This window comes from Chiloscyllium punctatum, chromosome 45, assembly GCF_047496795.1.
Source record: "Chiloscyllium punctatum isolate Juve2018m chromosome 45, sChiPun1.3, whole genome shotgun sequence".
Taxonomy (NCBI): domain Eukaryota; kingdom Metazoa; phylum Chordata; class Chondrichthyes; order Orectolobiformes; family Hemiscylliidae; genus Chiloscyllium; species Chiloscyllium punctatum.
Window position 1 is genome coordinate 29221039 of NC_092783.1, and position 72089 is coordinate 29293127.

Consider the following 72089-nt stretch of genomic DNA (forward strand, 5'->3'; position numbering starts at 1 on the left):
GTCAGAAATGAAGAATAATGAACTTTGGATCCTGGAATAAAAAAATCCTGATAGACCCAGCTAACAGTGACCAACCTGACAGAAGGACTGCGATTGTAGCCAGAGAACTGTAGAGATGGCAGATTGACCTTTCCTAAACCCACTTTTCAGAACGAGGTGAAAGGTGGTTACACCTTCTTATGAAAGGGAAGGCTGCTGATGACCTCAAAATTCACAGTGTTGGATTCACAATTAAGACCCAGCTCAATTTGCCTCTTTGAACTTCCTGTGTGAATCAACAACCAACTCATGACCATCTGCCTGATGCTCACCAACAACTAGATGGCTACAGTTGTGAGCACTTATGCTCCAACCCTTGACTCAAAGGAGGAAGTAAAGGAAATTTTCGATGCCAACTTTGAACTCTGTTGTCAAATGTCCCCAGGGAGGAAAAGATAATTCTTCTTGGAGACTTCAATGTCAGGGTTTGTGGAGACCATAACCTTTGGAATGGTACAATAGGAAGGGAAGGTATATGTCCTGTCCCATCGACAGGGCAGACCCAGCAGAGGTGGAGGCACAGTGGTACACAGTCGGGAGGGAACTGCTGTGACAACATTGATTCCGGACCCCATGATGTCTTCAGGCTTCAAGTTAAATGTGGATGAGGATCATTCCTGCTGATTGCCATGACTGTCCTTGGCTGGTGAATTGGCACATCTTCATGTTGATAGAAAGTGCACAAAATGTACTTCGGATGGAAGATTTTAATATCTACCATCAAGTCTGCCTTTGCAGCAGCACTACTGATCAGGTCAGTTGGATCCTAAAGGTCATAGCTGTTAGACTAGATTTGTGGTGGGTGGTGAAGGAACCAACAAGAGGGAATAACATACTTGACCTCATCCTTATCAACCTGCCAGCTGCAGATGCATCTGTCCATGACACTATCAGTAAGAGTGACCACTGCACAGTCCTTGTAGAGACAAAGTCCCATCTTCACATTGAGTATACCCTCAAACATGGTGTGTGGCACTATCACCGTGCCAAATGATACAGACTTTGAACGGATCTAGCAACTCAACACCGGGTATCCATGAGACTCTGTGGGCCATTATCAACAGCAGAATTATACTCCAGCACAGTCTGCAATCTCATGACCTTGCCTATCCCCCCACTCACAATAACCATCAATCCAGGGGAACCATTTATACTTCAATGGAGAGTCCATCAGGGCATGCCAGGAGCAGCACCTGGCATACCTGAAAATGAGTTGCCAACCTGGTGAAGTCACCAAACAGGACTACCTGAATGCCAACCAACATAAGCAACAAGAGATAGAGTTAAATGGTCCTATGACCAATGGACCAGAACTAAGTTCTGCAGTCCTGCTACATTTGATAGACACTTAAACAACTCACTGGGGGAGAAGGCAATAAGTAGCCCCATCCTCAATGATGGAAGACCCCAGAACATCAGTATGAAAGGTAAGGCTGAGCATTTGCAACAATCTTCAGCCAGATGTGCCAAGTGGATGATTCACCTTGGCTTCCTTCAGTAGTTCCCAGCATTACAGATGTCAGTTCTCCGCCAATTCAATTCAATCCCTGTGATATTAAGAAATGGTTGGAGGCACTGGATACTGCAAAGGCTATGTACCCTGATGACATTCTGGCAATAGTACTGAAGACTTGCGCTTCAGAATGTCCTTTTCCTAGCCAAACAGTTATAACATTGGCATCCACCTGACAATGTGGAAAGTTGCCCAGGTATGTCCTGGACATAAAAAGTAGGACAGATCCAGCCCAGCCAATTATCACCTCACCAGTCTACTCTTGAGCATCAGGAAAATGATAGACGGCGTCATCAACATTGCTATTAAGCAGCATCTGCTCAGCAACAACCTGCTCAGTGACGCCCAGTTTGGGCTCTGCCAGGGCCACTCAGCTCCTGACCTCATTAAGCCTTGGTTCAAACATGGACAAAAGAGTTGAATTCCAGAGATGAAGTGAGAGTGTCTCAAGGTTGCATTTAACCGAGTATAAGAATCAATGGGTATGAGGGGCAAACTCTCTGCTTGTCAGAGTCATACTTGTCACAGATGAAGATGGTTGTGGGTTGTGGTTGGTCAGTCACCTCAGCTCCAAGATCACTCTGCAGGAATTTCCTTGGCCCAAACATCTTCAGCTGCTTCATCAATGACTTTCCCTCCATCATAAGCTCAGAAGTGGGGATGTTTGCCAATGATTGCACAGTGTTCAGCATCATTTGTGACTACTCAGGTACTGAAGCAGTCTACGTTCAAATGCAACAAGATCTGGATAATATCCAGGTTTGGGCTGACAAGTGGCAAAGACCCAGACTATGACCATCACCAATAAGAGACAATAAGAGATATTCTAACCGTCATCTCTTGACATTCAATGGTGTTACTATCATTGAACTCACCACTGTCAACATCCTGGACATTACTATTCATCAGAAACTCGACTGGACTCACTACATGAACACAATAGCTACAAGAGCCAATCAGAGGCTTGGAATACTGTGGCGAGTAACATACCACCTGACTCCCAAAGTCTGTCCCCCATCTACAATACACAAGTCAGCAGTGTGATGGAATACCCCCCACTTGCCTGGATGTGTGAATCTCCAACTACACTCAAGAAGATTGACAACCATCCAGGACAAAGCAGCCTATTTGATTGGCATGACATTCAAAAGCATCCACTGCCCCCACCACTGAAATTCAGTCACAGCAATGTGCACTATCTACAAGATGTACTGCAGAAATTCACCAAAGATCCTGAGACAGCATCTTCCAAACCCACAACCACTTCTGTCAAGAAGGACAAGGTCTGCAGATACATGGGAACACCATCATCTTCAAATTCTCGGACAAGCCACTCACCATCCTGATTTGGAGATGTAGCATTGTCACTTGATCAAAGTCCTGGAATTCCCTCCCTAATGGCATTGTGGGTCAACCCACAGCAGGTGGACTGCAGTGGTTGCAGAAGGCATCTCACCACCACCTTCTCAAGGGCAACTAGGGATGGGCAATAATGCTGGCCAGCCAGCGATGCCCACATCCCACAAATTATGAAACAAATAAGTCTTACATCAGTGATAGGGAAATATTTGGAGAAGATTCTTAGGGATAGGATTTGCCTGAATTTGGAAATGATTGGACTTATTTGGGACAGTCAGCATGACTTTATGCAGGGGAGGTCTTGTCTCCCAAACTTAATTGAATTTTTTTGAGAAAATGATGGAGATGATTGAAGAAGGCAGAGCAGTGAATGTTGTCTCCATCGACTTTACTACAGCATCTGACAAGGTCCCTCATAGTAGGCTGGTGCAGAAGAGTATGTTGGATAGGATTCAAGATAATTAGGCAAAATGGATACAAAATTGTATTGGTTGTAGAAGAGAGAGGGTAGTTGTGGAGATTACTCTGATTGGAGATCTGTGACCAATAGTGTTCTGCAATGAGCAGTGTGGGATTTTTCTTTTTTTAATATATACAAATGACTGAGATGAAAATGTCAGTGGTCTGATTATTAAGTTTTCAGACTACACGAAAATCAATGGGGACGTGGATGGTGAGGAAGGTTATAAAAGAATACAGCAGTATGAAGATCAGCTGGAATATTGGGCAACAAAATGGCAGATGGAGTTTAATCTGGGCAAGTATGAGGTGGTGCATTTTGGGAGGTCAAATGCAGGATGAAAGTCCACAGTAAATGGCAGGGCCAATAGGAAAATTGATATACGGAGGGATCTTGGGGTTCAGGTCCATATCTCCCTGAAAGTAAATAAAGTGGTAAAGAAGGTTTATGGCACATTTGTCATCACCCATCAGGGTATTGAGATTAGAAGTTGACAAGTCATGTTGCAGCCATCGAAGACTTTAGCTTGCCAAATGTGGTGCATGTTGTGCAGTTATGGTCACTATACTATATAAGGATGTGGAAACTTTGGAGAGGGTTTAAAAGAGGATGAGCAGGGTGGCATGGTGGCTCAGTGATTAGCACTGCTGCCTCACAGTACCAGGAACCTAGGGTTTGATTCCACCCAATGGCAGCTGCCTATGTGGAGTTTGCACATTCTCTCCATGTCTGCGTGGGTTTCCTCCAGCTGGTCTGGTTTCCTCCCACAGTCCAAAGAGATGCACATTAGGTGAATTGTCCATGGAAAACTGCAGGGTTGGGTGTTGGGTCTAAGTTGGCTGCTCTGCAGAAAGTCAGTATGGATTTGATGGGCTGAACAGCCTGCTTGCATGCTGTAGGAGTTCTATATTGTTTGGATTGGAGTGTATTAGCTATAAGGAGAGGTTGGACAAACGTGGATTGTTTTAATCAGTGGCTGAAGGACAACTTGTTGGATGTATATTAAGTTATGAAATGCCTGGATAGGGTGGATAGTTGGACATCTGACCCCATTTGTTCAGCCTGTTCAGCCATGGAAGAAGTTCATAAATCTGAATTAGCATCATCCTTGTAATGCTCTATGCTCTATCTATGTTCTAAGAGACAGTCAATGATGAACCAGAAGTGTTTTTAGGGCAATCTGGTAGTTTTATGTTCACCAGTGTGTAAAGTGGATTTTAATTACAGATTTAATTTCCTGCATTTAAATTTCTCAGATTCCACATTGGGATTTGAAATCTCAATTTCACGTCGATGGTTTATTGGTCTAGAACATCAATCACTGTGCTACTGCACCATTACATTTTTTCATATCTTCTCTATCTCTCTCCATGCCTTTCTCTATATCTCTGGGTGAATTCTGTCTCAGTTTCTCTCACTCTTATCCCACACAGATGTGACTTTTCTTACTGTGACAATCAGACTGGGTTCAAGCTTTGGGAATATTAAATGGTTGTTGTGACAACAAGAAACTGTTTGAAAGCCTTGAAGCAGCAGTTTTTGAGCAAGTTGTTGATCTTGAGTTTTAGGTTGTAAACACGCCTGTGAGCATTGCAGCCAATGGCTTCCATTTCATCATGAAAGAGTTGATGAAATGTAACCTTTCTGGAGTTGTACATGTGGCCAGCTCTCAGCCACTCCCACTGAATATGTTGGGTGTGATGTCTGGGATTTGAAGGATGTATTTAAACAAGCAAGAGGGAGGCCATTGAGGTTCAGGTCACAGATGACAGAATGTTTAAAAAAAATCTATTTTCTCTGTTACAGTATCTTGCTTCTGAATATATTTAATCAATGCCTTGAGATATCTTTGAGTTCTCTTCTGATTTATCTCAAAGCATCCACACTTCCTTCAACTACAGCTTAGTCTCTTGTGGTGCAGTGGTAATGTCCCTGTCAGCCAGGAGGCCTGGGCTTAGACTCCACCTGCTCCACAGGTGAGTCATAACATCCCTGAGCAGGTCATCTGGTAAAAAAAAACACCCATTGACTTCAATCAATGAGTCGAGATGTGATCGTAGCATCTCAACCCTCAGCAGCCTTCAATGTTGTTCAATGTGGATGTTAAATAAAGTGTTTTACCACCAAAATGATATGCAATCTCTTTAATGAGCACAAATAAATTTAATTGTCAACAAGTTTCATAACAATCTTGTGAGTGACTACTGCTTGCATCTTCTGCTTCAACTCCATACATATTAACATATTAAATTAGGAACTGAACTTCACGTTCCTGACCACCCTAATAACTTTCAAGGAGGAGAAAGTGAGGACTGCAGATGCTGGAGACCAGAGTTGAAAAGTGTGGTGCTGGAAAGACACAGTAGGCCAGGCAGCATCCGAGGAGCAGGAGAATCAACATTTCGGGCATAAGCCCTTCTTCAGGAAGGAAGGCTTATGCCCAAAACGTCGATTCTCCTGCTCCATGGATGCTGCCTGGCCTACTGTGTTTTTCCAGCACCACACTTTTCAACTCTAATAACTTTCAACCCCTTTGTCAGTCAAGAATTGATCTGTATTAAAGGCAAAATACTGTAGGTGGTGGAAATCTGAAATAAACACAGAGAGTGCTGGAGACACTCAGCAAGGTCTGGCAGTATCTGTGGAGAGAGAAACAGAAACAGGTATTTTGAATCCAGTTTGATTCTTCTTCAGAAGAATCTATCTACCTCCGCCTTCAAAATACTTAATGATCCCACCTCCAATACTCTCTGGGGAAGAGAGTTCCAAAAACTCATTCTCCCCAAAGATCTCTTATTACTAAACAATGACCCCTAGTTTGAATCTGTCCCAATCTCTCAGTATTGACTCTGTATGTCTCCTCAGGATTGTATCTGTTTCAGTAAGATCAAACCTCATTCCTCTAAACTCCTATGGATAGAAGCCTTACATGTCCAAATTGAAATCCTCCTTATGGGATAACCCTCTTAACACAGGTTTGAATGGCTCCAATAATTTATATCCTTTCTTCTAACTGTACACAATGCTCCTCATTTGGTCTCACCAGTTGTAGCAAAGCATCCCCACCATTTCATTCCTCTTGCAGTATGCAACCATTTGCATTCTAATAACTTGCTGGACTTACTAACATTCATGTACCTGGATATCCATGTCCCTGTATACCTCAGAATTCTATTTAAATGGTGCACTGCTTTTCAATTCTTCCTGTCAAAGTGGACAAACTTCACATTTTTCCACATTATAATCCATCTGCTAATTGTTTGCCAACTGACGAACATGTCTAAATCCCTTTTCAGATTCTTTTGCCCTCTTCACATTTTACTTTTTTACTTACCTTTGTATCATCAGCAAAGTTTGCTGCATCTTTGTCATTAATGTGCATTCTAATTAGCAATGATCTCTCTGGCACTTCAGTTTTCACATTTTGCCAACACCCATTTACGCCCGGTGTTTTTTATTAGCTAACCAACTATCCATAAATCTGTTATGTTATCCCAAGATCATCAACTCTTACTTTTCTTGGTAATCTTTAATATGGCACCTCATCATTCTGGAATTCTAAGTACACTTGGAGGGACCTTGGGGTACATGTCGATCAGTTCCTCAAGGCAGCAGAACAAGTAGATAAAATGGTTAAGAAGACAGGTGGGGCATTTGCCTTTATTAGCCAAAGCATCGTGTTGAAGAGCACAGAGGTTATGTTGGAACTGTATAAAATTTGGTAAGGCCAGAACTAGAGTATAATGTGTACTTTTGGAATCCGTATTACAGGAGGGATGTGAAAATGCTGGAGATAGTGCAGAGGAGATTTAGCAGGATGTTCCCAAGGCTGGACACTTTTAATTATGAGGAGACTGGGATTATGAAAAAAACAGAAATTACTGGAAAAACTCAGCATCGAAGGAGAGAAAGCAGAGCCAAGTGACCCTTCATCAGAACCTGCACTGGGGTGAAGGAGATTGAGAGGGGATGTGATGGCGATGTATAAAATTATGGTGGATGTAAACAGGAGAACGTTTTCCCCTTGGTGGTATAGATTTATGGTAAGGGGCAGAAAGTTTAGTGAAGATGTCAGGAAAAGTTTTTTCGCTCAGAAGGTGGTGGGAATTCAGAACTTCCTGCCTGTCAGGGTAGTAGTGGCAGAAACCCTCATAACATTTAAGAAGTATTTAGATGTGCACTTGTGATGCCAAGGTTTACAGGGTTATGGGACAAGTGCTGGAAAATGGAATGAGAATAGTTATTTTTGATTGGCGCAGACTCTAGGGGCCAGACAACATGTTTCTATGCTGTAAGTATCTATGACTCTGGAACTTAAAAAGAACTTTGCTTTTATTTGCTTGCTACATCTTCAAAGAAGTCTAAAAAATTTGTTAAACCTTTAGCAAACCATAGATCTTGGACTGTTGTTTCCTGCTTTCTGTAACTCACTTGCCCTGAATGAAGTGTCACATTTACTATTTTGCAATTTGATGGAACCTTTACAGAATTTTGGAAAATTAAACTGCTCCTACTACCTCAGCAGCCACCCTTCTGTTAGGATGTAGTTCAATAGAAACCTGAGGACTTGTCAGCGTTTAATTGTAATAATTGTCTCAGTACCCTTTCCCTAGTTGTTGTTTTAAGTTTCTCCCTCTCTTCACCTCTTGCTATACAATTATTTCTTGGAATATTATTCATCCTCTACAGTGAAGACAGCTGCAAAATATCTACTGCCACATTGCCACTGATCTGTCCTGTAGCCTAAAGTCCCATATTGCCGTTACTTAAGTAAAGATTTATTAAGTTTAAAACACTAGTTTGAGATTCAATCTTCACTCCATCAAGATGAATGTGATATTCAATCATAATAATCACTGCTACATATGAATACCTTCACTATGGATTCATTAACTAATCCTGTCTCATTGCAAATTACCAAATCTCATATAACCTGCTGTTTGGTTGGTTTGAGAACTTACTGCTCTAAGAAATTTCCCTAAAGAGTTCTACAAATTCATTAACTAGCTTTGCCAATCCGATTTATTCAAACTATATGTAAATTAAAATCACTCATTATTATTGCTTTAACTTTTCCACAAGCCCTCATTATTTCAACCTATATACCACATCCTACAGTATGATTTCTGCATGGGAGGTTATATACCATTCCCATAGGCAACTTCTTACTGTTGCTGTTTCTCATTTCTCTCCAAACTGGTTCAACATCCTCAGAATGGAGATCATCTTTCTCTATTGCACCAATGTCATCCTTAATTGACAGAGGAATCCTTTCACCTTTTCCTAGCATTCTGACCTTCTGTCATGTACCTTTCAATATTCAAGTCCTCATCTTTGTCATCTTGCAGTCATATCTCTGTAAGGACTATCAGATCATACATCTTTATTTCTATTTGTGCTGTGTTCCAGTTTGTTATAAGTGCTGCATACATTCTGATACACAGCCTTTTTAGTTCTGTAGTTTACCTCTAGCCTTATCTGGTGGTGCACTCTTAGATTTGAAATCCCAACTGCGTTTGAATCAAATATTTAATCCTCTCATCTAATTTACCCAATGCCAATTTGTTGGTGGCTCAGGTAACAATGCAGAAATTATAACGTTTGAAGTTTTGTATATTAAATTTGACCATTGTAACTTATACTTCCTCAAGAGAAGTTTCTTTTCCAGTTCTATGTACGTCTTTCATACCTACATGAACCAGGACCATTGGGTTCTTACCCTCTCACTGCAACGCCCTTCTCTTGTCCTGAGCAGATGTCCTGAACCCTGGTACAGGGCAAGCATCACCAGCACTGCTACTTGGACTCTCTCTGCAGTGAACTGTGTAGGTATCCCAGCTATGATGTCTCCTATTACTGCAATCTTATTATCTCGCCCCACTTCAATGACTTCCTGTGCCATGGCAACATGGTCAGTTTGCATCCTGCAACGATTGCTTTCACCGGGATAGACAGTTTTACTAAGATGGCAACTTATCAGGATGGTATAAGCGCAGATCACAGCTTGCTCAACTTGATGTTTCTTCAGTTGCTAGCTCCTCTGCTAAAATTGTTCCCGATTCCTAATCCCAAAAAGCTGTCCATTTTCCAACTGGGGCCCCAAAATGTGAAATCGAAATGATATTGCCTTGTCCCGACACTTTATTTTCCACATCCACTAACTCCTTGATGACTCAGAAAGGGAATGTGTTAATGTGGCTCTGAATGACATTAATGAAAAATGGACCTCCCCCAACCCAGTGTGATCTTTGCAGATAATGCTGCAAACAGTAACCGTGGCAGTAGCTAGTGAGCTGGGAGAGTAGATAATGGGATGGAGAAAGCGTTGAGGCTTAATAATTATACTGATCTGTACAGCTGCAATTGGATGAGGAGTCAAGATTTTTTGAACATAAAGAGGAAGACAATGGAATGCTGGAGCAAGGAAATAAGTGATTGGGCCAACAACAGTCATGAGTAATTCTTATATAATTTTAGTAATAGAGGATAATAAATGCAGGCAGAGGGATCCACAATCGATGGTATTAGTTAAATAAGCTTAACTGGATTACACTTGTGAGGAATTCCATGGCTTCTATCTAACACCTGCTACACATGTGGTTGTCAGATGCAGGAACAGGACTCTCCTGTTTCATTTGGTTTACTCTAAAGTTGGCAGCACCTTATGTGAGTGATTAAACGCAGCACTGAGGTGTGATTGGAATGTATCGGGATGGTTCAATAGGACACAGTTACTGTGTGAATATTTTACGCTCTGATATAGAACACTAAAAGCTACAGAGACATCAAGCAGACAAGAGAGCAGTGAGATCTGTGTCCTTAGTGTGGAACCAGGAGAGACTCACACATCACTCCGCAATTTGGTGATGTTCACGTAGTTGGGGTTTGGTAAAGTACAATTGTCAGTGTGAAGGTTATGTTCCGGGGGCTCCCGAACACCACCCACACCCTCCTGTGTCTCTGTGTACTCTGACTTGCAGATACTGGAAGTGCTGTTACTCTTCTTCAGATCAGCCGTGGATGGGATGTTTGGGCAGCTCTTCACATGTAGGTATTGGGCCTGTTCCTCATTCTCTGTTTCTCGGTGATAGAAGTAGTTAAAGTTGGAGACAATGACGGGCACAGGGAGGGCAATGGTCAACACTCCAGCAATGGCACACAGGGAGCCAACCATCTTGCCCCCTATGGTAATGGGGTACATGTCTCCATACCCCACTGTTGTCATGGACACCACTGCCCACCAGAAGGCATCGGGGATGCTATCAAAGTAGGAAGCTGTTTCATCTGCCTCAGCAAAGTAGACAGCGCTGGAGAAGAGGATGACTCCAATGAAGAGGAAGAAGATGAGGAGACCCAGCTCCCTCATACTAGCTTTCAGGGTCTGCCCAAGGATCTGTAGCCCTTTGGAGTGTCTGGACAGCTTGAAGATCCGAAAGACCCTGACCAAGCGGATGACCCTCAGGATGGCCAGAGACATGGCCTGCTGCCCTTGCTGCTGTCCATTGCCTGCCTGTTGCTGCTGCTCTGCCAGCTCAGTACCCAGGGTGATGAAGTATGGGGTGATGGCCACGATATCGATAATGTTCATGATGTTTCGAAAGAAGCTGGGTTTGCTGGGGGAAGCAAACAACCTGACTAGAAATTCGAAGGAAAACCAGATGATGCAGAGAGTCTCAACGATGAAGAAGGGCTCAGCAAATGTTGGAGTGTGAAAGGGGGTTGTGTCATTGTTATATGTTGGCCTCCCTCCAATTGCTTTCTCTTTGTCGTCTCGAAAGGCAGGCAGAGTTTCGAGACAGAAGCTGACGATTGAGATGAGAATGACCATGACAGACACGATGGCGATAACGCGTGCTGGACCTGAACTCTCAGGGTACTCAAATAACAGCCAGATCTGGCGCTGGAACTCATTCGTGGGTAAAGGCCGCTCCTCCTCCTTAATAAAACCCTCATCCTCTCTGAACATCTCCATCGCCTCCTCCCCCAGCTCATAAAAGCGTATCTCCTCAGAGAAGATATCCAGGGGCACATTGACAGGTCGACGCAGCCTTCCCCCAGACTGGTAGTAATACAGGATAGCATCAAAACTCGGACGGTTCCTATCGAAGAAATATTCATTCCTCAGAGGGTCGAAGTAACCCATCCTCTTCTTAGGATCTCCGAGCAGGGTATCAGGGAACTGAGCCAAGGTCCTGAGCTGAGTTTCAAAGCGAAGACCTGAGATGTTGATCACCACCCTCTCACAACACTCATGGTCCTGCTCTGGCTCATACAGATCCTGAGGCGGAACAGGGAGTGCAGCCAATTCATCCACATTGTCTCCATGGGCCACTGTCATCTTGCTGGAGGCACCAAAACCTTTCTCAATTGCAAGCTGCGAACAAAGTACCAACTGGAGCTAGGAGCTTGTGGTCCCTAGATACGAGGTGCCCTGATGCTGAAGGACAAGAGGACTGAAACACAAGATTCTGGAATTCTACAACTACTTGTGACAGGAGATATCACAGGATTATGGAGCTGGTAGATCCTTAGGTTTATAAATCCTGGAGGAATCAGATTCAGGATATTGGAGAATGCACTGTTGTATCAGTACTGCTGTTACACAGATAGGAATAACGTGATTTGGCTTAATTTCCAAATTTGAGCTTTTCTGTGGCAATTTCAAAGACCATTCTCTGAAAAGATCGCTCCACGAGATTTTGAGAGCTGACGAAATTGCCTCCAACCGTATGATATTCTGATAAAATGTGTATTCACACTCAGCTGACTCAGTATTCAAATCCACAAAGGTTCCAGATCATAGCAAAACAGCAGGATTCCTTGTGTCCTGTGACATAACCTGGAACAACATAGAAAGACAAAAGAATTAATCAGATTCACCCAAACAGGCAAACCAGGCAGTGAGCATAGAAAGCAAGCAAGAGAGGGATGGAGCTAGAGGAGAGTAAGGGAGACAGAAGGATGGAGCTCAAGAAGAAGGAGAGAGAGAGAGAGAGAGAGAGGGACAGAGCATGAAGAGGGTGAGGGAGAGTGAGAGATGATGTTCAAAGAGAGCGAGAGAGAGGGACAGAGCTTGGAAGGGGTGAGGAAGAGAGAGGGAGTGACAGAGAGGGAGGGAGGTCAAGAAGGGTGAAAGAGAGACCATAAGAAATAGGAGAAGAATTAGGCCATTCAGTCCATCGAGTCTGCTCCGCCATTCGATCATGACTGATATATTGCTCTACCCCATTCACCTGCCTTCCCACCCCCCACAACCCTTGACCCCCCTACTAATCAAATACTTATCTATCTCTGTCTTAAATACACTCAAATACTTGTCCTCCAAAACCTTCTGCCGCAATAAGTTCCCCTCTAGCTGAAAGGTTGCTGGACTTCAAGAAACATTAACCACTCAATAGTCAGCCTGATAGGACACCAGTCCAGATTTCCTATGTTTCTATTTTGCATTGGGCTGACTCCCTTAACCAAGAACACTTGATGTTGTGAAAGTTAATGCATTACAGTGAAAGGTACTTGAATATACAATAAATAAATCTCTTTCTGAACAAACTGGACCAGTATATGTAGGAATCAAGAGATACAATGATGAGGTGGGGAATGGAATCATGGTGTAAGATCAGCTGAAGTGGCCACATAACCTCTTCCTGCTCCTATGTTAAATGCATCCTCCCTTGTTGTTTTATTTTACTTTTCCCTCTGTTCATTCCTCTGCTTTCCAGAAGGAAGTTCAGTGGCTTCTTGTTTAATTTGGCAGCATTCATTCACCTCTGTCCAATAGTCATGTCTGAGGCTCATTGTTGGAAATGCTATTCTTTGAGTGCACCATGGCCCAAGGTTAATTTGATCAGGTGAGCTTTAAATATCCCAACAGCCAACCCCAAAAAATAGGGAATTTTCTCAATGTCCTGGCCAACATTCCTCCCTTATCTAGTGCAGATCATTCAGCGGAGAGCTAGCTATTGGTGAAATGAGGGAAATCAGATGACTGCCATATTTACAACATCAAATTGCAGTGTCCAATCTTTCAGAAGTTCCAAAGAGAATGAGTTTTGAATTAACAATCCTTCCTGGATCACGGTTCACTGGTTTCCTGGGGTATGAGGGCCTTCCAATCTTAACAGCAGTCTACAGGTCTGAGACATTATTGTATTTAAACAAAGAAAAGGCCACTCACAGCTCAGATGTAACCACTTACACTTGACTGATTTAACGAGGAAAACCTAGGCTTTCGCTGATGGATTTCACAAAGTTACCCAATGAATATTGCTCATTGAATCAGTCTGAGACTCTTCTCCCTGTCAATAATGTGCCAGACAAATAGAAGCAAGGTGGGACTTGTCACACATTGACAGTCCCAAACCTGTCGGAAGATGTTGAAATACATTCACCATTACAATTGGAACTGGGCTTTTTATTGATTTTGTTTTCTGAGTTTGTGTTTCTCACTGCATTCTCATTTTAAAAAAAACTTCAAAGTCAGATGTTATGATGCCAGTCACATTTTCACAGTTCTCCTCTCTTTTCTAACTTGTTCTTCTCTTTCATCTGAGTTAACGAGTCACCAGTTTCCTTGCCCATATTAAATCAGGATATACTTGGGCCATGAATTTGTACCAAGGGCATATACGCGATTATTACACTATAACACTGCAGCAGATAGCTGCAGATATCAAGTGGCAAGTGGCAAGCAGATATCAGTTAGCCCCCTTCAGGCACTAACTACATGGCATTGGGGCATGCTGTTTGGGGGGTTGGGGGGTTGGTGGTGGGGAGTGGGTGTTGCATACTCTGCTCAGTGGAATCAGAGTGGTAGCAGAGACATCAGAAATGTGGCAGAGTCATTGTCTCACTTTCATTTCCCTCTGGCCTTCTAGAGGATGGTGGACCTATCTGATCATATCAGAGACTTTGGTATCCGTAGAACTCTCTTCCATTTTGATTACTTACTGGATCAAGTGTACATTGGGAAGCCTCCAATGAATTAGCACGACTGAGTTCATTCTCTGGGGTCAGGAAGTTTTGCTGTGTAGCTTCCGACCCCACAATACATACCTCAGGTCATCCCTCTCTCCACAACTGGATCGACATTTCACCCAGCCATGTGATGACTAATCAAGTTGAGCATCTCACTATGTGTATACTAATGAGGAAGGCCTTCCATTTGAGCACCTGATTGGTCAACACCCAAAATTAAACACCCTCCTCCCACAAGGTACATTTCCTCCCCTCCGTCATTACGTCAGAAGTGGGGATGTTTGCTAGTGCTTGCATAATGTTCAGCGTCATCTGTTACTGAAGCAGTCCAGGTCCAAATGCAACAATACCTGGACAATTTGGGCTGACAAGTGGCAAGTAAGATTTGTGCCACACAAATGTCAGGCAATGACTATCTCCAACAAAAGAGAATCTAACCACTGCCTCTTGACATCCAACCATGTTACCATCACTGAATTCCCCCATTATCAACATTGGGAGCATCCCAATGCATACTTGATCCTGTAAGTAGTCAAAATGGAATGAAATTCTATGGATATCAAAGTCTCTATCAACATCCTGGATATACCATTGACCAGAAAATGAACTGGTCTGAACTGGTCTGAACTGAACTGAACTGAACTGAACTAGTCTTGCCATATTCATATTGTGGCTACAAGACTCAGTCAGAGGGAAGAAGTACTTCAGCAAGTAACCCACTTCCTGACTTGGCTGAATGGCATCGCCCCCAAAACTCATGAAGCCTGACAAAATCCAGGATAAAGCCGTCCACTTGATTGGCACCACATCGTCCACCATCGACACTCAGTAACAGCAATGTATACAATCTACAAGACTCAGTGAAAGAATTCATGAAGGTTTTTCAACAGCACCTCCCAAACTCATGACATTGAGGATAAAGGCAGCAAATACATTGGAACAACACACCTGCAACTTTCCCTCCAAGTCATTCACCAGCCTGACTCGCAAATATATTGCCTTTCCTTCACTGTCGCTGAGACAAGATCCTGGAATTCCCTCCCTGCCAGCATTTTGGGTCTAATCACATCACATGGACTGCAGTACCTGTAAGTTCCAGTACTTCAATTATATTTTCACCTGTAAAGCAAACATTTTGAGGTCTCTGCCTCTCCCAGCTAGCCTTTCAGGCTGGGAGTTCCTGATCCCCATTGTCTTTAGGGTAAAAAACAGCCCCCTCAAATTCCCATTGAAACTTCTACCCCTTAACCTAAATCTATGCCCCTGGTTATAGAATCCTCAGCCAAGGGGAACATGGAAATGTAGAAGATAGGAGCAGGAGTAGGCCATTAGACCCCTTGAGCCTGCTCCACCATTTAATACAATGATAGGTGAACATCAAGTTCAATACCCTAATCAAACTTTGTGAGAGGATTTGTAGCTCAGGCGCTATTGTGGTTTTGTTCGTCGAGCGACACAAATTCCCAGCTCAGCGAACAGTACCACAACATCAATACCCTAATGCTGTGCTCCCCCGAAATCTCTTGATCCCTATGGCCAAAAGAACTATAGCTACCTCCTTCTAGAAAATACATCATGTTTCGGCTTCAATCATTTTCTATGATGGTGAATTCCACAGGGTCACCACTCTTTGGGTGAAGAATTTTCTCCTCAACTCAGTCCTACCTAAAAGATTTACCCCTTATCTTTAAAATATGATCCCTGGTTCTGGACTCCTCCACCGTTGTGTCTAACCTGTCTAATTTTAGCTTCAATGAGAGACCCCCTCATTCTTCTAAACTCCACTGAATACAATCCTAACTGATTCAATCTTTTCTCATGTGTCAGTCCTGCCATTCCAGGAATCAAGTGAGTAAACCTTTGATCCTTCCTCAGATAAGCAAACCAAAATTGGAGAACCTTCTGGTCTACTCAAAATTTGATCCATTTCATTTTGGTCTCCCCTCCATCCCCTCTCTTGCAAGAAAAGAACCTGAATCTATCAAATCCTTCCTCATAACTAAAATTCTCCATGGCATGCAACATCCCTCCCTCTCTCGTGCAAACACATCATTCCTCTGGGTATTAGGAAGAAAGCAGAGCTGGTAGCCAGTGTGCTGTGCTGGGCTGGGCTTGATTGGCCTGTGAAAAATGACAGACTCTGTTGTTCATTTGTAATTATTACTTGAACCATGTGTAACTTGCTCAAGTATTACTGATGTGATCAGGAAGTATGCAAGGCTGACCGGCGATAAAGAGTTTAAGAAATTGCCTAACACTAACTTAGGTTCATTTTTTTGACAGTCCTCATTTGAGAAAAGAATGAAGTCATTCCATGGTCAGTTTATGTTGGATGACAGGAGGTGTTGCCCGGGGTATGAGACTAATTGGGCACATAGGACAGAGATTTGAGTTTGGAAATCTCCGGGAAAAGAAAGAGCGGTGAAATGAAATCTGTGTAACTTAGGAATTTGAGTGGTTGACACAATGGATGCAATGTGGCATGGTCTCCGAAAGTAACTGCAGTGGTCAGAGTGGTATTGTGAGCTGAGGACAGGGCACATAATAAGCTGCTGGGATGACACTAAATTGTGAATTGGAATGTTGCAATTAGCTGTGTCAAGAAAAATGAAATGAAAAGTACTGAGTGGAAGTGAAAGTTTCCCTGTTTAATTCCCTTGAAGCTTCTCCTGACTGTGTGTTTGATTGTTGTGACTGCAGCGCCATCCTTTGTACATAGAGCTCAAAGCTGTTTAACCCTTTGGCGGTCCTGTTTTTCATGTGATTTGAGGATAGGCTGTCCTCTATTTACCTTCAGTATTCGTCATCTTGTTTTTTTTTGGGAAATTTTAATTTGTTTTATCTGAATCAGTTGCAGAAGAAAATTAAGCACTTTTGAATTCATAACCCATGATGGAAATTAATATTTCAACATTGCATGAAGGTGCAGTTGATGAGTCTGTTCATTTGAACTTGAGAGTGTGCATCAAGAACAAGGATAAAAAAAGACTGAAACACATTTGGATTTGGTTTGGCTTTTGTGCAACAGTGAAAGACATTGAAGAGATTGCTTTATAAAAATAATCCTTTCCTTTCTTAGTTCATTGCAATTCATGACAGTGCACAAGTGCTGGCCTTACTATTGCTGCGAACATCCACAGATGAAAATAATTACAAAACCCTATTTGCTTGAATGTTTGGTTGAAATCAAATTTGTTATTTTTGAAATTCTTTACAGATCATTATGTCAGATTTTGAGGAGGTAGGGAGGAAATTCAAAGTAGAATCTCAAGAATAGTAACCTTTAAATTACTTCCATTGCTCACGAGAGTAGAAATAGAAAGACAAGGATGATTAATATGTACCTTAAAGGATAGCGCAGAAGGGAAGGTTTCAAATCCTTGGGACACTGGGATCAGATCTGTTCATGTGCTACATTTTCAAGCATGCCCAGACATCTGACTATACTTTTGCAACGTTATAAACTTCTTTTAATAAAAAACTATCCTTAACCTCTTTTGGAAGAGCAATATCTTTACGGAAGCATCTGTTCCAGAAAGCTTTTGTTTTTCAAAGGAATGGATATTTACTGAACACATTTGGAAATTTTCTTTAAACATTTGCCACTACTCCATATTGTCATACCTTTCAGCTAATTGATCCAGTCAATCTAAGACAGCTCTCTCCTCATGCTAATGTAGTCGGTTTAGTTTCCATTTAAGATTCTTGTTTGTAATTGGAGTGAGTTGTTTTCAAATTTTATGTGGAATTCAATTGCACTATGACTGCATTTTTCCCAGAGGATCTTTCAATACGACCTGACTAATTAATCCTACACACTAATTGATCCCTCTGCGGATTGTCATCTTGCTGTGGTAGAGAGGCTTGCGTGCTCCAGTGATCCCTTGAGCAATACTGAGGGGAACTCCTTGCTCCAGGCAAGTCTACCTATGTTGGCAAGACCATGGGCAAGTGTCAGGCAATGTGCTTAAAAGTCCTCAGTGGCATAACAGACAAAGACTGTGCATCTTACTGGCTGCAACAGAGGAAGGCAGATGTCATGGCAATCTGATCCTGGTTATCATGTCTCAACACTTGACCACAATCTGACCACTTATTCCTCAAGACTACACGGATAGTGATGGTACCTCAAGGTACCATTTTTAATGAAATTATGTGGAGGCTTCTAGCAAATCCTTGATTTCATTCTCACCAATTTCCCTGCCACAGATACATCTGCCCATGATAGTGTCCATAAAAGTGACCACTACACATCCTTGTGGAGGTGAAATCCCACCTTCAAGTTAAGGATTGCTTCCATCATGTTGTGTGGCACTTTCATTGGGCTAAATGGAACAGACTTTAAGAAGGTCTAGCAACTTAAAATTGGGCTTCCATGAGGTCCTGTGGGCCACAAGCAACAGCAACATTGCACTCCAGCACAACCTGCAACCACATGGATTGGAATATTCCCCCTCAAGCATTACCAGCAACCCAGGAGATAAACCCAGGTTCAACGGAGAGTGCAGGAGGGAATGCCAGGAGCAGCACCAAGCATACTTAAAAATGAAGGGGTCAACCTGATGAAGCTACAAAATGAGACTACTCGATAAAGAGCATATGCAGCAAATAATAAACAGAGTTAAGTGATTCCACAAATGATGGATCAGATTGACCCTTGCAGTCCTGCCACATCCAGTTGTGAATGCCGGAGGGAAGACAATGGCTTGCTGGTATTATCACTGGACAGAGATCCAGGTACTGTTCTGGGGCTCCCACTACCTCAGATGGAGGAATTTGAATTCAATAAAAATCTGGAATTAAGTGTCTAAAGATGACCATGAATCCACTTTGGAAAATTCCACTTGGTTCGCAAATGCTCTTTAGAGAAGGAAACTGCCATCCTTACCTGGCCTGGCCTACATGTGACTCCAGACCCACAAAAAAGTGCTTGACTCTTAATTGCCCTTAGTTAGGGATGGGCAATAAATGCTGGTCTAGTCAGTGACACCCAAATCCTGTGAAGGAATAAAAATAAGTCAACAATTAAGCAAACCACTTGAGGAGGAGGCTCCACAAATGTCCCCATTCTCAATGATGGAAGAGCCGAACACATCAGTGCAAAAGACCTTGGCAGCAATCTGCAACCAGAAGTGACGAGTGGATGATCCATCTCGGCCTCCTCCAGAGATACTCAGCATTACAAATACCAGTCTTCAGCCACTTCAATCCCCTCCACATGATGCTAGGAAACAGTTGGAGGCACTGGATACTGCAAAGGCTATCGGCCCTGACAACATTTATCAGTAGCATTGAAGACTTGTGCTCCAGAACTTATTGCTGCTACTACACTGGAATCCACCTGACCAGAGGGAAAATTGCCCAGGTATGTCCGTTCCATAAAAAGCAGAACAAATCTAACCCAGCCAATTATTGCCCTATCAGTCTGCTCTTGATCATCAGTAAAGTGATGAGGTATTGCCAATAGTATTATCAAGCAATAACCTGCTCAGTAACACTCAGTATAGATTCTCCCAGGGTCACTCAGCTCCTGACCACATTGCAGCCTTGGTTCAAACATGGACAAAAGAGCTGAATTCCAAAGGTGAGGTGAGAGTGGTAGCCCTTCACATAAAGGCTACATTTGACCAAGTATGGCATTAAAAAACACCTTTGCAAAACTGGAATCAATGGGTATCAGGGAGAAAATTATCTGCTTGGATTCCCACCTGGCACCAGAGTCAGTCAGTCATCTTAGCTTCAGGATATCTCTGTAGGTGCTTATCAGATTCGTGTCTTCCGCCCAACCATCTTCAGCTGCTTCCCTCAATCATGAGGGGAAAGGGGAATGTTTACTGATGATTGCACAATATTCAGCACCGGTCATGACTCCTCAGATAATGAAACAGTCCATGTCCAAATGCAACAAGACCTGGACAATATCCAGGTTTGGACTCACAAGTCTTAGGAAAACTGGAATCAATGGATATTGGGGGCAAACTCTCTGGTCATTGGAGTCAGTCCTGACACATAGGAAGATGCTTGTGGTTGTTGGAGGGCAGTCATTGCAGCTCCAGGACATCTCTGCAGCAGTTTCTCAATTTGTTTCCTAGGCCCAACCATTTTCAGCTCTGCTTCATCATTGATGTTCCCTCCATCATAAGGTCAGAAGTCGGGATGTTTGCCAATGATTGCACAGTGTTCATCACCATTTGCAATTCCTCAGATACTGAAGCAGCCCATGTTAAAATCCAACAAGATCTGGACAATATCCAGGCTTGGACTAAAAGGTGGCAAGTAACATTTGTACCACACAAATGCCAGGCTATGGCCATCACCAATAAGAGACACTCTAACCACTGTTCCATGACATTCAATGGTGTTACCATCATTGAATACCCTATATCAACATCCTGGGGATTATCACTGAGCAGAAACTCAACAGGACTCACCACATAAACACAGTGGCTACAACAGCAGGTCAGAGGCTAGAAGTACAGTGACAAGTTACTCACCCCCGACTCCCAAAGTCTGTCTACCATCTCCAAGGCACAAGTCACACTCATAGTCATAGTCATTGAGTCATACAGCCTGGAAACAGACCCTTCAGTCCAACTAGTCCACACCGACCATGTTCCCAAACTAAACCCATCCTATTTGCCTGGATGAGTTGCAGATCCAACAACACTCAAGAAGCTTGACACCATCCAGGTCAAAGCAGCCCGCTTGATTGGCACCATATCCACAAGCAGACTTCCTCCACCATCGACACTGAATTGCAGTAGTGACTACAATCTACGAGATGCAATGCACAAATTCACCAAAGATCCTCAGAAAGCACCTTTCAAATCCATGACCACTTCCATCTAGAAGGATAAGGGCAGTACATATATGGGACAACCACCACCTTCAAGTTCCCCTCCAAACCACTCACCATCCTGACTTGGAAATATATCGCCGTTCCTTCACTGTCACTGGGTCAAAATCCGGGAATTCCCTCCCTAATGGCAGGGGGACTACAGCAGTTCAAGAAGGTAGCTCACCACCACCTTCTCAAGGCCAACAAAGAACAGGCAATAAATGCTGGCCCAGCCAGCAATGCCCGCATGCCACAAATGAATACATTGAGAAAGTGCCAACTAACATTCATACCACACATCCTACCACACCAGGCAGTAACAATTTTGAACAAGAGAGAATGTAATAATTGCTTCGTGGCATTCCCATCACTAATTCTCCCACAATCAATATCCTGAGGGTTACCATTTACCAGAAACTAAACCGGACTAGCCCTACCAGTTTTGTGGCTACAAGAGTAGGTCAGCAGCTGGAAATCCAGCAGTGAGTAACTCTGACCCTGACTCCCCAAAGCTTGTCCATCATCTACAAGAAAGAGAGGTAACCCTGACCTGACAGTAAAAAAAATGACATAAGGGCAAGTTTAAGAATAACAATAATACATTTTATAGCTATGTGAACAAGAGCCATATCATTTTCTTTTAGTCACTTGTGAGATGTGGATGTCACTGCTGGCCAGCAGTTTTTGCCTATCCCTAGTCACCCTTGAGATAGTTGTGGTGAGTTGTCTTCTTGAATCGCTGCTGTCCACGTGCTGTAGGTTAACCCATAATGAGGGACAGGCTTTGGGGAGTCAGGACGTGAGTTACTCGTTGCAAGATTCCTGGCCTCTGACCTGCTCTTGTAACTACAGTTCTGCTATGATTAGTCTAGTTCAGTTTTTGAGCAATGGTAATACCCAGGACGTTGACAGTGGGGGAATTCAGTGATGGTGATATCATTGAATGCCAAAGGATTATATAGTTCTTATGGTAATGGTTATTGCCTGGCAGTTGTGTTGCATGAATGTTATTTGCCACTTGTCAGCTAAGGTTGAAAGTAAATTAGCAGGGGGATTCACACCAGCACATAGTGGAAAAGACAAATAAAGTACACAAAGGAGTGAGAGGTTTGGATAATAGAGGAGAAAGCGGTTCCATATTAGATAGGAACAGATTAAAGATGACATAGAAATTCAAATACTAGCACTACCTATTAGAAGCAAAGCGGGTGAATATGTGTGGAATTTAGAGAAATGTTGGAATACTTCAGGAATGGTGGCTTACTAACAAGGAGAGTGCACTGGGTTGTGAGCCTGACTTGAAACTGAATGTGCAACTTTCTGGCTTCCATGTAAAGTTGCACCCAACAAAGTCAGAACTGAAGGAGATGGGGTAAATAGTAGGAAATGTGATGATGTGATGGACTGAACTGAATGATAAACATAGAAAACGAAGGTGAACTGCCTTTTGTTCTTTACAATAATGTTGATGCCTCAAACAGGTCCAGAAACATCTGAGGCATTGAACCAAAACCATCTGAGAGAAAATTTAATTCACAAGATTCATTTGAAAGGAAAGGATCATATGGAATGAAAAACTCTGGCGAGGTAGTAATGATGGTCACCCAGAAAGACAAGTAAAACTTGTAAATGATATATCTTTTATATATCTGATTCATCTTGTATACCTCAAAATGGAATTCTAATATAGCCAGTACATTCATTTAATCCCTCTAGGAAGACAGTGCTAATAAACAATCAAACTATTACATGATTAATTGGAACCAATGACAATATTTTGGATTCTAAGTAAATTGTACTTCAAATGCTCATATGCTCTGTGACAAAGGTTTTCAGGAACAGAATGCAGTTGACCAAGGCCTTCATACATTATGACACGTGACTGAACTATCACAGGCACAAGCCAATTTTCATTGGATATTTTGGTTTTATCAGAGGGGTCCAGTGAATGGAGAGCCAGAATAATTACAGGGCATGCAAGAAAAGCCACAAGCAAGTTTAAAATGTTTAGAATGTTCGGGATGATTGGCTGAACAAATATGCAGATAGCAGCATGTGTTTAAGGAATAAGAAAGTTCAGTGTCATGGTAGGTGATTCTTATATAGACAGTGATCATATAACAGAGACAGACTGATCACACAAGAGGGAAAGATGGCAGTAACTGTTCTTACACACACAATAGTGAAAGGATAGCTCATAGCCTGAATAAAAAAAGACAATGGCTGTAGAACAGTTTGGATCAGGACTCAGAGCTGAAGTCCTTAGCTTTTGGTGGCTATTAGGAAACTTGAGGAAAAGTTGCATGTTGTGACATACAAAACAAATGGATTTCGATAGTTGGGGAGCATTTGATTCTGAGGATAACGTAATGGATCTGAACAAGTGATCGAAGATGTGACTTAGGAGCTTTCAAAGAGTCCCCACTGTGCAGAAGTAGGCCATTTGGTCCATTGAGGAGAAAGTGAGGACTGCAGATGCTGGAGATCAGAGCTGAAAATGTGTTGCTGGAAAAGCGAAGCAGGTCAGGCAGCATCCAAGGAACAGGAGAATCAACATTTCGGGCATGAGCCCTTCTTCAGGAATGACCATTTGGTCCATCGAGTCTACATCAACCTCTGAAGATCATCCTACCCAGGCCTTCCCCCTACCCTGTATTTCCCGTAGTTAATCAGCTAACCTACACATCCCTGGACACCATGGGCAATTTTTAATGGCTAATACACCCAGCCTCCACATCTTTGGACTGTGGGAGGAAACTCATGCAGGTACAGGGAGAACATGTAAACTCTACATAGATAGTAGCCTGAGGCTGGAATTGAATCCAGGTTCTCTGTTGTTGCAAGGCAGCAGTGCTAACCACTGGGCCACTGTGTTACTCCTTAAACAGGTTAATTGTGAATGGTTTTAAAGAGTGATACAAATGTTAGTTGGACTCTTTCACAATTGAAAATATAATTTTAGAAAAATGTTTCTTTTTTTTTCATCACATATTCATGGAAATGTGGCTCAGTCAACATAATGGCTGCATTCTCCAAAACACTTTTTAGAATGAAATGTTTATGAAACAAATGCAGAAGGAAGACTATAGACTTGAAACATAAGCATTTATAAATATAAATGATGTCGACAGTCCAGGTTGCATCATTGAGACCTATTATGTTGATAATGTTCTATAATGTTTTATTTACATAATAATGTTTTATTGGTTTAAAGGGCAACATAAAAACATCTGAATTATGCATGTTTTTGAAGGGATGACCCTGCAAACTTTGGGACATTTGGTAAGATCGGAGTAGCATTTAAAATTAAGAGTCAGATACTTAGGGCCTTTAAGTATATTGCTTTCATATTAAACAGTGAAAGTCCAGAATAATATGAAAGCAACACTGTTTCAGGAGTGTTCCTGCCACCATGGTTAACCAGACCAGGCCATTAAGAACACAGCTGTTATATCTCAAGAGGAGTCAGAGTAGTTGTGAACTTTTCATTGGAAAAAGACAGCAGGTCAGTGTTGATGTTCATAGAATCTCTACACGCCAGAAAGAGGCCATTTGGCCCACTGAGTCTGCACTTACCCTCCAAAGATCATCTCACCCAGATCCAGCCCTTCACAGTATTCCCATAACCCCACATTTTTCATAGCTAAGCTACCTAGCCTGCACAACATGGGGCAATTTAGCATGGCCAATCCACCTAATCTGCAAAATTTTGGACTGTGGAGGAAATGAGACCATCTGGCAGAAACAGGGAGAACAGGCAGTCACCAAATCTGAGTCTCTGGCACTGCAAGGTAGCAGTGCTAACTACTGAGCCATTGTGCCACTCAGACACTGGATTAAAATTTCATCATCCACCATGGTGGAATTCAAACCCAAGTCCCCATACTTTATCTGATGAGGTCATATTGGACTCAAAGCATGAACTCTGTTTTCTCACCAACATGATGCTGAGTTTCTCCAGCATTATTTCATTTTGAGCTTTGATTGATTAGCTGAACTGTCTGTGCACCCAAACTAATCCAGATTTAGATATCTTGAGTTAAATAATACAATGGAACACTCTAAAGTGGAGAAAACTTTAGATAGTTTCTTAAAAAATCATTTCAGGGATGTTGGTATCACCGGCTGGGCCAGTATTTATTGCGCGAACCTAGTTGCCCATGAGAGGGTAGTGGTGAGATACCCCTTGAACCACATGTAAACCCACAATGCCGTTAGGGGAGGGAGTTCCACCAAAGTAATAGTGATATATTTTCAAGTCAGGCAAAACGATGGCTCAATGGTTAGCAGTGTTGCCTCATAGCACCAGTGACCTGGATTTGATTCTACCCTCGGGTGACTGTGTGGAGTTTGTACATTCTCCCTGTGTTTGCGTGGGTTTCCTATGGGTGCTCTGGTTTCCTCCCACAGAGCAAAGGTTAGGCGGATTGGTAATGGGAAATGCAAGTTACAGGGATAGGAGAGGGGTTTGGACTGGGTGGGATGCTCTTTGGAAGGGTTGGAGTGGCTCGATGGGCCAAATGGCCTGATACCATACTATTAAGTCGGGATGGTGAGTGGCTCGATGGGGAACTTGCAGGTGGTGGTTTTTCCATGTATCTACTGCCTTGTGTCTCTGGATGGTAGGGGTTGTGAGTTTGAACAGGGCTGTTGAAGAAACTTTGGTGAATTGCTGCTGTTCATCTTGTAGATGGTATGCACTGTTGCCACCGTGTGTTGGTAAATATCCAAGGTGGTAGATCCTGTGCCAAACAAGTGACTTTTTTGTCTAGGATGCTGATGATCTTCTTGAATTTTGTTGGAACTCTATTATCCATGCAAGTGGACTGTCATAACAGTCAGACAGAAACAGGTCCTTCGGTCCACTACATCTATGCTAATCAACAAACACCAAATCAGTTTAATCCCATTAGTCCATAGCCAACTATGCCCTGGCATTTTAAGTGCTCATCCAGTGACCTCCACCAATCTGTCAGACAACATGTTCCATCTTTCTGCCACTGTCTGGGTGAAAATTGTTTTTCTCAGATCTCCTCCAAACCAGTCGTTCCTCATCTTAAATTTATGTCGTCTGGTCTTGGAAATATCCGCCATGGGGAAAGGTTTCTCATGATCTAACCTGCCTGTTCCTTTCTGAATTTTGTCTACCACAATCAGATCCCTCTCAACCTCTTCTGCTTCAAGGAAAACAAACCCAGCTGAGCCAGTGTCTCTTCATAACTGAGACTTTCCATCCCAGGCAACATCATGGTGAATCTGCTCTGCATCCTCTCCAGTGTAATCAAGTCCTTTTGGCAACCAGAACAACACACACAGTTCCATTAGTGGTCTAACCAATGTTTAATAAAATTGTAAAAGACTTCCTTGCTCCTATATTCTATGCCCTGCATAATAAAGGCAAGCATCCTGTATGCCTTCTTTACTATCCTGTCTACCTGTGCTGACACCTTCAGGGATCTACAGACTCATACATCGAGGTTCCTTTGTTCATCAGTAGTCCTGAGGAACCTACCATTCATTGCGTATTCCCTTATTAGACCTCCAAAAACACATCATCTCCCATTTATCTGGATTAAATTCCATCTGCCATTGCTCTGTCCAATTTACCAGCTGATCAATATCAGACTGTAGCCTGATCCTCCTCACTCTCAACAATACTGCCAATTTTTGTGTCATTTCGAAACTTACTAATTCTACATTCACATCTAAGTTGTTAGTATACATTAAAAACAGCAAGGGTCCAGCATCAATCTTGTGGTACATCACTGGTCAAAGGCTTTCAATCACAAAAACATCTCTCCATCATCACCTTTTGTCTCCTATTTGTTAACCAATTTTGGATCCAGTTTGCTATCTTGTCTTGTATCCCATTGGCTCTTACCATTCAGACCAGTCTTCCATGCAGGATCTTATCAAAGGCCTTACTGAAGTCCATGTAAACCACATCGATTGCACTACCCTCCTCAATATATTGAGTCACCTTTTCAAAAAACTCAAATTATATAGATGGCATCTCCCTCCTACAAATCCATGTTGACTATCCTTGATCAGTTCATGCCTTTCCAAGTATGATTAATCTTGTCCATCTGAATTTTTCCGAATATTTCCCTGCCATTGATGTCAGACTAACTCATCTGCAATTACCTGGCCTATTTCTGCTGAACTATAGTAGCTAACCTCCAGTCACCTGGCACTTGATCATGGCCAGCAAAATATTAAATATTTCTTCTGCCAGAGCCACAGCAATCTCCTCCTCTTCCTTCCATAACAGCGTGGGATACATCTCATCAAGCCCTTGGGATTTATGAAATGAAAACCGGAAGAACTGCGGATGCTGGAAATCAGAAACAAAACCAGGAATTGCTGGAAAAGCTCAGCAGGTGTGGCAGTGTCTGCGGAGAGAAATCGGAGTTAACTTTTCGGGTTCAGCGACCCTTCTTGAGAACTCTTGAGATTTATGCACCTTTATGACTGCTAAAACATCTCATCCCTCCTCCTGATTGATCTTAACGCATTTTAGAACTTCACCATCCAGCTGAAATCCTAGCTACAATGTCCTTTGTGAACACAGAAGAGAAATATGCATTTAAGACCTCACCCAAGTCATCTGGCTCTATGCAGAGAATACCCCTTCAATCTCTAATTGGTCCCACTTTTTCCCTGGTAATCGCTTACTCTTGACATACTTATAAACAGCCTTGTGTTTTTCCTTAATCCTGACCTCCAAAGATATTTTGTGGCTCCTCTTTGCCCTCCGAATTTCTTTTTTAAGCAACTTTCTACACTCTCTATACTTCTGAATCGCCTCCCCTGTTTTTAATGCACTTTTCCTGACATATGCTTCCTCTTTTTCTTCATCAATGTGTCGATATCCTTTTACGTTCAGGCTTCCCTGCATTTGCTTCCCTTGCCTTCACTCGGAGGAACTCACTGGCCTGAATTCTCACTCTACTACTTTTAAAAGGATTCCACTTTCCAACAGATTCCCAACTTGCGCCTTGTGTCAGATAGGCTTTGGGAGACAGGAGGTGAGTAACTTGTCATAGAATTCCTAATCACTGATCTGTGCTTTTCATTATGATATTTATATGGACAGCCCAATAAGTTTCTAGACAACAGTAAACCTCAGGATGTTGATAGTATGGGATTCAGCAATGATAATGCTTTTGAATATCATGGGAAGGTGATTAGATTCTTGTTCGAGATAGTCATTGTCTGGCACTTGTGGAAGTAAAATGTGTTATTCCTTATTTTCAATCCAAGTTCGAATGTTGTCTTTGTCTTGCTGCATTTAGGCCCAGGCTTCTTCAATATCTGAGAAATCAAAAACATGGCTGCCATGAATATTGAAATTATCAGTTGAACATCTCCATTTCTGACCTTATGATGGAGATCAGGTCAGTGAGAGAATAGCTGAAGCTGGTTGGGCCCATAACACTAGCCTGAGGAACTGATGGTCGCATGGCCTAGTGACTAAGGCTTAGGTGTGGCTAATGACATCAGGAGCTGTTGTGGTCAGTGGTAGTGTTCCTATCTCTGCACTATGAGGCCTGGGTTATAGTTTCATCTACTCTAGGCGTGTATAATAACATCTTTGAGCAGATTGATTAAAATCATATGCCTTGAGGAACTCCATAGAAAAGTTATGGCACATAAAGAGGTTGTTCAGCCCATCATACTTGTGCTAGCTACCCACTTTAATCCTATCTTCCAGCAAGGGATTCATTGACCTATAGGTTACAGCACATTGAGTGCAGATTCAGGAACATTTTAAATGAGTTGAGGGTTTCGGTCTCAAATATCAAACTGTGAGTCAACTTCAGACACTCACCATCCTTGAAGTGAAAAGATTTTTCTCATGTTCCTTCTAAACCCTCTACCAATCACCTGAAATCCTTACCCCTTGCTCATTGACCTCTTCAGTAGGGCAACTATGTCTTTCCTGTCCAGTCTATCCAAGCCCCTCATAATACTGTACATCTCAATTAAATAACTTGTTATATATGACTTTAATAATTTATTATGATTAAGTTAGCCTCCTCCTTTCTAAGGAAAACAATCCTAACCTATCCAATGCTTCTACATTACTGCTATTTTCAAGCCCTGGCAACATTCTTGTAACTCTCTCTCCTCTCTCTATAGCAATCAAATTTTTCATGTAAAGTGGTGACCAAAACTGTATATAAATCTTCAGCTGTGGCCGAAACACATTTAATACAGTTCCTGCTTTGCTATGTGACATCTCATCCAATAAAAGAAAATATTCAATTTGCTTTCTTTATCACCTTATCTAACTGTCCTGCCATCTTCATGGACCTGTGGGAATGCTCTTATAAGTAAAGACACTGAGCATAAAAAAATAGAACCAGGAAGAGGCTGGATTCACCTTGCAATGTTAGCACAACTGGTTGAAGTCTCTCACACTCTCTACCCCTTGTAATGTTGTCTCATTGATTGCTTTCTTTGCCTACTCCTCAGACTTCTCCGGATTGCGTTCCATTTGTGAATTTTCCCCCCACTCATCCAAACCATTGATATCACCCTGCAGTCGACAGGCTTCCTGTTTACTACCAATAATTCAGTCAATTTTTACATCATCTGTAAACTTACCAATCAAGCCTCACACATTTAAGTCCAAGTCATTAATATATTTCAACAAACAACATAAGACCCAGCACTGAGCCCAGTGGAATGCTACTGAAAATCGCTTTCCATTTGCAAAATCAATAAATCACACATTACCTTTGTTTTCTGTAGCTGAGCCAATTTTGGATCCAATTCGCCACATTCCTCTGCATCTCAGTCTGCCATTTGGGATCTTGACAAATGCCTTAGTAGACAACATCCACTGCTCTAATCTACTCAATCCTGCTTGTTATGCACTCAAAAATATTCACGGAAACTGTTAAGACACAACCTGCTCTTAACAAATCATGTTGACTATCCCTGACTAATCTGTGCCTTTCTAAGTGAGAGTGTATTCTGTCTTCTGGAGTTGACTCTGATAACTTGCCACCACCCAGGTCAAACTGACCAACCTATAATTATTCTTCATACTTCTTTTAAACCGTGGCGCAATGTTCATCAACTTCTGATTATAGAACATAGAACAAAACAACACGAGAGCAGGCTCTTTGACCCAACATGCCTCCGCCAACCATGATGCAATGCTAGTCCTATCTGCCTGCATGTGATCCATAACCCTCTACGCCCTGCTGTTCATATGTCTATCTCAATGCCTCTTAAATCTTGCTATTGTATCTGTTTCTACCACCTCTTCTGACAGCGTGTTCCAGTCACCTACCAACCTCTGTGTAAAAAACTTGCCTTGCCCATCTCCTTTAAATTTTGCCCCTCCCACTTAAGCCTAACTCTGTGTTCTCTAGTATTTGAAATTTTCAAAAAAAGGAAAAAGGCTCTGAATGCCCACCCTACCCATGGTTCTGATAATTTTATGTGGTTCTGTCAGGTTGCTTCTCAGCCTCTGATGCTCTAGCGATAACAATCCAAGTTTATCCAGCCTCTCCGTATAGCTAATCCTTTAGTACCTCACCTGTATCTAGTGATTCAAAAAATGATCCTTGGAGTAACCGTTATTTCCTTCCTGGCTTTCCTTTACTGTCTAAGATAAAATAAAGTTAAAAATCACACAACACCAGATTGTAGTCCAACAGGTTTATTTGGAAGCACTAGCTTTCGGAGCGCCGCTCCTTCATCAGGTGATAGTGGAGGATACAATTGTAAGGCACAGAATTTATAGCAAAAGTTGCCTTACTACTAAGACCCCTCGGAATCCTAGTAGCAGACAGACCCACCAACACTCTCAAACAAAAACTAACAAACTTAAAAGACCCAGTACAACCCATGGACAAAACCAACGTCACCTACAAAATTCCATGCAAGGACTGCCACAAACACTACGTAGGACAAACAGGAAGAAAGTTTGCCACCAGGATACATGAACACCAGCTAGCCACAAAAGGACATGACCCTCTCTCCCTCATAGCCCTACACATGGATGAAAAAAACCACCATTTCGACTGGGACAACACATCTATCCTGGGACAGGCTAAGCAAAGATATACCAGAGAATTCATAGAGGCCTGGCACTCCAACCACAGCGCCATAAACAAACACATAGATCTAGATGCCATCTATCAACCCCTCAGCAAACGAACAGGAAATTACATCACCACAAACCCCAGGAACCCCATCCAGGAGAAAGATATAAATAGAAAGCAGGAGACAACAGCTTCGCTTCACTTGGAGGTCGCCACTAATGATGTTACCTAGCCAGGTAATGAAACGTCTGGATATCAAACCTACAGCTCAGTGAGCAAACCTACACCCTAAACCTCAACCTGAGCTACAAACCTTCACAAACCTTGCAAGAAACAAAGTACCCATGAAGAACTCTGCCCACATCTTTGCATCCACATAAGTGACCAAGTCCATCTCTGATATATCTAATTCTTATGTTAGTTAACCTTTTACTCTAAATGGACTGATAAAAAATCTGGTGAGTTTTCCTTGATTTTATAAACTAATATACTTTCATATCATCTCTTTACTTTCCAAATTTTCTTTTCTTAAAACTTTATCCTTTATTTTTCATGATTCTAGAAGACCATAAGATATAGGAGCCGAAGTACACCATTCAGCCCATCCAGTCTGTTCCATCATTTAATGAGATCGTGGCTGATCTGATCATCTCCAATTCCATTTTCCTGCTCTTTCTCCTAGCCTTTGGTTCACTTACTTTAGCCTTGCATATAATTAACTACCCAGCCTTGATAATTCTTTGTGGTTAAAAAAAAAAATTATAGATTCACAACCCTTTGAGAGAAGAAATTCCTCCTCATCTCTGTCTTAAATGGCCAACCTTTTACACTGCGCTTGGTCCAAGAACCTCCTACAAGAGAGAATACCTTTTTCACATTTACCTTATTTGTATGTTTCAATAAAGTCTCCTCTCAGTCTTCTAGACAACAGTGAGTACAGACCCAATCTACTCAATTGCTCTTAATAAGTCAATCCCTCCATACCTGAGACCAACCTAGTGAATCTTCTTTGGAATGTCTCCAATGTCAGTATGTCACATTTTCTTAGGTAAGGGGACCAAAACTGCTCACAATATTCCTCAGGCAATCTCACCAGCACCTTGTAAGACTTCCCTAATTTAACATGCCATTCCCCTTGAAATAAGGGCCAACATTTCATTACCCTTCCTGATTACCTGCCATACCCGTGTGGTAGCTTTCTGTGTTTCATGCACAAGTACCTCCCAGTCCCTTTGTGTTGCAGCTTTCTGCAGCTATTCTCCATTTTAAATAATACTCTGTTCTTTTGTTTTCCCTTCAAAAATGGACTACTTCCTACATTATACTCCATCTGCTTACTTACCCTATCACTTTGGAAAAAAGAATCCAGGCATGGACTATTTTCTAAAGGGTGAGAAAATTCATAAAGCCAAAGTACAAAGGGATCTGAGAATGCTAGTCCAGGATTCTCTAAAGGTTGACTTGCAGGTTGAGTCCGTGGTTAAGAAAGCAAATGTAATGTTGTAATTTATTTCAAGAGGATTGGAATGAAAAAGCAGCGATGTGCTACTGAGACTTTTTAAAGCTCTGGTTAGGCCCCATTTAGAATACTGTGTCTAGGTTTGGGCCTCACACCTCAGGAAGGACATATTGGCACTGGAGAGTGTCCAGTGGAGATTCACACGGATGATCCCTGGAATAGTAGGCCCAACATATGATGAACTGCTGAGGATCCTGGGATTGTATTCATTGGAGTTTAGAAGGTTGAGGGGAGATCTAATAGAAACTTACAAGATAATACATGGCTTAGAAAGGGTGGATGCGAGGAATTTGTTTCTGTCAAGCAGGGGAGACTGGGGCCTGTGAATTAGAGGGGGTCAATTTAGAACGGAAATGAGGAGACATTTCTTCAGCTAGAGAGTGGTGGGCCTGTGGAATTCATTGCCTCGGAGTGCAGTGGAGGCTGGGATGTTAAATGTCTTCAAGGCAGTGATTGATAAATTCTTAATCTCACGAGGAATTAAGGGATACGGGGAGAGTGTGGGTAAGTGGCGTTGAAGTGCCCATCAGCCATGATTGAATGGCAGAGTGGACTTGATGGGCTGAATGGCCTTACTTCCACTCCTATGTCTTAAGGTCTAATATCCCTCTGTAAACTGTTTCCATCGCTCCCCCAACTTGCCTTGCCACAAATTTTTGCATCGTCAGCACATTTGGCTATAGCACATTCACATCCTTCCTCCAAGTCATTGAAATATATTGTAAACAGTTGCAGTCCCAGCACTGATCCCTGTGAAACTCCATAGGTCGTGGGATCATCAACCTGTTGTCCCCACTCGCTGCTTCCTGCCCATGAACCAACTCTCTATTACACCAATATACTACCTCCAAAACCATGGGCTCTTATCTTATAATTTAACCTTTTGTGAGGTACTTTGTTAAATTATTTCTCGAAGTTCAAATACAAGACTGGTTTCCCTCTTTTGGCTCTGGTCGAAACTTTACTGCCACGAGTATTGGAGGCAAGGTAGATGATGAGTTAAGGGAATAGATTGACACATGGAATTGCGATATTGTCACCATCTCAGTGACTGGTTAAGGGAAGGCAGGCAACTCGATAGTCTGGGGTATAGGATCTTCAGGAGAGACAGGGGAGGGTGTAAAAGAGGAGGTGATGTCGCATTATGCATTAAGTAGTCAGCTAATGCTGTAAGGAGGGACAGTATCTTGGAAGGATCTTGAAAGAGGCTTTGTGGGGAGAGCTAAGGAATAAGTTTATAGGCCCCAACAATCAGCAGGAAATTCAGAAGCTGATATGTAGACACTTCACTGAAGTACTTAAAAATAATAATTGGGTTATTATATTAGTCTCTAATATAATATATAATATATTATATTAGATATATCTAGGGGGTTTCAACTTCTCCAACATTAATTGGGATGGTCATAGACTAAATGGTTTAAAGGGGGCAGATTTTCTTGAAACATATTCAGGAGAGGTTTGGATGTCAATATGACAGCACTATGAAGTTCAGTGCTGGACTGAATTTTGGGGAACAAAGCTGGACAGGTGTTCGAGGTGACAATGGGAGAATATTTCAGGAACAGTGACCTCAACACCTTACATTTTAAGTTTGTTCTGGAAAAGGAGAAATATAGTCTACCAAAACAGCTTTTCGATTTGGTGAAAGTAGATTTCATATAAGTAAGGCAGAATCTGGCCAAAATAGACTGGGAACAGTTAGTTGAGGTTATATCTACAGCAGAACAGTGGGAGGATTTCAAAAGGTATCTGGGAGGACAACAGGCCCAACATTGTTCCCTTTAGTGTGAAATGAAGGAGCAACAAGCCCAGATAAACCTGGATATCTAGGAATACTCAGGAATCGATAAACAGGCAAAGCGAGACCATATAATAGATACAAAGGAAGCAAGCCAACTAAGGCTGTTGAGAAGTATGGAAAGTGCAAAGGGGATCTTAAGAAAACAATTACGAGAAGAAAGAGGGGCATGAGAAAAGACTGGGGAGAACACAGTCTTTAAGTGCATGTCTAAAACTAGGGGGCATGCATTAAAGGTGAGAGGGGAAAGTTCAAAGGATATGTGGGGGGCAGGTGTTTTACACAGAGAGCGGGAGAGGTCTGGGACGCACTGCCAGGGTTGGTGGTGCAGGCAGATACATTGGGGCACTTAAGGGGTTTCCAGGGAAGGACACAAACATGCAATGAATGGAGAGAAATGGATCACGTTCAGCACAACATCATGGGCCGAAAGGCCCATTCTTGTGCTGTACAGTTCTATGTTCTATATTAAGGGAAGAGGATAACCAGGAAAAGAGTAGGGCACATGAGGGACCAAGGGGCAATCTGTGCATGAGACTAGAGAACATTGGCATGTTGTTAAACTAGTACTTCACAACATCTTCACATGGGAGAAAGAACATGTAGATACAGAATTTGAGAAGAGAGTCCATGAAGTGCTTGAGCTAGGGTGGCATGGTGGCTCAATGGTTAGCACTGCTGCCTCAGAGCACCAGGGACTCAGGTTCAATTCCAGCCTCAGGTGACTATTTGGCGGGAGTTTGCACATTCTCCCCATGTCTGCGTGTGTTTCCGAATGGTGCTCTGCTTTCCTCCCACAGTCCAAAGATGTGCAGGTTACGGTGGATTGGCCATTCTAAATTGTCCAAGGATGTGCACGCTAGGCGGATTAGGCATGGAAAATGCAGTGTTATAGGGATTTGGTCTGAGTGGATGCTCTTCAAAGAGTCAGTGGGGATTTGAGGAGCCGAATCACCTGCTTCCACAATGTAGTGATTCTCTGATTAACATATGGAGTGACAAAGTAGTGAAGGTTTTGGCTGGTTTAGGAATGGACAAATACCCAGGTCCGGATGAGTTGTATCCCAGGATGCTATGAGGGATGAGGAAGGAAGTCACGGGGGCCCTCTCCCATATTTTTTAAATCGTCTCTGGCCACAGGAGAGATATCAGAGGATTGGAGGACGCCTAATGTGATTTCACTTTACAAGAAGGGTGGTAGAAATACATCTGGGGATTACAGGCCAATGGGTATCATGTCAGTGATAGGGAAACTGTTGGAGAAACTTGTGAAGGAGATAATTAATCTCCATTTAGAGAGATGCGGTTTAATCGGGGTAGTCTATCATAGAATCCCTACAGTGAGGAAACCAGCCATTTGACCAAGTCCACACTGACCTGCCAATGAGTAACCCACCCAGACCTATTCCCCTACTACTCTACATTTATCCCTGACTAATGCACCTAACCCACACATCCCTGAATGCTATGGGCAATTTAGCATGGTCAATTTACCCTAACCTGCACATCTTTGGACTGTGGGAAGAACCTGGACCTTCCAGAGGAAATCAATGCAGATACAGGGAGAATGTGCAAGCTTCACACAGACAATAGCCCAAGGCTGGAATTGAACCTGGGTCCCTGGTGCTGTGAAGTAGCTAACCACTGAACCACCATGCCACCCATAGTCAGCATGACTTTGTCAGAGGGAGGTCATGCTAAACAAATTTGTTATAATTTTTCAAGGAGGTGACCAGGTGCGTACACAAGGCTAATGGAGTTGACGTAGTTTATATGAATTTGAGCAAAGCCTTTGACAAAGTCCCACACAGGAGGCTGATAAAGAAGGTGGAAGCACTTGGATTCCAGGTTAACTTGGCAAATTGGACCCCAAACTGGCTTAGTGATAGGAGACAGAGGGTAGTGGTGGAATGCGGTTTGTGTGACTGAAGTCCGGTGTGCAGTGGTGTACCACAGGGATCAGTGCAGGGGTCTCTTATTGTTTGTGATATTCATACGTGATGTAGATGAGACTGTGGGATGGCTGATATTTCTGGCTTAAATATGCAACCTTTCTTCTAGATGATGTCCTCTTCTCCCAGACTCTCACATGAGGAGAAACAACCTCTCTGCATCTACTCTGTCAAGTCCTCTTAAGAATTGTGGATGTTTCAATAAGGCCATCTCTCATTCTTATAAATTCTAATGAGTACAGGTCCAACTACTCAGCCTCTCCTGTAAGATAGTTCCTTTATACCTAAGATAAACCTAGTGAACCTTCTCTGGATTGCCTCTAATGTCAGTCTATCTTTCCTTAGGTAAAGGGGCCCAAAACCATTCATAGTGATCCAACTAATGACTCTCTGGACTAATGCCTTTGAAATAAAGGACAAAATTCCATTTGCCCTCACTATTACTTGCTGAACCTAAATGCCAGCTATTTGTGATTCATGTGTAACGACGGCCAAATCCCTCTGGTCTGAAGCTTTCTGTAGTATTTACTCATTTAATCAATATTCAGCTTGTTTACTCTTCCTGCCAAAGTGCATAACATCACATTTTCCCACAGTATGTGCCATCTGACAAAGTTGTGCCGATTCACTTAACCTGTCTATTTCTCATTGAAAACTCTTTATTTCATCCTCAGCACTTGCCTTCCCTTCTATCATTATGTCATCTTATTTCGGTTGTGGGTAAGGTGTTGGAAAAGGTTATAAGAGATAGGATTTATAATCATCTGGAAAGGAATAATTTGATTAGGGATAGTCAACACGGTTTTGTGAAGGGTAGGTCGTGCCTCACTAACCTTATTGAGTTCTTCGAGCAGGTGACAAAACAGGTGGATGAAGATAAAGCAATTGATGTGCTGTATATGGATTTCAGTAAGGAGTTTGATAAGGTTCCACATGGTAAGCTATTGCATAAAATACAGAATTTTGGGATTGAAGATGATTTAATGGTTTGGATCAGAAATTGGTTAGCTGAAAGAAGACAGGGTGGTGTTTGATGGGAAATGTTCATCCTAGAGCTCAGTTACCAGTGGGGTGCCGTAAGGATCTGTTTTGAGGCCACTGCTGTTTGTCATTTTTATAAATGATATGGAGGTGGGCCCAGAGGGATGGGTTAGTAAATTTGTGGACAGACTAAGGCAGGCAGAGTTGTGGGTAGTATCGAAGGATATTGTGGGTTACAGAGGGTCATAGATAAGATGCAGAAATGGGCTGAGAAGTGGCAAATGGAGTTTAATGCAGAAAAGTGTGAGGTAGTTCACTTCGGAAGAAATAACAGGAGTGCAGAGTACTGGGCTAATGGTAAAATTCTTGGCAGTGTAGATGAACAGAGAGATCTCAATGACCAGGTGCATAAATCCCTGAAAGTTGCCACCCATGTTGATAGGGTTGTTAAGAAAGCATATAGTGTGTTGGCATTTATTGGTAGGGGGGTTGAGTTTCAGAGCCATGAGGCCATGCTTCAGCTGTACAAGACACTGGTAAGGCCGCAACTGGAGTATTGCATATAGTTCTGGTCACCGCATTATAGGAAGGATGTGCAAGCTTCGGAAGAGGTTTAGAGGAGATTTACTAAGATGTTGCCTGGTATGGAGGGAAGGTCTTACGAGGAAAGGCTGAGAGAACTAAGGCTGTTTTCATTGGAGAGAAGAAGATTGAGAGGTGACTTAATCGAGGTGTATAAGATAATCAGAGGGTTAAGACAGGGTGAACAGTGAGTGAAGGCTGACATGAAGGGACTTAGCTTTAAATGGAAGGATAATAGATTTTGGACAGATATCAGCGGTAGTTTCTTTACTCAGGGAGTAGTACAGGTGTGGAACGGTCTGCCTACAACAGTAGTAGACTCACCAACGTTAAGGGCATTTAAAGGGCATTGGACATACATATGGATAATAATGAAATGGTGTGGATTAGATGGGCATCAGATTAATTTCACAGGTCGGTGCAACGTCGAGGTCCGAAGGGCCTGTACTGCGCTATAGTGTTCTATATTCTATGTTCTATCTGCAAACTTGGTGATAGGATATTCACTTTCTACATCCAAATTATGAATACATAACGTAAATAACTGAGGCCCCAGAATTGATCCCTGTGGCACTCCAGTAGCTACAAGTTTGTCATCCTGGCAATGTCCTCTTATCTGTTTTATAACTACCCAAGTTAATACACTATCTACAACATCATGGGCTCCTGTCTTATGAAGTAGGTTATGTATGGTGCCTTATTGAACACCTTTTGGAAATCAAATAAATTACATCTGTAGCTTCCTCTTTCTCTGTCCTACTCAGTACTTCCTCAAAGAATTCTCAATAATTTTCCAGGTGTGATTTCATTTTCATGCTGACTCTTTGATTTAATGACATTTGTCTGAATGTTTTGCGATTACACCCTTTGTAAAAGAATCTAACATTTTTCCAATGACAGATGTTAAGTTTACTGGACTATAGTTACCGATTTCTTTCCCTTCCTTTTTTAATAAGACTGTTACATTGGCAATTTTCCAACCTTATGGCACTTTTCCAGAGTCTAAGGATTCTTGGAACATTCTTACCATGATCCCTGTAGCTATTTCCTTTAATATCTTAGGATACTATCCATCTGGTCTATGGGACTTGTCAGCTTTTAGCCACATTCATTTCCCTACTACTTTTTCTCTTGTTATAGTTATTATGTTTATTTCTTCCCCGCCCCCTTTAGCCCCTTGATTATTAGAATTAGACTTTCTGAATCTATCAGTGTCCTTACTGTGAAGACCGATAAAAAGGATTTATTCTGCTCCTTTGTCATTTCTTTGTTACCCTTTATTATTTTTCCAGTCTCGTTCTCCAAAGAGTCCATGTTCACTTTGGTATCACTTCCTTTTTTAGCAGAAAAGAAGATCCTCCTGCCTGTTTCTACATTATTTGCTAGTTTACCCTCATTGTTAATTTTCTCCATCTTTATTACTTTATTGATCATATTTTGTTAGTTTTTGGATCTTTCCCAATCCTTTCATTTACCGCTAATTTTATGTTTTTTTTTCTTTCAATTTGATATAACAATTTGATATAGGTGAGGTTCCAGAGATTTGGAGATCAACCAATGTTGCTCCCTTGTTTAAGAAAGAAAGCAGAGATAATGCAGGAAATTGTAGGCTGGTGAGCCTGATGTCTGTGGTGGGGAAGCATTTGGACAAGATTCTGATGGAAAAGATAGATGCACATTTGGAAGAAAATGGACTAGTTAGTAACAGGCAGCATGGTTTTGTATGAGGAAGGTCATGTCTCACCAATCTGATTGAATCTTTTGAAGAGGTAACAAAGATACTTGATGAAGGAAGTGCTATGGATATAGTTTATACAGACTTTAGTAAGGCATTTGATAAAGTCCCACATGGCACAGAAACTAAAATCACATGGAATTTGGGGTAAGCTAGCTAGATACATATAAGTGGGCGGCACGGTGGCACAGTGGTTAGCACTGTTGCCTCACAGCCCCAGAAACCCGGGTTCAATTCCCGCCTCAGGCGATTGTCTGTGTGGAGTTTGCACATTCTCCCCGTGTCTGCGTGGGTTTCCTTCGGGTGCTCTAGTTTCCTCCCACACTCCAAAGATGTGCAGGTCAGGTGAATTGGCCATGCTAAATTGCCCGTAGTGTTAGGTAAGGGGTAGATGTAGGGGTATGGGTGGGTTGCGCTTCGGTGGGTGCGGTGTGGACTTGTTGGGCCGAAGGGCCTGTTTCCACACTGTAAGTAATGTAATGTAAGGATGGGCTTGGCCAAAGAACTGGTCATAGAAGACAGAGGGTAGCAGTGGAAGGGTGTTTCTCAGAATGGAGACCAGTAACTAATGGTGTTCCAAGGGACCAGTCTTGGGTTTCTGTTGTTTGCAGTATATATAAATGATCTGGAGGAAAATGCGGGGTCTAATTAGTAAGTTTGCAAATGACATGAAACTTTTGTAGTTGCTGATAGTGCTGATGATTATGAAAGGATACAACAGGATTGGCAACTTGGGCACAGAAATGGAGTTTAATCCAGACAAAGGCAAGGTGATGCATTTTGGAGGATCAAATTTATGTCTGAATTACATTATAAATGGTAGAATCCTTAGGAACATTAACATAAAGACAGATCTGGGTGTACAGGTCCACAGTTCCCAAAAAGAGACAACACAGGTAACCAAGGTGATTAAGGAGGCAGATGGCATGTTTGCCTTCATCGGCCGGGGTTTGGAGTACAAGAGTTGGCAAACCATGTTGCAGCTATATAAAACCCTTGTTAGGCCACATTTGGAATACTGTCTGCACTTTTGGTCACCACACTACCAGAAGGACATGGAAGCTTTGGAGAGAGTGCAGAGAAGGTTCACCAGGATGTTGCCTGGTCTCAAGGGCATTGGCTATGAGGAAAGATTAAAAAGACTAGGATTGTTTTCACTAAAGATGCCAGCTGAGAGGAGACCTGATAGAGATCTACAAAATTATGAGAGGCATAGAGAGGGGGGATCATCAGAAGTTTTTTCGCCAGGGTTGAAGTTTCAATTACGAGGGAGCACAGGTTCAAGATGAGAGCAGTAAAGTTTAAGGGAGATGTGCATGTGAAGTTTTTTGCACAGATATGGTAGGAACCTGGAATGTACTGCCAGCAGAGGTAGTGGAGATAGGCACATTGGTGACATTTAAGAGGCATCTGGATGGTTACATGATTAGGGAGGGAGTAGAGGGATATGGGCCAAATAAGGGCAGAAGGTTTGTTTTTTAGTTTAATTCAGGCATGATGTTCAGCGCAGGCTTGGAGGGCTGAAGGGTGTGTTCCTGTGCTGAACTTCTCTTTTTGTTCTTTGTATTTTTGTTCTTTATGAAATCATCTCTGTCCTCCCTTTCTCCCTCTGTAAGGGTTAAAAAAAACCCAGAAAACCCAACGAAGCTTGAATGAGCGAATTCCAACAAACAAAAACTAGCTCTACCCAATCCAACATCGAAGCGAAGAAAATTTTACTGGCAACAACTGTCAGCATTGTTGAAATTAAAAGAGATTGTGAAAGGGAATTTAATTTATCTTTGTGATCTGGACATTTGATCTTTGGGGGCTGTTGTTTTCCCTGTCTTTTTTGTTCTCCACCCATCATATGTGTAAAATCATCTGCCCTTTGACTGTCTTAATTATGAATAAGTATGTGTATTTATGGTTTCTAAATGGGTGCAGTTCAAGTCCCATAATAGTTGATTAGTAATTCTTTCTATTCTCTGCCACTTGTTAAGGTTAAGTGTGTTACAATAAATAAAGTTATCTTCTGTTGATAATGAAACCTCGTGTGAAACCTACTACTGTCTATGACAGCAGTCTGTCAGCTGAAGTGATCATTTTGGTGCTCTCATTGGGATTTTGAACACGTTAGAACATAATTATCAGTGCACTCTTCCCAGTTAAGTTGTGACCCATTGTACATAGCTGGTAGACATTATGTGGAAATCAATTGTGCCCCATGTTCAATGATAACTGTCTAGAAACAAACACTGAACAGGTCTTGTAGTGCTGTAAGTAGTGTCCCTAACTCTGGGTGAGACTGTCCAGGTTCACTTGCCCTGGTGGTATCTCATAGCATTTGTGAATAGAGTGGTTGGGTTAAGGGGACTTTTTTAATGCTGTAAATAAACATAAAAGTTTATAAAGATTGCGTCCAGGTGGATCCTTCTTTAACTGGCTTTCTGTGAAGGAACATAGTGAGGATGAAGGACTAGAACGATGGAGACAGTGAAGCAAAGTGAAGGGTGATTGGAGAAGGGTGGTGGGAGAGGGAGGCGAAGGGATGGAAAGCAAAAGAGAGGTATGAAAGGGATGGGAGGATAAAGGATAGAGAGGGATGGAAATAGTGAAAAGTCAAGCATGGGGGAGGATGAAGGAGACAGAGAGGGAGGGAGGTGGAAGGATAAATGAACGGAGGGACACTGCAGAGGCGAGAAAGATGGGAAAGGAAGAGAGGGATGGGGAAAGTGAAGGAGAGAGGGCTGGGGGATAAAAAAAGAGTAATAGGGAGAGTAAAGCAACGGGTTAGTGAAGACAAGGAAGATGGAGAGAAAGATTCAAGGAGAAATGGAGGGAGGGAGAGAGAGGGATAGAACTGGACTGCTTGTTTTTTTCTCTCTCTGCCCGGCGGTGATGGGGTGGGGGGTGTGCTGTGGGGGAGGGATTGCTTGTCCTCTCTGTGACTCCCTCTCTCTCTCTCTCTGCCGCTCGCCCACCCATCCCTCCTGCTCCCTCTGTTCCCCCTCCCTCTCCCTCCATGTCTCTTCCACCCTCCCCTCTCAGTCTGGGGGTTTGAGGGATGTACTCTGCTGCCTGCCTGCCTGCTTCAGGAAGATGCTGCTGTTGCTGGCCGCCGCTGTGTGGCTGGAAGCGGAGGGGGAAAGCGCTTGTTTACCTCGCTGACAGGGTGACCTTGGCAGCAGCACTGCCCGGGAATGCTGGATCTGGCCTCAGGATGATGCCGCGGTAGATGCTGCTGATTCCCAGCTCCGCAATCCGCCCTTGGAGGCCAGGAGCTGGGCGATTCCGGACACTTTCGGAAGCTTCCTGCTGCTCAGTCCTCAAACGCTGCTGCCAATGAGCTGCTCCCCGGGGCTCCAGGAGGGCACAGGATCGCCCCTTAGCATCGTAGGCTGGTGAGGGCACAGCTCTTTACCTGGGCACCAGCTGCAGCTTTCAGCTGGTACCGCCTCCCGTCACAAGCTGCTCAATCTGTGGCCTCTGCAATGGAACAAGAGAGAGGAAGAAGATTAACTCCAGGGACAGCTCTCTCTCTGGCAATCTCCATCTGTCCCTCCTCAGTCTATTCAATCTCAATTGCTCTCACTTCCCTTCCAATGCTATTTTAGGCTCTCTTTTTGTCAGTTAGCCTTTCTCCTCTCTCTCCCTCTCACACACCCAGATGCACATACACTCCTGTTCATACCTGCATTAACCCTCTCCCTCCCGTCACACCCTCTTCCTGTTCATGCAACAGGTCTGTGACCAAAATTACATCCTCAAATTCTAACTCTGCTGTCACAGAAACACCATTGCTACAACTTCTCAGCACCTCTGGTAACAACTGGGGAGAGTTGATGGGCATAATTTTAGCAGGCTTGCCATGCTGAGATTGAATGTGGGTCCCAGGCTAGCACTCACTCATGCTGGACCACTGAAACAATATGCCCCAGGAGCAGCGTTTCATCTCAGTGCAGAATCCCAGTTAAGGGGCCTCAGTGTTACACGATTGTGGTCCAACAACACTAAAGAAATAGTGATTTTGTTCCAAGTCAAGTTGATGAGTGGCTTGGGAGGGAATTTGGAAGTGATGGTGTTCCTGCAGTCCTTGCCCTCCTGGATGGGAGAGTTCGTGGGTTTGGAAAATGCCATCATTTTGCCCCCTCAACCACAGATCCCAGGCTCACAGTACTGCTGCTTTGCCTTGCCTTTTAATGCAGACGCAAAGCTAGGAAGCTAGTAATGGTTGTCAACAATTCTCAGTAAAGTCAAAGAAGTTAGCTTTCCTTCAGGGAGTCCCAGCCAAGTAAGTCAAGGACAGCCTCACTCTATTCAATCTCAATAGCTCTCAATTGCTTTCTGTTGCTGTTAATGTCTCTCTTTTTGTCAATCAACCTTTCTCCTCTCTCTCTCTCTCTCTCTCTCAGACACACATTAATGGATTTGGACAGGGTCAATTATGGGGCACGAGAGTGTGGTGCTCCAAAAATACATAGGAGAATCTCCAAGGAGTAGGAGAATCAATGTTTCGGGCAAAAGCCCTTCATCGGGAATGTCTTTTGCAGAAGGGCTTTTGTCTGAAACTTCGATTTTCCTGCTCCTCGGATGCTGCCTGATCTGCTGTGCTTTTCCAGCACCACACTCTTGACTCTAACCTCCAGCATCCACAGTCTACACTTTCACTCAATCATGGGGCAGTCAGACGGGAAGCTCAACATATAAAGGATGAGAACCTGAATATTGAACATCCCTCCAGCTGACTTGAGTCTTTCTGCCTGATTTTCAGTTCTTTTCCTCCTGGAACAAGAGAGAGGCAGATATTAGGGATATGAAATAACTGCTGTTATTTCTGATGCAGGTGGGGAGCTGTCCTGGGCGAATGAGTAGGCAGTGCACTCTGAACACTCTGGGTTAGTGAAGTGAGAGGTTGAGGTGAGTGACAGCAAGCGAGGTAAGATATGTCAGAGAGTGTTTGATCATGAAGCTTAGTGGGAGGTGGGTGCAGAAGGAGATATAGAGTGAGTATTGCAGCATTGGAGAGAGAATAGTGGCACCTGTATTGGTCGAAAGGAGAAGGTCATTGACCTATTTCCAACAGTTCTGGGCATTCCTCCAAATGGCTCACAGCTTGCTCCATGAAGGTGGACAGCCAGCTTCCTTTTTTGTTATTTTTCAGGCTTGTCAGCAGGTTGCTACTCTCAGGAGTGCCTTCTGACACACTGCCAACTCGGATCGGGCTGGCATGGTCTCAGTGTACTGACCTCCTCTGCTTATCCTGGGGGAAAGGAAACTCCCGTCTGGGCACCATCCCATTCTGCAGAATCTCCAGGTCCCTGCTGGCAAACTGGTGTGCTAAAATCCCCTTGTCTGGCATGTCTGGGGTAGATGTCAGGAACTGTGCAGGATAGCTCAGACTGACAGCACCGCAGCTTTTTGTGAGAATTTCAAAGGCAAACCACCCTCTGAGTGAACAGAAAACTCTCCCTCATCTCCATTTTCAATAAGAGTCCCCACAATTTGAAAATGTGATTAATACTTCACAAGAAAGGGGGTAATGCAAGCATTATAATTAAGGGGGAAGACTGTGAACGGATGTTATAAACAAAGGAAAAGAAGAAGTATTAATGAGATTAGCATCCTCAAAAGTGAATATATTCCCAGGGCCAAGGAAATGTACTGCTGGCTGTTAAAAGAATTAACAGAGGAAGTAGCAGAATGATGAGATATCAGAATAGCAGATCACCATTTTCCAATCCTTACTGAATACAGGTGTAGTGCTCCAGGATTGGAGGTTTGAAAATGTTGTACTTTTATTGAAAAACATAGCAAGAGATACAGCAAATAATTAAAGGCTGGCTAGTCTAATCCCAGTAGAAGGTTAATGATTGGAATCAATTCTGAGAGACAGATAAAGTGCCACTTAGAAAGACACAAATTAATCATGGACAGTCAGTTTTGATTTGTAGAGTCGTAGAGTCATAGAGTCATACAGCATGGAAACAGAACCTTCAGTCTAACCTGCCCCCACCAACTAGACATTTCAGCCTGACCTCGTCTCATTTATCAGCATTTGACCCGTATCCCTCCAAACCCTTCCTAGTCCCATACCCATCCAGATGTCTTTTAAATGTTGTAATTGTACCAGTCTCCACCACTTCCTCTGGCAGTTTGTTTCATACATACACCACTCTCTGGGTGAAAAACTTGTCCTTCAGGTCCTTTGTTAAGGAAAGATTGTGCCTGAGGAACTTGAATGAACTTTTTGAGGATGTGACAAGAAAGATTGATCTAGATGGATATTGCAAGTCTGACATTGCACATGGAGACTGAGTGGAAATGTGGGATCCAAGGGACCATAGCACAAGATAATGTCAACGACAGGAAGCAAAGGGAAATTGTTGCTGGGTGTTTTGCAGGGTTTAATACTAGGTGCCCTGGTTTTTGGGGTGTGTGTTACCAATTTTGATGCAAATATAGAGGGCAGAATCAAGAGGTGTGCAAAAGACACAGGATTTGGATGTGTGTTGGGAGAAGTATGAGATGATGCATTTGAGGATGTCAAACAAAACAAAAGAATACTCAATAATAGAGAAAATTAGGGATTTTGGAGTGAACAGCTACAGATCGCTAAAGGTAGTGGGGTAGGTCGATAAGGCTAAGACGGGATTGGGAATCCTCTCTTTATTCGCTGAGATATAGAATATAAGAGCAGTGAGTTTATGCTGCAACTGTACAAGCATAAGTTAGGCCACAACTTGAGTACTGTGTGTAGTTCTAGGCACCTAATTATTGAAAGGACGGAATTGTTTTAGAGATGGGGCAGAGAGGATTTAACAGAATATTGCCAGGACTGGGAAAATGCAGCTGTGATGAAAGATTGGATAGGCTCAGTTTGTTCTCCTTTGAACAAAGGAGGTTGAGTGAAGGTTTGGCTGAGTCATACTGGGGCCTGGATAGGATAAGTAGGAGTGGCCTAACAATTATGGTAGAGAAGTTGGGGATTATTTTTCACCCAGAGGTTGCACTGTGGGAGTTGAAATGGTAACATTTTTCCTTTTTTCATTCACCTAATTTTCTAATTGATCTGTTCAGAGATGTTATTACACACCTCTGAGACTTGTACCCTGGCCTTCCAGTCCATGGGTAGGAACACCAATTTGTGCAACCACAAAATGGTCCGCTCCATTTTTAAAAATTTAAGCTGTTTTTCCTGGATCAATCTGCTCACAGATGTTATTACACGCCTCTGGAGCAGGTGGGCTTTGATCCAGCATCTCTCAGTACAAAGGCCCCAGTCTCTAGTATTATGTATGTACCATGCACTGACTGATTGGGGCACTGGAGCCACCGTCATTTTTTTTAAGTTCAGAAGGAAAGTTAAAAGCTTGACTCGGTAGCTGACTCAGCTGCATGAGGGACAGTTGACATTCAATCATCTGAAGCCTGAACAGGGCCTCAATAGGTGGTGATCACTATTGAAGTTTAACAAGTGAGAGTCACTTCAGCTCACCCCGGGCTCCATTTATGAACAGGATTGTTGAGGCCCTCTTGTGGCACAATGGGAGAGTTCCTAGTCCTAGACTAGGAGGCACATGTTCAAGTCCCACCTACCCCAGAGGTGTGCAATAACATCTCTGAACACATTATTTAGAAAAAATAGGTTAATAAAAGAAAGTGACAGTTAGCAGGGATCCAATGTGCCTCCATCTGAATTAAGAAACCTAGCTTCAAGACTGAGTGGCCCTCTTTTGGAGCCGTGTCCAAAGTCCATACCCCTGGATCAGAATATCCAGGTTCAAGTCCCTCCTGCTCTAGAGGTGTGTAATGACACTGCTAAACGGGTTAATTAGAAAAATAGATTAAATAAAAAGGGACTGTTAAAAGTGCCTGGTCAGTACATTTCACACAAGCGGTTTGGGAGAAGACACATCCAGAGTGAGGTACAGATGTGTGAATGCCTGATACTGGAATCTTATTACATTGTGGGAATTCATTGCACAGGGGAAGAGGCACTTCTTTTGTGGTGCTTATCATTTGTAAGATCCTCTTTCAGGGTTTCTAGTTCGTACGGTTATATTCTTCAGCTTCAACTGAGCAGAGAGAAGGGAGTCTTAGTTTAACAGCTACACCTTCAGGAGTCTGCTGATTGGGAAAACAAATCAAAACAGCGATAGTGGTGTGTTGATTGGTTTGTAATGTTAAAAATGATTCCACTTTTGGGAGGAAGAGATTGACTACGAAACAACCGATATAAGCAAAAGTCAGGGCCAATACAACATAGGAACATAAGTAAGCAATGTGGACTAAGGGAATTATGGTTAGCATAAGGGGAGTAAGTTAACAGTATTCTTACATAAGCATAATGATCCGTTTTAGGAAAGAGAGTTACTCAGTAGCTTAAAAGTCGGTATCTGCTGCCTTATTCTTTGGTGGTGGGTGTGTGTTTGGAAGGTGCTAAGGAGCCTGGGTGAATTTATATAGTGCATCTTGTCGATGGCGAAGGCTGCTGCTACTGAGCATCAATGGTAGAGAGAGTGGATGCTTATGAAAATGGTGCCAATCAAGCAGGCCGCTTTGTCCTGGATGGTTTTAAGCTTCTTTAGCATTATTGGAGCTGGACCAATCTAGGCAAATGGAGAGTATTCCAACACATTTCTGACTTGGGCCTTATAGATAATGGACAGACTTTGGGGAATTAGTTGAGTTACTCATTCAAAGATTCCAATGCTTTGACACATTCTTATCAACACAGTACTTATATGAAGAGTCCAGTTCAATGTCTGGTCAGTTGTAAGCCCCAGAATGTTGATAATGGGGGATTCAGTGAGAGTAATGCCATTGAATGTCAAAAGGCAATGATTAGATTCTCACTTGTAGAGGTGGTCATGGCCTGGTATTTCTGTGGTGTAAAGGTAACTTGCCATTTGTCAGTCAAAGCCAGGATATTGTCCAGATCTTGTTGCATTTGGACATGGACTGTTTCAGTGTCTGATGAATCGTGAATGGTGCTGAACATTGTGCAATCATCTATGAATGTTCCCACTTCTGACATTATGATGGAAAGAGAATCATTGATGAAGCAGCTGAAGGTGGTTGAGCTAAGGACCTTCCTGAGGAAGTTCTGCAGAGATGACTGACCTCCAACAACCACAACCATTTTCCTTTGTTTCAGGTATGACTCTAACCAGCAGGCAGCTTTCCCCCAATTCCCATTAACTCCGGTTTTGCGAGATACAAATGGGCCAAAATCTGGCAGGTGTGGTTTATCATGAATAAATGTAAGGCTATCTACTTTGGTTGAAAGAAGAGAAATGAAACTTATTATCCAAATGGAGAGGAACTCCAGAGTGCTTCAGTACGATGGGCTTAGGTTTTCCGCATGCATGAATCACAGAAAACTAGTCTGCAGACACAAGAAATAGTATATAAAAGTAGGGAAATGTTGCCGCGACATTATAAAGCATTAGTGAGGCCACACCTACTGTACTGCACACAATTCCAGTCCCCTTACTTAAGGAGGGATTGAAGGTAGTTCAGAGGATATTCACTAGGTTGATTCCAAAGATGAGGGGTTTGTGTTGTGAAGAGAGATTGAGCAACCCAGACAGACACACACACACACAGACAAAGACCCACACGCACACATATATTTTGTGGGGTGAATTTGTACTTTCAGGGTTACATTGTACTTTGCTCAAAAACTGCATGCATTCATGTAGAACTCTGAGCTCAAAAATTGCATGAATTGCATGAAAACTCCGTTATCTCACTTTTTAGATTAGAATCAATCTAGACATCATAGCACAGACAGAGAACACAGGGGGGCTAACACCTTCAACATATTGTCTAGCTATCACCATTGTTAACAGCTAACCCGAGAATGCAACTTTTAAAAAAAAAGTTTTGTGATTTACACATGAAAGGAATGAAACTATCACTGTATTCTAACAGATGAAAGGTTTAACAGACAATCAATTTTTCAATGTATAATTTCAGTTACATCACACTGTAAATTTTTGCTATAAATTCTGTTTGTTAGGATTGAGCCCTCCACTATCATCTGATGAAGGAGCGTCGCTCCGAAAGCTGGTGTGCTTCCAATTAAACCTGTTGGACTATAACCTGGTGTTGTGTGATTTTTAACTTTGTACACCCCAGTCCAACACCGACAGCTCCAAATCATGTATAAAATCATGAGTGGCATAGATAAGGTAGATAGTCAACAGCTCTCCTCTATAGTAAGGGAGTCCAAAACGAGAGAGCATAGAGTCATAGAGTCATAGAGATGAAACAGCATGAAACAGACCCTTTGGTCTGACTCATCTATGCCGACCTGATATCCCAACCCAATCTAGTCCCACCTGCCAGCACCCGGCCCATATCCCTCCAAATCCTTCCTATTCATATATCCATCCAAATGCCTCTTAAATGTTGCAATTGTACCAGCTTCCACCACTTAAACATAGGTTTAAGGTTTCAGGTGAGAGGCGAGAGACACAAAAGTTTCTAGAGGGACAATTTTTTCACACAAAGGGTGACGAGTCTCTGGAATGGGCTGCCAGAGGTAGTGGTGAAAGCCAGTACAATTTTGTCATTTAAAAAACATTGAGGCAGTTACATGGATGGGATAGGTATGGAGATATATGGACCAAATGCAGATAAATAGGATGACTTTAAATTGTGAAAATTGAGTGGAATGTGCAAGTTGGGCTGAAGGGCTTGTTTCCATGCTATAGACATCCATGACTCTCATGACTATGGCTATGGTAAGCTGTCTTCTTAAACTACATGCTGCTGGTCGACCCACAATGCACTTAGGGAGGAAATTCCAGGGTATTGACCCAATGTCATTGAAGGATCAGTGATATATTTCCAAGTAAAGATGGCGAGTGGCTTGGAGGGGAACTTACAGGTGGTGCTGTTCCTATGTACGTGTCGTCCTTGTCCTTCAGGATGGAAGTGGTCATGGGGTTGCAAGGTGCTGGCTAAGAATCTTTGGGGAATTACTGCATCTTGTAGATAGTACACACTGGTTGCTATGGAGCATTGGTGAAGGGAGCGGGTATTTGTGCATATGGTGCCAATCAAATGGGCGGCTTTGTCCTGATGGTGTCAAGCTTCCTTGAGTGTTATTGGAGATGCAGCCATCCACTTGACTTCTGACTTGTGCTTATAGGTTGTAAACAGGCTTTGAGGAGTCAGGAGGAGGGTTACTCACCACGGTGAGGCGATCCTAACTTCTGAGCTGCTCTTGTAGCCACTGTGATTATGTGATGATTCCAGTTGAGTTTCTGGACAATTGTAATGCACAGGATATTGATAGTGTGGGATTCAATGATTGTTACACCACTGAATGTCAAGGCATGATGGTTAGAATGTTTCTCACTGGTGATCATAGAATCACAGAATCCCTACAACGTGGAAACAGGCCATTTGGCCCTACACATCCACAACTGACCCTCCAAAGAGTAACCAACCCAGACCCATTCCCCTTCTACTCTACATTTACCCCTAACTAATGCACTTAACCTACACATCCCTGAACGCAATGGGCAATGTTAATATGGCCAATTCACCTGACGTGCACATCTTTGGACTGCAGGAGGAAACCAGAGCACCCAGAGGAAACCCATGCAGACACAGGAAGAAGTGCAAACTCCACACAGACAGTCACCCAAGGCTGGAATTGAACCCTGGTCCCTGGTGCTATGAGGCAGCAGTGCTAACCATTGAGCCACCATGCCAACCTAAATCATAGAAGCCCCTCAGTGTGGAAACTGGTCATTTGGCCCAACAAGTCCACACCGACCCTCCTAAGAGTAACCCACCCAGATCCATTCCCCTATATTTATACCTGACTGCTCAGGTTAGGTGAACATGGCCAGTTCACCTAACTTGCACATCTTTGGACCATGGGAGGAAACTGGAGCCCCCAGAGAAAAATCATACAGACACGGGCAGAATGTGCAAACTCCACACAGACAGTTGCCCAAGGCTGGAATTGAACCCAATGGTCAGAGCCTGGCATTTGTGTGGTGCATATGTTATTTGTCATTTTTCAACCCAAGCCTGGATATTATTCAGATCTTTTTGATTTTGAACATGGAGTGCTCCAGTATCTGAGGAGTCACAAATGGTGCTGAACATTGTGCAATCATCAGCGAACATCCCCATTTCTGATCTTATGGTGGAGGTAAGATGGAGTGAAGCATCTGAAGATGTTTGGGCCTAGGATACTACGCAGAGCAACTCCTGCAGAGGTGTCCTATGAAACTGAAATAAAAACAGAAATTCATGGAAAATCTCAGCAGGTCTGACAGCATTTGTGAAGAGAAATCAGAATTAACATTTTGGGTCCAATGATCCTTCCTCAGAACTGATTTACAGCATTCACATTTCTTACGGTTTTTGCCCTGGAGCTGAGATGATTGACCTCCGAAAATCACAAACATCATCATATGTTCTAAGTATGACTCTAATCAGTGAAGAGTTTGCTGATACCCATTCATTCCAGTTTTGCCAGGGTAGCTAAGTGCCATACTCGGTCAAATATAGCCTTGATGTCAAAGTCTGTCACTCTCACCTCAACTCTGGAATTTAGCTCTTTTGTTCATGTTTGAACCAAGGTTGTAATAAGGTCGGGATATGACTGGTTTTGGAGGAATCAAAACTGAGTGTCAGTAAACAGGTTATGGCTGAGCAAGTGCTGATTAATAACATTGGTGATGACACCTTCTATCACTTTACTGATGATCAAGAATAGACTAATGGCCAGGTTAGATTTGAGCTGTTTTTTGTGTGCAGGGTATTCCTGGGCAATGTTCCACATTTTTGGATGGATGCCAGTGCTGTAACTGAACTGGAAGGGCTTGGTTGGAGGGTTGGCAGCAAGTTCTGGAGTGCTGGTACTATTGCTGGTATGTTATCAGGGGCTATCGTGTTTGCAGTATCCAGTACTTCTAACTGTTTCTTGATATCAGGTGAAGTGAACCAAATTGCTGAAAACTGGTATCTGTAATGCTGGGGACCAGTGGAGGAGGCCAGGATATATCGCCCACTTGACACTTCTGGCTGAAGATTGGTGTGAACATATCAGCCTTATTTTTTGCACTGACCTGTTGGGCTCTTCAGTCATTGAGGATGTGAGTTGCTTATTTGTCCACCATCATTCATGGCTGGACATGGCAGGACTGCAGAGCTTAGGTCTGAGACATTAGTTTTTAGAATCTTAGAATCCTTACAGTGTGGAAACAGGCACTTCAGCCCAAGAAGCCCACACTGACCCTCTGAAGAGTACCCCATCTGAACTCATTCCCCATTATTCTACATTTACCTCTGACTAATGCAACTAACCTACACATCCCTGAACACTATGGCCAATTTAGCATGGCCAATCCATCCTAACCTGCACAGTTTTGGTTTGTGGGAGGAAACTGGAGCACCTGAAGGGTACCCACGCAGACATGGAGAGAATGTGCAAACTCCACACAGACAGTTGCCCAAGGCTGGAATTGAACCCAGGTCCCTGGTCCTGTGAGGCAGCAGTGCTAACCACTGAGCCACCGTGCCACCCAATTACTGGGATTACTGAGCTCGACCAAACAAAGAGACCTTGAGGTGCAGGTTCATAGTTCCTTGAAGATAGAGTCACAGGTAGATGGGGTAGTGCAGAAGACATTTGGTACACCTGCCTTTATTGGTCAGTGCATTGAGTATAGAGGTTAGGATGTCATTTTGCTGCTGTACAGGACATTGATTAGGCTACTTTTGGAATGCTGCATTCAATTCTGATCTCCCTGCTACAGGACAGATGTTGTTAAACTTGAAAGGGTGCAGAAAAGGTTTACAAGGATTTTGCTGGGTATAGAGGGTTTGAGTTATTGGGAGAGGTGAACAGGCTGGGGCTATTTTCCGTGGAGCACTGGGGGCTGAGGAGAGTTATAGAGCCATAGAGCCCTACAGGACAGAGACAGGCCCTTGCCGAACAAAATGTCCATCAACGCTAACCCCATTTTTCTGCACTTAGCCCATATCCTTCTAAACCTTTCCTATCCATGTATTTGTCCAAATGCCTCTTCAATGTTGTTAATGTACCCACATCAACATCTTCCGCTGACAGCTCATTCCATATGCATATCACCCTCTGTTTAAAAAAACGCTCTTTCTCAGTTTCCTTTCCATACTTACCCCTCTAACCTTAAAATGATGCCCCCTGGTCCTTGATTCCCCAATCCTGGGAAAAAAGACGGAGTGCATTCACTCTATCCATACCTCTCATGATCTTATACACCTCTGTAAGATCCTTCTCTCAGTCTCCTCTGCTCTAAAGAAAAAAGTCCTACCTTGTTCAACCTCTCCCGATAACTCAGACCATTGAGTCCTGGCATAATCCTTGTAACTTCCTTCTGTACTCTTTCCAGTTTAATAACATCCTTCCTTTAACAAGGTGACCAAAACTGAACACAATACTCTATGTGCGGCCTCATCAACATCCTGTACAACTGCAACGTAACTCCCCAACCTTTACACTCCAAGGTCCCTCTGTTCCACTACACTCCTTAAGGCTCTACCATTCACCATGAAACCCCTACCTTGATTTGACTTTCCAAAATGAAAGACTTCACACTTATCTATATTAAACTCCATTTACCAATTCTCGGCCCACCTCCCCAGCTGATCAAGGGCCTGCTGCAATTTCTGACTGTCCATGATTCCTTCCTCACTGTCCATGATACCGCCTATTTTAGTGTCATCTGCAAAATTACTAATCATACCTTGTACATTCTCATCTAAATTAATTGATGTAGAAAACAAAAAGCAATGGGCCCAGCACTGACCCCTGAGGCAATCCGCTAGTTGCAGGCCTCCAGTCTGACGAGCATCCTTCTATTATTATCTACCATGAAACCAATTGTGTATCCAATTTGCCAGCTCTCCCTGGATTCCATGTGATTTAACTTTCCAGAGCAGCCCACCTTGTGGAACATTTTCAAAGCCCTCACCAAAATCCATATGGACGGTGTCTACTGCCTTGCCCTCATCAACCTTCCTGATCACTTCATCAAAGAACTCTAACAAATTTGTGAGGCATGCTCTCCCATACACAAAGCCATGCTGACTATTCCTAATCAAACCCTGTCTTTCCAAATGCATGTATATCTTATCTCTCAGAATCTTCTCAAGTAACCTAATACCACAGATGTTAGGCTTTCGGGTCTACAATTCTCAGATTTTTCTTTGCAGCCCTTCCCAACATTCGCTATCTTTCAGTCTTCTGGGACCACACCTGATGCAAAAATATCAGCCAGTACCCCCACAATTTCTTCTCTAGCCCCTTGCAATGTTCTGATGAGAACCAGGAGATTTATCCACCTTCATACATTTTAATACATCCAACACTTCCTCTGCTGTGCTTTGGATTGTCCTCAAGATATGACCACTAACTTCTCCGAGTTCCCAAGTCTTCATGTCTTTCTTTATGGGAAACACAGAGGAGAAATATTCATTGAGGACCTTGCCCATCTCCTGTGCTTCTACACATACATGTCCGTTTTGGTCCTTGAGGGGCCCTACCCTCTCTCTAGTTATTGTTTTTCCTTTAATATACTTAAAGAATCTCTTTAGATTCATCCTAATCTTCTCAGCCAAGGATTTCTCGTGCTCACTTTTCGCCCTCCTGATTTCCTTCTTCAGTAAACTCCTGTATCCCTGTATTCCTCCAGGGATTCCCTTGATCCCAGCTGCCTGTACCTGAGCTATACCTCTTTTTTTTTTCTGGTCAAAGCCTCAATATAGACCTTATAGAGGTTTGTAAAACCATGAGGCACAGAGATAGGCTGAATAGCAGGTATTTTTGTCAGGGTAGAGGAGTCCACAACTAGAGGGGATAGATTTAAGGGGAGAGAGGAATTTACAAGAGGGACTCAGTGGGCAACCTTTTCACGCAGAATGAGCTGCCAGAGGAAGTGGTAGAGGCTGATACAGTTACATTTAAAAGACATCTGAATGATTACATGAATAGGAAGGGTTGAGACGGATTTGGATTAAATGCTGGCAAATGGAACTGGAATTTAGGATATCTCATTGGTATGGATGAGTTGAACCAAAGGGTCTGTTTCCGTGCTGAACAACTCTATGACTCTTTGACTGTGTCTATCACTCATTACTTATGCTGTTTGGCACACAAGTATTCCTGTTTAGGATCGTCACCGAGTTGACACCTCATTTTCAGATATGCCGGCTGCTCCACCTGGCCTGCCCTCCTGCACTCTCCAAAGAACCTGGCTTGATGGTAATGGCTGAGTGGAGGATATACCAGACCATGAGGTTGTAGATTGTGCTGGAGTACAGTTCTGTTGCTATTGATGGCTCATAGCATGTTATAGATGCCCAGTCTTGAGTTGCTGGATCTGTTCAAAGTCTATCCCATTTAGCATGGTTATTCGGCAACACATCACGATGGATTCTCAAATTGAAGGCAGGACTTTTGTCTCCCTAAGGACTATGCCGTGGTTACCCTTACCAATACTGTAATGGACAGATGCACCTGTGGAGTCTGTGGAGTCCACAGATCAGGTAAATATTGGTTGTGGATGATTGCACCCGTCTTTAGTCGTTTGAAAAATCTTTTGTTGCCTTTTTGGTTGCACTTCAGCCCTATGCTCCTGACCTTTGGGATTCTGGTGCAAATGGGTGTGGGCAAATCGGAGGACCACTTGGCCTTTGCCAAGTTGACTATTAACAAGTCAAGGCAGCAGCAGACAATGGAGGGGCTCATATCTGTCAACTGTCTGCCACTCTGCTGTTGCTAAGTTCATGTCAGGCATGTTCTTGGAGAGGGAGCGAGTGGTGTCCATCATTACTCTCAAAGCCTTTCGGGAGAGGTGGGCACCAAGAGGGATATAGTGTTTTACTTTCCAACCAACTACATTTTGATTTAGTCCCTTTCCACTCTCCCTAGCTCCCTCTCATTTTTGATGGTTGCATTGCCTTAATGGGCTTTTCATTTAGTTGGCCACACAGATAATTTATTAATGGTGGTCAGTAGTTAAAACCAAAAAAAAACCAATCATGGTAATTTGATGGTAGGAAAACCATTCAAGCGTGTGTGATACCACTTCCAACTGGTCCTACATTTTCAGTAAGCCTGTGCCAGGCCATTTGTTCACCTGACGAATGATCTAGGGAATATGAATGTGTACACTTTCATCAAGTGTTGCCCCCATAAGGCCAGGGCCTTATCCACGGGGAGGGATTTTAACTGCATCCTTGAGGAGTGAGATCTTGCTCTAGTGTTATGAAGGAAATTGAGGGAGTTGGTAAAGTTCTTTGACCTGGTGGATGTCTGGCAAGATCTTCATCCTGACTCCATTACCTTCAGCCTTGTGAGGCTTGAGGTTGGAGCATCGAAGGGCTATGTCTCCTGTGTTCCAGCGGATACAGTACACAGATCAACACCTGGTGCCGGACAGAACTCATCCTGTTCTGTACCTGTCTCAGGTCCAGGCATTGACACTTTAACACTTTAACGGCTGGAGGATGAATGATTCTGGGATCCATTCCATTGGTTCTGGGCTGGCTGGAGAAGGAATCAGGGAGGTTCGCCTCCTTGAGGCTATGGTGGGACATGGGCAAGACTCACACCTGCGCTTTCTATCAGAAGTACATGAAGGGGTCGACAAAGAGGCAGAAGTAAGGGTTGAGGAGTTGGAGAAGGAGGTGCTGAACCTGGAGTCACATTTCGGTCAGCCTGATGTGGACCTGGTTCTGTGGGGGATGTATGAAAAGAAGAGGGATGTGCTGAGGCACCTGCAGCTTGTCGGATCCCAGGAATTGAGGTCGTGGATCTGGACCCTGGAGGACCTGGATCGTGGCTCTGCCTTCTTCTCCTAATTGGAGAAAAGGCAGGGCCCATCAGGATCACCTTGTGCTGCTGACTGATGACGGGTCCCTCACCTTGGATCTGGAGGGCATCAAGGCCCAGGCCTCAGCCTATTACACAGCTCTATTCTCTCCAGCTCCATCCAGTGAGGATGCTCGCAGAGTTTTGTGGGGAGGACCTATCGCAGGTTGGCCTGGGGAATGCCAGGATGCTGAAAGCTCCCATCACTTTAGAGGAGTTGACTGGTGCCCTCACCTGGCACCTGGCTCTCAAGGCTGGAAGTGGCGTTCTTCAGAGTGTTCTGGCAGGTCCTGAGGGGGGCTTACATGTGTGTCCTGGAGGAATACTTCACAGCCGGAAAGCTGCTTCCTCCTTTCATGGCGCAGCGCTGTTCATCGTCCAGCTGCCAAAGAAGGGGAACCTTCATTTACTTAAAAACTGACTTCTCATCTCCCGCCTCAGCACAGATTATAAAATCTTCACCAGAGGATTGCATTCGCGCTTGGGATCCGAGCTAGATCACATGATCCACCTTGATCAGTCTGTATATCGTCCCAGGCTGGAGGATCCATGACAATGTCCATCTGGTCCGGGACTTGATCCACTTTTCCCAGTGGATTGATCTGTTGAACACCTTAGAATCATAGAATCCCTACAGCACAGAAAGAGGCCATTCAGCCCAATGAGGCTACAGTGACCCTCTGAACAGCATCCCACCCAAACCCAGTCTCACACCCTATCCCTGTACCTGTCCTGTCCCTCAATCAGGAGAAAGCATTTGACATGAGGTCGATCATGAGGATCTATGCAGGACTCTGTGAGCTTTCGGGTTCGGCATGCAGTTCATCACCCAGATCTGACTTCTGTATGCTGCTATGGAGTGTCTGATTAAAGTGAATGAGTCCTGATGCATCCCTTGCCTTTGGGAGAGGAGTGCGTAGGGATTACCCCTTGTCTAGCTGGCTGTATTGCATGTATGTGGAGCCCTTCCTGTGCCTCTTGGGGAGGAGGTTGTCGGGATTGGCTGGGAACGGGAGTGATTCTTTTGGCTGTTGTTGACTATGTGCTCCTCATGTTCAGTACCCTGGCTGACCTGGGGAGGATGCATGGGTGCCAGGCAGTGTACTCGGCCATGACTTCTGTCAGGATCAATGGCCAAACGTTTCAAACTCTGAATGTTGCTCTGGGACAGGTGGAGGAGGTTATGGGAGTTTGATTGGAGCACCACCCATTTCTTCTATCTGGGGTCTATCTCAACCCGGCTGAGGAACAGGCAGGAGATGGAGCCAAAGTCTTGGCTCACCTTGGCTGCTTGAACAGGACTGATCCAAGTGCTATCGTGTCGTGCAGGAGTCGAGTGCTGGTCATAAACCAACTGGTGGCCTCCTTGCTATGGTATTGCTCATCCCTTTGACCTCGCTTCTTGGTTTTGTCACAAAAATCCAGGGATGCTGGTTCATCTCTTCTGGGACAAGAGAATGCACTGGGTCATTGCTGAGGCTTGGGGTTGTCCCATTGAGGACGGTGGCCAGTCACTGATGTGCCTCTGCACCTACGTGGAGACTTTACATCTATGGATCCTGCTGCGATATCTTTACATTGACCTTCCTCCCAGATAGTGTCCCCTGACAATATATTCCTTTCGCTGGGTGTGTGACATCAGTTACAATATGAAGCTCCTGTTCATAGACTACGAGGTCTTCAGGTCTCCTTTGGGACACTGCCTGTCCTTTACCAGGACCTGACTCATGCAGTTCTTCCCACCATCAGGAGTAATGGATATCATCAAAGAGAGCCGCTGCTAACGAACCTGCACCTCTACCATCGTGGGTTTGAGTGACTGGTGGAAGGGAGGGCTGTGGTTGTCGAGGTGCCCAGAGTCAGGGATATGCTGGGTAGCTGAGGCTGGGCACTGAGTGGTAGAAGCTTGGGCTGGGTTGCTGACCTGAACAGGCGGGTGTAGCACACAGCAGGCCCGTCCAACCCACAGACTGTGACCATTCACAGACTCCCAGCCCAACTGTTAATTTTGCCATGCTGTGGAGACTGTGGATCACATTCACAGACAGAATTCAAAATTTACATAATCCCTATCGCGTGGAAGCAGGCCATTCAGCCCATCGAGTCCAGATAAAACCTCCAAAAGTCCCATTCAGAACCACCCAGGTCCCTGGCCTTGGAGGCAGCAGTATTAACCACTGAGCCACCATGCTGCCCTCATTTGAATTTGATTCATTTGAAACATTGTGCCAAGAAGGTGTTATGGACCAGGCCAAACCCCACCCAGACATTTCAAGAAGATAGCCCAGACCCTAACTTTTCTAGTTGTTTTAGGCAGATGTAAAATGGATATTCCAGGAGTGATGCAGCTGGTCAAGATCCCTCGGTTTCAAACAAAATGGAATTTATTTACAGAGTACCGAATGAAACACAATCAAAAGAAATCAAAACACAGAATAACTTAACCATCCCAACTTAATGATGCTGTTCCAAATTCCTGCAGCAATCCCCATAAACACCCCTTGGCAAAAAAAATATAAAATCCAAACCAGAGTTTTACAGGAGAGGTGTCAGAGAGAGGGAGGATCAGCAGGGAGCTGCTTCTTTGGGTCCAGCAGCTTCAAAACTGACTGGTTGCCAAAAGCAAACCAAACCAAAACAGAGAAATACTGAGCTGGGAGAGCTGGCCACTCTCCTTTCATTGTACAGTGTTCTTTTAAACTTAAAAGTTTATTTAAGTAGATACATGCAGACATTTCAGAATCTATGTCTTTATGACCGCTCTGAAAAAAAAAACAAGGGGAACCTACCCTTGTTCAAGGAGTAGCATCATCACAAGGGGAGGCAGGGATTTGAAAAATAGTGAGCAGAGGTAGCAAGGAGAGGCTTCAGACGAAACACAGAGAGGAGCAGAAAAATTAAAAATATCGGGGAGAGCAGGTATTGGCTTCATAAAAACAGTATTAAAGAGTTTAAAAGAGTGTGGATAATAGGAAGAGGCTTCTGTTACAGCTGTACACATTGCAGGAGCAGTGTGGAGACAGCCAGACTTCTGGTAGATGCCTCTAGTTGGGGCTACTTGGGCCAAATGTGAACAAAATTCAATAGTAAACACACAGGAAATTGGTAAGTTGATTAGTTGGTGAGAAGCTGTTATTAGGGAATGGATCTAAATTGCTTAAAACAAAAATAAAATTGAAAGAAGTAGCTATTTAGATTTCAGGAAGGGATACTAGCAAAAAGGAAATAAAATTAAATCAATTCAAATTAAAATGACATAATAAAGTAAAACCAAAGGAAAATAGAGTTAATATTGGTTAAGTTATGGTACAAATAGGATTTTATAGTAAGTTTATGTTTATTCTTCGGGTAACAAAGTGTTTTCAGAATTATGGGATAGCAAGTGTTTGGGAACAGCTGGAGTGTACATCCTGAGGTATACGAGGTAAAAACAATGACTGCAGATGCTGAAAATCAAATACTGGATTAGTGGTGCTGGAAGAGCACAGCAGTTCAGGCAGCATCCAACGAGCAGCGAAATCAACGTTTTGGGCAAAAGCCCTTCATCAGGAATAAAGGCAGTGAGCCTGAAGCATGGAGAGATAAGCTAGAGGAGTGTAGGGGTGGGGAGAGAGTAGCATACAGTACAATGGGTGAGTGGGGGAGGGGATGAAGGTGATAGGCCAGGGAGGAGAGGGTGGAGTGGATAGGTGGAAAAGAAGATAGGCAGGTCGGACAAGTCAAGGAGACAGTAACTGAGCTGGAAGTTTGAAACTAGGATGAGGTGGGGGAAGGGGAAATGAGGAAGCTGTTGAAGTCCACATTGATGCCCTGGGGTTGAAGTGTTCCGAGGCGGAAGATGAGGTGTTCTTCCTCCAGGCGTCTGGTGGTGAGGGAGCGGCGGTGAAGGAGGCCCAGGACCTCCATGTCCTCGGCAGAGTGGGAGGGGGAGTTGAAATGTTGGGCCACGGGGCGGTTTGGTTGATTGGTGCGGGTGTCCCGGAGATGTTCCCTAAAGCGCTCTGCTAGGAGGCGCCCAGTCTCCCCAATGTAGAGGAGACCACATCGGGAGCAACGGATACAATAAATGATATCGGTGGATGTGCAGGTGAAACTTTGATGGATGTGGAAGGCTCCTTTAGGGCCTTGGATAGAGGTGAGGGAGGAGGTGTGGGCACAGGTTTTACAATTCCTGTGGTGGCAGGGGAAAGTGCCAGAATGGGAGGGTGGGTCGTAGTGGGGTGTGGACCTGACCAGGTAGTCACGGAGGGAACGGTCTTTGCGGAAGGCGGAAAGGGGTGGGGAGGGAAATATATCCCTGGTGGTGGGGTCTTTTTGGAGGTGGTGGAAATGTCGGCGGATGATTTGGTTGATGCGAAGGTTTGTAGGGTGGAAGGTGAGCACCAGGGGCGTTCTGTCCTTGTTACGGTTGGAGGGGTGGGGTCTGAGGGCAGAGGTGCGGGATGTGGACGAGATGCGTTGGAGGGCATCTTTAACCACGTGGGAAGGGAAATTGCGGTCTCTAAAGAAGGAGGCCATCTGTTGTGTCCGATGGTGGAACTGGTCCTCCTGGGAGCAGATACGGCGGAGGCGGAGAAATTGGGAATACGGGATGGCATTTTTGCAAGAGATAGGGTGGGAAGAGGTGTAATCCAGGTAGCTATGGGAGTCAGTGGGTTTGTAAAAAATGTCAGTGTCAAGTCGGTCGTCACTAATGGAGATGGAGAGGTCCAGGAAGGGAAGCGAGGTGTCAGAGATAGTCCAGGTAAATTTAAGGTCAGGGTGGAATGTGTTGGTGAAGTTTATGAATTGCTCAACCTCCTCGCGGGAGCACGAGGTGGCGCCAATGCAGACATCAATGTAGCGGAGGAAGAGGTGGGGAGTCGTGCCGGTGTAATTACGGAAGATCAACTGTTCTACATATCCAACAAAGAGACAGGCATAGCTGGGGCCCATACGTGTGCCCATGGCTACGCCTTTGGTCTGGAGGAAGTGGGAGGATTCAAAGGAGAAATTGTTAAGGGTGAGGACCAGTTCGGCCAAACGAATGAGAGTGTCGGTGGAAGGGTACTGTTGGGGACATCTGGAGAGGAAAAAACGGAGGGCTTGGAGGCCCTGGTCATGGCGAATGGAGGTGTAGAGGGATTGGATATCCATGGTGAAGATGAGGCATTGGGGGCCGGGGAAATAGAAGTCTTGGAGGAGGTGGAGGGCGTGGGTGGTGTCTCGAACGTATGTGGGGAGTTCCTGGACTAGGGGGGATAGGACAGTGTCAAGGTAGGTAGAGATGAGTTCAGTGGGGCAGGAGCATGCTGAGACAATGGGTCAGCCAGGGTGGTCAGGCTTGTGGATCTTGGGAAGGAGGTAGAACCGGGCAGTGCGGGGTTCCCGGACTATGAGGTTGGAAGCTGTGGGTGGGAGATCTCCTGAGGTGATGAGGTTCTGTATGGTCTGGGAGATGATGGTTTGGTGATGGGGGGTGGGGTCATGGTCGAGGGAGCAGTAGGAAGAGGTGTCCTCGAGTTGGCGTTTGGCTTCAGCGGTGTAGAGGTCAGTGCGCCAGACTACCACTGCGCCCCCTTTATCCGCTGGCTTGATGGTGAGGTTGGGATTGGAGCAGAGGGATTGGAGGGCTGCGCGTTGTGAGGGTGAGAGGTTGGAGTGGGGGAGGGGGGACGACAGGTTGAGGCGGTTAACGTCCCGGCGGCAGTTGGAAATGAAGAGGTCGAGGGCAGGTAATAGGCCAGCGCTAGTTGTCCAGGTGGATGCAGTGTGTTGGAGGTGGGCGAAGGGGTCCTCGGAAGGTGGGCGGGAGTCCTGATTGTGAAAGTAAGCTCGGAGGCGGAGGCGACGGAAGAATTGTTCGATGTCACGTCGTGTATTAAATTCATTGATGCGTGGACGGAGGGGAATGAAGGTGAGTCCTTTGCTGAGGACTGATCGTTCGTCCTCAGTGAGTGGGAGGTCTGGAGGGATGGTGAAAACTCGGCAGGGCTGGGAGCTGGGATCTGGTGTGGGTGTAGAGCTGGGAGTGTGGTCGGAGCCAGTACCTGGAATGGGTGTGATGGTGGGGGGAATGGGGGTGCAGGCATGAGCAGGGGTAGTGTTCCCCTTGGGGTTCTGGGGTGTGGGTACAGTGACAGTGGGGTCTGTGGGGGGCGTGTCAGCAGAATGCAGGTGAGTCGCGCTGGTGGGGGGAAGTGGTGGTGACCACGGCAGTAGGGGTGGCGGGAGTCACTGAGCATGTGGCATCAGTGATGATGTGAGGGTCGGAAGTGGTTGTGGGAGTGGCCATGATGGGGGCGGAAGTGACATCATCACTCAGCGTGGGGGTGGTAGCTGCGTCAGCCGCATGGCTAATGGCGTTTCTGAGGCCAGGGGAATCATCTGGAATGTTTGAGGAGCGCTGGTTATGGAGGTGGGTGGATAAAAGTTTATTGTACTTACAGTTTTTGATGTTTGAGATGGAATTGAAATACTGTTTGTTGAGAGTATGAATTCTCCTGAGGATGTAGTACAGAGTGGGTTCTTTGCAATCCTGAGAGAGTGTGGCCCTCAGCTGGGGCAGGGCTGACTGGAGAGAGGTTAGGTGCTGGCACATTGCTGCAAGCGTGGAGCGGAGGATCACACCCGGCCTTGCCGAGTTTTCACCATCCCTCTAGACCTCCCACTCACTGAGGACGAACGATCAGTCATCAGCAAAGGACTCACCTTCATCCCCCTCCGTCCACACATCAATGAATTTAATACACGACGTGACATCGAACAATTCTTCCGTCGCCTCCGCCTCCGAGCTTACTTTCACAATCAGGACTCCCGCCCACCTTCCGAGGACCCCTTCGCCCACCTCCAACACACTGCATCCACCTGGACACCCCGCGCTGGCCAATTACCTGCCCTCGACCTCTTCATTTCCAACTGCCGCCGGGACGTTAACCGCCTCAACCTGTCGTCCCCTCTCCCCCACTCCAACCTCTCACCCTCACAACGCGCAGCCCTCCAATCCCTCTGCTCCAATCCCAACCTCACCATCAAGCCAGCGGATAAAGGGGGCGCAGTGGTCGTCTGGCGCACTGACCTCTACACCGCTGAAGCCAAACGCCAACTCGAGGACACCTCTTCCTACTGCTCCCTCGACCATGACCCCACCCCCCATCACCAAACCATCATCTCCCAGACCATACAGAACCTCATCACCTCAGGAGATCTCCCACCCACAGCTTCCAACCTCATAGTCCGGGAACCCCGCACTGCCCGGTTCTACCTCCTTCTCAAGATCCACAAGCCTGACCACCCTGGCCGACCCATTGTCTCAGCATGCTCCTGCCCCACTGAACTCATCTCTACCTACCTCGACACTGTCCTATCCCCCCTAGTCCAGGAACTCCCCACATACGTTCGAGACACCACCCACGCCCTCCACCTCCTCCAAGACTTCCATTTCCCCGGTCCCCAACGCCTTATCTTCACCATGGATATCCAATCCCTCTACACCTCCATTCGCCATGACCAGGGCCTCCAAGCCCTCCGTTTTTTCCTCTCCAGATGTCCCCAACAGTACCCTTCCACCGACACTCTCATTCGTTTGGCCGAACTGGTCCTCACCCTTAACAATTTCTCCTTTGAATCCTCCCACTTCCTCCAGACCAAAGGCGTAGCCATGGGCACACGTATGGGCCCCAGCTATGCCTGTCTCTTTGTTGGCTATGTAGAACAGTTGATCTTCCGTAATTACACCGGCCGGACTCCCCACCTCTTCCTCCGCTACATTGATGTCTGCATTGGCGCCACCTCATGCTCCCGCGAGGAGGTTGAGCAATTCATAAACTTCACCAACACATTCCACCCTGACCTTAAATTTACCTGGACCATCTCTGACACCTCCCTCCCCTTCCTGGACCTCTCCATCTCCATTAGTGACGACCGACTTGACACTGACATTTTTTACAAACCCACTGACTCCCATAGCTACCTGGATTACACCTCTTCCCACCCTATCTCTTGCAAAAATGCCATCCCGTATTCCCAATTTCTCCGCCTCCGCCGTATCTGCTCCCAGGAGGACCAGTTCCACCATCGGACACACCAGATGGCCTCCTTCTTTCGAGACCGCAATTTCCCTTCCCACGTGGTTAAAGATGCCCTCCAATGCATCTCGTCCACATCCCGCACCTCCGCCCTCAGACCCCACCCCTCCAACCGTAACAAGGACAGAACGCCCCTGGTGCTCACCTTCCACCCTACAAACCTTCGCATCAACCAAATCATCCACCGACATTTCCGCCACCTCCAAAAAGACTCCACCACCAGGGATATATTTCCCTCCCCACCCCTTTCCGCCTTCCGCAAAGACCGTTCCCTCCGTGACTACCTGGTCAGGTCCACACCCCACTACGACCCACCCTCCCATTCTGGCACTTTCCCCTGCCACCGCAGGAATTGTAAAACCTGTGCCCACACCTCCTCCCTCACCTCTATCCAAGGCCCTAAAGGAGCCTTCCACATCCATCAAAGTTTCACCTGCACATCCACCGATATCATTTATTGTATCCGTTGCTCCCGATGTGGTCTCCTCTACATTGGGGAGACTGGGCGCCTCCTAGCAGAGCGCTTTAGGGAACATCTCTTTGACACCCGCACCAATCAACCAAACCGCCCCGTGGCCCAACATTTCAACTCCCCCTCCCACTCTGCCGAGGACATGGAGGTCCTGGGCCTCCTTCACTGCCGCTCCCTCACCACCAGACGCCTGGAGGAAGAACACCTCATCTTCCGCCTCGGAACACTTCAACCCCAGGGCATCAATGTGGACTTCAACAGCTTCCTCATTTCCCCTTCCCCCACCTCATCCTAGTTTCAAACTTCCAGCTCAGTTACTGACTCCTTGACTTGTCCGACCTGCCTATCTTCTTTTCCACCTATCCACTCCACCCTCTCCTCCTTGACCTATCACCTTCATCTCCTCCCCCACTTACCCATTGTACTCTATGCTACTCTCTCCCCACCCCCACCCTCCTCTAGCTTATCTCTCCATGCTTCAGGCTCACTGCCTTTATTCCTGATGAAGGGCTTTTGCCCGAAACGTTGATTTCGCTGCTCGTTGGATGCTGCCTGAACTGCTGTGCTCTTCCAGCACCACTAATCCAGTATCCTGAGGTATATGTTAAGACAAAGACATTCTGTATGTCCCAAACAAGCACACCTGACCAGGGAGTGTCACTGGTTACACAAGATTGGTTTAAGTATTTGAGCAGCAGCTGGAGTCTCTTTTGTGCATCCGCAAGGCAGAGGTACCAATAGGGAGGTGGTCATATTGCAGATGAGAATCATACAGGCAGACTAAGAAAACTAGGAAAGTAATGCAGGCATTCCCAGAGTCTACCTTACTTGAAACTACCTTTTGAGGAAGAGAACTCCCAAAATTCTCAAATCTCTGACAGAACATTTTTTTTATTTCTGTCACAAATGGGCAACCCATTGGTTTCACACTATGACTCTGAGTTTTATTTTATCCCATGGGATGTTGGTGCCATCATCTGAGACAGCATTTATTGCCCATCACTAGCTGCCCTTGATTAAGTGTAACTACATTGCTCTTACAGTGAAAAACACCAGTGATAGCTTCTAAGACTATTAACTCTTTATTCTCTTTTACACAATTTTTTAATTAATTCAAGAAATCTATATGTCATTGGCGAAGCCAGCATTTATTGTCCATCTTTAATTGTTCAGAGGGCAGATCATAGTCAACTAAATTGGGTCAGAAGTTACACCTCGGCCAGACCAGGTGAAGTTGGCAAATTTCCTTCCCTGAAGTGGTACAGTGGCTCAGTGGTTAGCTCGGGTGACTGCATGGAGTTTGCACTGTGTTTGTGTGGGTCTCCTCCGGGTGCTCCAGTTTCTTTCCTGACATCCCAGAAGTCCTCCTATTTTAAGGACTGCAATTTTCCCTCCAATGTGATCAACAATGCTCTTCAGTGCATCTCCTCCACTTCCTGACCTCCGCCCTTCAACTCCACCCTTCTAACCCCTGGTCCTCACCTTCTACCTCACGAATCTCTGGATATAGCCCATTATCCTCTATCATTTCTGCCACCTACAATCAGACCCCACCACCAAATATTTTCCTCCCCACCCCTATTTGCATTCTGCAAAGACCATTCCCTCAATGACTCCCTTGTTAGGTCTGCCCTCCCCACCAACCCACCTTCCACATCTTGCACCTTTGCTTGTCGTCACATGAGGTGTAAAACCTGTGCCCACACCCCACCTCCCCACTCACCTCCTTCAAAAGCCCAAAAGGATCATTTCAAACCTGGCGGAGGTTCTTCTGCACATCCATGCACCTCATCTACTTGTATGCGTTGCTCTCGATGTGACGCTCTACATCAGACAGACAGGAAGCCAACTTGCAGAGCGGTTCAGAGAACATTGCTGGGATGCACACACCAAACCACCTCACTGGCCTGTGGCCAACCACTTTAACTTCCTCTCCCAGTCCCCCAGGACACGTAAATCCTGGGCCTCATCCATCGCCAAACAAACCCCCGCCCCATCAACTGGAGTAAGAACATCTCTTCTGCCTTGGCACCCTCCAACCTTACGGTATCAACATCAACTTCACCAGCTTCCAAATCTCCCTTCCCTCCAACTTGGTGTTGCCTTCTTGACCTGTCTTACCTGTCCATCCTCCTTCCCACCTATCCACTCCTCTCTCTTCACTGACCAATCATAATTACCTCCCACCTGCATCCACCTATCTCCTTTCCATCAACCTTCTTCCCAGCTCTGCTCCCACCTCCTCTATTTACCTTTCAGCCGCCTTGCCCCTCCACATTCTTGATGAAAGGGTAACGGTTAGGGTTAGGGTTAGGGCTAGGGTGAGGGTGAGAGTGAGGGTTATGGTTAGGGACTTTCCTGTTCTTTGGATGCTGCCTGCCTTGCTGTGCTTTTCCAGTGCCACTTTTCGACTCTCAATATTCCTTATTACCCTGCAAACCCTAGGAAACAACTACAACATTCCATATGACAATATAAACACTAGTGAGAGATAACAACATTCATTCTTTCACTGTAAACCCTAATGAGATGACATTGCATCTCACACTGTAAAGCCCAGTGAGAGATAACAACATTCATTCTTATACTCCAGTGAATGCTTATTGCAGTCCATCTTTCAGTCTAAACCCAAGTAAGAGTTAACTAGTCTCATACAATGATAGAGATGTCCAATGGAAACAGACCCTTCGGTCTAACTCGTCCATGCCGACCTGATATTCGTAATGAATCTCGTTCCATTTGCCAGCACTTGGCCCATACCCCTCTGAACCCTTCCTAATCACATACCTATCCAGATGCTTTTTAAATGTTGTAATTGTTCTAGCCTCCACCAATTCCACTGGCAGCTCATTCCATACACACACCACCCTCTGCGTGAAAACACTGCCCCTTAAGTCCCTTTTAAATCTTTCCTCTCTCACCTCAAACCTATGCCCTCTAATTCGGGACTCCCCTATCCCAGGGAAAGTACCCCGTCAATTAACCATGTCCATGACCCTCATGATTTCATAAACCTCTATAAGGTCACCCCTCAGCCTTCAATGTTCCATGGAAAGCAGCCCCAGCTGTTCAGCCTCTCCCTCTAGCTCAACCCTTCAATCCTGGCAACATGTTGTAAACCTTTTCTGAACCCTTTCAAGTTTCACAACATCCTTCTTCTAGGAGGGAGATCAGAATTACATACAATATTCCAATAGTGGCCGAACCAATGTCCTGTATAGCTGCAACATGACCTCCCAACTCCTATACGCAATGGTCTGACCGATAAAGGAAAGCATATCAAACGCCTTCTTCCCTATCCTTTCTACCTGTGAGTTTACTTTAAATGAATGCACTCTAAGGTCTCTTTGTTCAGCAACATTCTCCCAGATGTTAGCATGAAGTGTATAACTCCTGCCTGGATTTGCCTTTCCAAAATGTGGCACCTCACATTTATCTAAATTAATCTCCATCTGCAACTCCTCGTTCCAATGGTCCACCTGAACAAGGTCCCTTTGTACTCTGAGGTTGAGAATGTGTAAAGGTATAAGCAGGTAGGGAAAGAGTTCTGAGTTTTATGAAACAAGAGGTTCAGCTGAGCATGACTCAGATCAGGTTAACAGTTAACAATGGGGTGCTGGAGGCGAGGGTTATGGGTTAACAAGGTGGAAATACATTCATTATGGACAGCCATTTAACAAATTGGAAGAATTCAGAATGTAATGTCAGTGTAATAAGGTGAAAAGTATTCAAGATGTGAAGTCAGTTAACAAGGTTAAGAACATTCATTGTGTAACACCAGATGGCTTAATACTTACTATTAACACTCACTAATTGTAATAGTCACCCAATCAATATGTATGTTGCCTTATCTAAATGCTCCTCCCTGTAAACAGCTGACCTGCTGTTCCAGAATGAAGACCGAGAATTCATGTCACTGTGGATGTGGGTGATTGTTCTCTCTCCCTCCAGGGTCTGGAATAAAGATGAAGGAGGCAAACTATACTGTGTCTCTGAGTGTTTTGCTTCCACACGGGGGGGGGGGGGGGGGGGGGGGGGGGGGGAGGCATTAGGGGTGGTAACGGAACAACATAATATTCCTCGCTGTCCACTACAACTCCAATTTTGGTCTCACCTGCAAACTTACTAACTATACCTCCTATTTTCACATCCAAACCATTTATATAAATGACAAAAAGCAGTGGACCCTGCACCAAACCTTGTGGCACATCATTGGTCACAGGCCTCCAGTCTGAAAACAACCCTCCACCACCACCCTCAGTCTTCCACTTTCGAGCCGGTTGAAGCTTTTGGAAACAGTAGAGTCTGATGACACTACCAGTTCGCAAGGCGGCCATGTTTGTCAATCAAAAGTTGCCGCAGAAGCAGAGCGGAAGAGTCGGACATCACATAGAGCCGTGGTAATAGGGGACTCCATCGTGAGAGGAACTGACCGGGGTTTTTGTGGCAGCAGACGGGATTTAAGGATGGTGTGTTGCTTTCCTGGTGCTAGAGTGAAAGACATCGCGGACAGAGTGCAGGACATCCTCAAGGACGAGGGTGAAGAGCCCGAGGTGGTGGTACACGTCGGCACAAATGATGTCGGGAAGAAGAGGAAGAACATACTACAGCGAGACTTCGCAGGACTAGGAAGAAGGCTAAAAAGCAGGACGTCCAAGGTGGTTATCTCCAGTTTGCTTCCAGTTCCTCGGGCTAGTGTGGCTAGAAACCGGGAGATAATGGACTTGAACGTGTGGTTGGGGAACTGGTGCAGGAAGCAAGGTTTCAAGTTCTTGGATCACTGGGGTATATTTTATGGTAACCATAAATTCTACAAGAGAGATGGCTTGCACCTTAATAGAACAGGGATCGGCATTCTGGCAGGCAGGTTTTCTGCTGCAACACCGCTACATTTAAACTAAGTAGCGGGGGGGAGGGGACAAGCTGGATGTTTAAAAAGGAAATTGAAGGGGTAGTTAGAACAAGAGAAGTCAAGAAAGACAACTGTATCAAGGAGGCAGAAAACTGGAAAAGGCATCATGCTGTAAAGTTGAGTGAAATAAGGGTTGAGGGGAAGGGTGAGAGCAGTAACAAATTAAAAATTCTATATATGAATGCACGAAGCATTAGACACAAAGTGGATGAGCTTGAGGCTCTTTTGGAAATTGGCAGATACGATATTGTGGGGATAACTGAGACGTGGCTTCATGGGGACAGGGCCTAGGAAATGAATATTCAAGGCTACACGTGTTATCGTAAGGATAGACTGACGGGCAGAGGGGGTGGGGTGGCCTTGTTGGTAAGGGAGGATATTCAGTCCCTTGCGCGGGCGGACCTAGAGTCAGGGGATGTAGAGTCAGTGTGGATAGAGCTTCGAAACACTTCTACAGGCCCCCAAACAGTAGTCTGGATGTTGGAGGTAAGTTGAATCAGGAGCTGAAATTGGCTTGTCGCAAAGATGTTACTACAGTTGTTATGGGGGATTTTAACATGCAGGTAGACTGGGTGAATCAGGATGGTATCGGGCCTCAAGAAAGAGACTTTGTGGAGTGCCTCAGAGATGGATTTTTAGAGCAGCTGGTGCTGGAGCCGACCAGGGATAAGGCGATTCTGGATCTGGTATTGTGTAACGAACCAGAATTGGTCAGTGACCTCGAAGTGAAGGAGCCATTGGGAAGTAGTGACCATAATACAATAAGCTTCAATCTGCAATTAGAGAGGGAGTGGGTACAATCTGAAGTGACAATATTTCAGTTGAATAAAGGGAAATATGGAGCTATGAGGGAGCAACTGGCCAAAGTTCAATGGTTTAATACCTTAACAGGGAAGACCGTGGAGGAACAACGGCGGATATTTCTGTGTATAATGCAGAAGATGCAGGATCAGTTC

General features: G+C 44.4%; 1 protein-coding gene across 1 annotated transcript; it reads right to left on the reverse strand.

Annotated features, from left to right (window-relative positions):
• Positions 1 to 5876: 5876 nt before the first annotated feature.
• LOC140467262 (potassium voltage-gated channel subfamily A member 2-like) lies at positions 5877 to 43405 on the reverse strand. The gene is made up of 2 exons (XM_072563510.1): positions 42957 to 43405; positions 5877 to 12210 (listed from the first exon to the last, which is right to left on the reverse strand). Exon 2 carries the CDS (start codon positions 11707 to 11709, stop codon positions 10213 to 10215), a length of 1497 nt encoding a protein of 498 aa, XP_072419611.1. The 5' UTR covers positions 11710 to 12210; positions 42957 to 43405; the 3' UTR covers positions 5877 to 10212.
• Between the last annotated feature and the right edge of the window lie 28684 nt (positions 43406 to 72089).

Coding starts and splice junctions, on each gene's coding strand:
- LOC140467262 (XM_072563510.1), bottom strand. CDS start 11,709: ATGACAGTGGCCCATGGAGACAATGTGGATGAATTGGCTGCACTCCCT.